At 42.2% G+C, this 72,089-nt stretch overlaps 2 protein-coding genes across 2 annotated transcripts; both read right to left on the reverse strand.

Moving 5' to 3' along the window:
- Window positions 1-18,491: 18,491 nt before the first annotated feature.
- Window positions 18,492-27,515, reverse strand: LOC103446308 (phosphate transporter PHO1). Its single transcript, XM_070810604.1, has 15 exons — window positions 27,222-27,515; window positions 25,716-25,799; window positions 25,335-25,572; window positions 23,760-24,102; window positions 22,978-23,026; window positions 22,543-22,614; window positions 22,059-22,188; window positions 21,346-21,466; window positions 20,387-20,636; window positions 20,118-20,222; window positions 19,964-20,008; window positions 19,683-19,835; window positions 19,299-19,580; window positions 19,055-19,194; window positions 18,492-18,927 (listed from the first exon to the last, which is right to left on the reverse strand). Exons 1-15 carry the CDS (start codon window positions 27,456-27,458, stop codon window positions 18,837-18,839), a joined length of 2,340 nt encoding a protein of 779 aa, XP_070666705.1. The 5' UTR covers window positions 27,459-27,515; the 3' UTR covers window positions 18,492-18,836.
- Window positions 27,516-30,666: 3,151 nt separating this feature from the next.
- LOC139190855 (uncharacterized) lies at window positions 30,667-34,132 on the reverse strand. The gene is made up of 8 exons (XM_070811344.1): window positions 34,030-34,132; window positions 33,351-33,911; window positions 32,806-33,095; window positions 32,237-32,367; window positions 32,045-32,129; window positions 31,493-31,720; window positions 31,163-31,411; window positions 30,667-30,828 (listed from the first exon to the last, which is right to left on the reverse strand). Exons 1-8 carry the CDS (start codon window positions 34,130-34,132, stop codon window positions 30,667-30,669), a joined length of 1,809 nt encoding a protein of 602 aa, XP_070667445.1.
- Window positions 34,133-72,089: the final 37,957 nt, after the last annotated feature.

Raw genomic sequence — 72,089 nt, forward strand, 5'->3', positions numbered from 1 at the left:
CCGGCATTTTTGAGGCCGAATGGCATAACAACCCACTCGTAAGTACCGAGTGCCCCCGGGCAACGGAAAGCAGTTTTATGCACATCGGCTTCGGCGATGAATATTTGATTGTACCCAGCATGCCCATCCATAAAGGATAACATCTCATGATTCGCTGCGGCGTCGATTAACAGGTCTGAAATTGGCATTGTATACTCATCCTTGGGAGTTGCCAGATTCAGATTTCTGAAATCAATGCATATGCGCAGTGCACCATTTTTCTTTAAAACAGGAACGATATTCGCCAACCATTCAACATATCGAGCTGTCCGAATAAACCCGGCTTTCAAAAGTCGAACCAGCTCGTCCTAGATGCTGAGTTGCACTTCCGTCGAAAATCGACGCGGTGGCTGACAGAAAGGTTTACATCCGGGCTTAATACGTAACTCATGCTCGACAAGAGTACGATCTAAGCCGGGCATCTCATGGTAGCTCCAAGCAAAGCAATCTTTGAACTCCGTAAGCAAGGCACGAAGCTCATCTTTCATTTGTTGGGGAAGTAAAGCACTAATAAACAAAGGCCGTGGGTCATCGGCCGTCCCAACATTAATCTCTTCCAGGGGATCCTTAACTTGGGGCCGATGGTCTTCGAGCGCGGCCGGGGCGGCTTGAATTTTATCAAGAGACAAAACAGGACCATTATCTCCTTCTGCCAGGAACTCGACGAGGTTAACGCCCGAATTTGGCTGTTTAGATATAGTATACCAATGGGCCAGCAGTCGTTCCATAGTAGATGAAACCGCGGCCCTACGTGCTTCTCGATCGGTGTCAGACATCGGCCTCGGGGAGGAAATTGGCTAATCCGAGTCTCGCCGAATCCTGGTGGACAGTCTCGGCGCCAACCTCGATAGCTTTCTGTACAGAAATCCGAGTCGGCCGGCCTTCATCATTGAAGCCTTGCAAAGTAATGTAGCCGACGTGGTCATCATAATACCGTGCTTGGATCATGTTAGTTTCAAAGGGCTGGTTATCGGCTGGGTGAACAGTGACCGATTTGCCGTCCCAAAAAACAAGCACTTGATACAATGAGGAAGGAATACAACTGGTTTGATGAATCCAATCTCGACCGAGCAGTGCATTATACTCGGTTTTGGAATCAACTACAAAAAAAAGCGGTCATGTGAGTGCGACCGGCAATAGTCACAGTTAACGGAAGTACACCCTTGGTTTACGATTTGTCGCCGACGAAACTACTCATGGTGATCCCTGACGGAATAAGTTCGTCGTTCGAGCGACGCAAGGCCTTCATGATGTTCAGAGGCAGGATATTAACGGTCGCGCCACAGTCGACAAAAACTTTAGAAACGGGATATCCCTCGATGTGGGCCGTCACATACAATGGCTTTAAATGGTGGAGTTCGGCCGATGACGAACGAGGAAATAATTCGGTCAAAGCGGCCTTCAGACTATCATCTTTCGTTGTTGACTCATCTTCAGCAATAGACACAAAATCCACATGGCCAGTTTCCTCGGCGACTACATCACCATCGAGGAAATTCGGTTGAGCCGTGCTTGATTGAAAATCAGCAGGTAACACATGGACCATACTAATTTCCATGTTATCCAAGACTGACGGGCCCATCGGGTTGGGACCCTCCTCGCTAACCTCATCCCTCGTTTGGTCGACGACTGCGGGCTCTGTTTTTGTCAGAGTCGGACAAAAAGACTCCTCTGTCCCTTCTTCGAGGGTTTGAACCTGCGGTGCTGCTTCGGCAGCTTGTTGGTTCTGTGTGACCGCCGCAGGCGAGGTTGAGATCGACAGTGTGCTTGGGGTCAGGACCTGCACCTGCTCTTGGTAGTATAGCCGGGCATCTCTGGTATCGAGATAAGCATCCAGACGTGCAACACGTGCTACTTCATCGGTCGTGAGGCCGAAGAGAGAAACCGCCGAAAATACTTCGAAGTGATATCGTAAATACTGAAGATCCTCCATTGAGAAAGGAAGGTCGGCTGCAACGATATCAGTGTATGGGTCGACTTCAAATCCAAGGACACGGGCTTCTCGTATGTGCTGGAACCTTGCCTTCAATCCCGGGTCAGAGGTCTTCTGGATGATGCGCTCGGCGTCCGGACAAGTCAGGACTAGATCAATGGTGTCCTGGCATGCTTTCGGCAAACCATACAAATCGTTGGCCGAATGTTTCTTATGGAATTCGCGCATATATTCTAAAGCCTCCCCAAGGAATGGTGGATGCAAATTCCGTCGAATTTTAATCAACGGTTCTTGTATAGCTGGCGGGGCTAATTTGCTCTCGGCCTCTTGCCTGAAATGCTCGAGGCGTGCCTTCATCTCCCCTGGGCGAAGAAGAAGTTTGATCCGTTTATCGGCTTCTTCGAACGTGGTCTCGATATCTCGGTCGACCAACTGTTTCCCCTGACCCAACTCTGTCATAATAGCTGGAGATGGTCGTTCATCACCAGTAGCAACTGTGTCCTTCGGCCGCCATTTAGGGGCCGAAGTTTCTTGGGCTGCCTGCCGACGGGCCATGCAATCTATCCTCTGGTGCCGGCGTTTCTGGGATTTGGACAACGCGGTGTAGACGCCTTTCGAAGAATGATATGTGTACCAACGTTGATCTTTAGGCTCGGGAGGTTTGAAGGTTTTTTGACTCCGCGACGATTCCGAACTACCAGAATTACGTGTATAATAGTCCTCGTCATAAAATGAAGCGCCAAAATCGAGGCGCCGCCTGACTGAGGATGTCTCTTCCATCTTCACTTTTGGGCCGAGCCTATCAAAAACCCCTTGGTGTCGGCCGACGCCGGCTGCTTTTTGCTGAATTGCGGCCGTAGGTCGTTCTGTGATAGGCGAAGATGGTTTCTCCTCTGGCTCACTGCCGACCTTCGCTCTACATTTACTGCAAAAAACCGCCGTCCCACTATCTTCATCGGTGCTATAATCCCTCATAGGTTTAACAATAGCGGGTCCTGTTAAAGCTGTAGGTGGTTTGTTCGAACGAAAATCGGCCATGAAACGTGGCCGAGAATTCTGAGTGCGAAAGTCTTGCGTCGCAACAACTTCGGCCTTCCCTTTTCCTTTGTCCTTAGGTAGGTATGCATCGACCATATTCACGGTTGCTGTGGGGAAAGGATCAGCATCAATACTCATCTTCTTCTCTGGAAATTTCAGTTTTCCATTATCAATCCAGCTCTGGACGTTGTCTCGAAATACGACACAATTGTTTGTCGTATGTTTACTTGAATTATGGTATTTTCAATACACCTTTCCTTTAAGCTCTTCGGCCTTGGGAATGTTGTGACCAGGCCGAAGTTTGATGATCCTTGCTGACAACAGTTGATCAAAAATTGCGTCAGCCTTTGTAATATCAAAAGTATACACTTTTGACGGTTTCAATGTTCCTTCAGTGGCCGAGCGGCTTTTGACTTCCCCGGAGTCAACTTGAGTCAAGGCCTTGCAAACGTATGGCTTATCTATTACTATCTCAGCCGCATCCACACTAACGCATTCATCCTCGGTTGACGCATAACTGACAGTAGGATTCTTGTAAATCGTCCCCCGAGACGGAGTTTTCGAAATCTTTTCCTCGCGGAGCAAATAATCATATTGTTCGACATGTTGGGCTAATTCATACATATCCCGAACATTTGCCCCCAAGAATTTCTTTTTGTATTCGACGTCGAGGCCGTTCAAAGCAAGCCGGACGAACTCGACTTCGGGCAAGGGTACTCGGCACCAATTCCTGGCTGATTTGAACCTGGTAAGATAATCCATTGGGGACTCATCTGATGCCTGAGCCATCCTTGCTAATGAAGAAACCGACACCTCCAACCCTGGTCGATAAAACTGCTCGTGGAATTTCTCGACCAACTCCTCCCAGTTTTGGATGGAATTAGGAGGGAGATTGATATACCAAGCAAATGCCGAGCCGGTCAACGAGAAGTTGAACAGCCGTAATTTATGGAAATCACTATGAACATCGCCGCATTGCGCGGTGAAACGAGCCACGTGCTCCAACGAAGACAAGGACGATTCACCGGCAAAAAGGCTAAAATCTGGAATCTTGAAACCTTTCGGATATCCGAACGTTTCTATGTAGGCCGGGTACGGATGGATAAACTTAGGAAACTTCGGCCCTTTCTTCATGGCCGAGTCGATCATCCGCTGAACCTCGGTCATATCAACAGGTGTTGCTTCGACCCTCTGGTCGATTCCGTCCGACCTACTATTTGACCCTCCGACCTTTTCCAAGTCAATTGGTTTGGGCCGAGCAGGAATTGGCTCGGCCTGTACCATTGGTAACGGATTATTTCTTGGTGGCAAGCGCTGGAAAGGATCGAAAGGCCTGCCGTCACTGAATTTGCTAACCAGCATTTCGAGCAGTCTGGTTTGCTGCTCAGTGGAACTGAGTATCACGTCATGTAGCTTGTCAATACCTCGGCTAAACGTCTGCTCAACTGACCGAGACTGCTCGTCGAGTCGCTTTCGAAGAAACGACCTTGTTGGTGGGTCAGATCCTTCACCGCCATCCTCGTCGCAATCCTCCACTATCCCTTCATTGAGAACACAAGTGTTCCTGTTAGGGATTTCTAGACTGCGGTGTTGACCGCCGAGATTAACTTCCCTCTCTCGGCGAGTCGCACTTGTGGACTCAGGTGTCCCGGCGCTAAGGGGATTCTGCGCCTGTGGCACACTTTGTCCTACGTTCTGAATCGGTAAATCGGCTGTTGATTTTCCCATAGCTGTTTTCTTTTTTACCGATCGCGTTTCAATTGGCATGAACTTCGTAGTTTTAGCACTGGGTCCCACTGGGCGTGCCAAAATGTTGACCCTAGAAATTACAAAGCCTACGTGGCGCGCAGGCCAAGTATATTCTAAGCTAACTACGTCCTTCGGTGATTGCGGGCGTGCCAACTCGTCGGCCGGGGCTCGGCCGAGGAGTAAATTTGATGATGCTGCGTTGGGTCGCGCTACTGACTTCTGCGTCTTGCGATTGCGGCCGAGAAAGGAACACGTCTCGGCCTCTTGGGTTCTCGAGCCTGAAGACAAGGCTGCTATTTCTTACAAAGTTCACGAACCGAATTCGGCTTGCAATGTGCCGAATGTAAAAACTGTGACACCTCACCTCGCCGAGAAGGCTAATGAGATGACCTCGACCAACAAAGATTCGAAAACCCTTCTCGACCGAGACTTGGATAGGTAATCGACCGTTCTCGCCGCAGTGCTGTTGATGCCAACGGAAGATACTGCGAGACCGACCGACTCTACGGTGACAGAGCTATCTATGCCGACTTAAGATATCACCGGTTGCTTCCACAGTGCTGTTGATGCCAACGGAAGATGTGTCAGCGAAAAAGGAAAAGAAAAAGATCTCAAGTTGTGAGAGTTTGCGCAGGGCAATTTTGTATTGATTTTGTGGAGCCTTTCCTGATGCACAGCTTCCGCTATTTATAGCACTGGACCCCGAATCTGAGATAGAATCCTATTCGGACTAGGTTTTCCCTCTCCGGATCAATATCACCTCGACCAGTCCTATTTTCATTAGGATTGTGAACCTAGTCCTTATTCGAGCCCTATCCGCTTCTCGGTTGTTAATCCTGCCGAGAATCCCTATTGTAGCAGGACTCGACTTGTCATTGCATTTTGACCTAACCGGCCTAGGTTTGGAAGCCCATAAGCTGAACGATCCATGGTCTTCTTGTCGCAAGGCCTTCCGGGCCGAGAATGGTTCTACACTCGGCCCAAACTATTATTTTGGGCCCAAACAAATCCCCAACCCAGAAAAACCCTTTTACTCCGTGCTTCTTTTTCATAATGGCATCCTTCATCTCCAAGCTTTCCAGGGAATGTGACCAACATCCGAAGATCCTTGATCGGAGCTCGATCAAGACCATCCGGTTTGAAAACGACATGAACACCCAGTACCAAATCCTGGGTCCATTCTTCAAGGCTACAATACCGCCGACTATCATCGGCCTTCTACAGGAGCACTGCCTAAAACCCTTGCTTCGAGGGTTTGAATGGTCGCGATGGGATGCGGCTAAACCCCAGGGCTCCTGGCCCTCGACGACCACATCCTGGGCAGCCTGGGTCGTTCGAATGGAACGACTCTTCGGCGAGCAATGGAAGGCCCTTGGCATCTACGACGCCATCCTCCTTTCGTCCATGGAAATCGTCCCCGACAAGGAACTTCTCCAAGCTGCTCTGTGCTTCTGGTGTTCGGCTACCAACACAATGGTCCTTCCTCTGGGTCCCATTGGTCCCCCTGTCGACGCGACCCTCTCTGGGCATCCGTCGAATATCGACCTGAAAACGCTCTTCGACCGTCGGGCCTTCGAGACCTTGAGCCGTGACGGTCATATCCTGTCGAAGGAAGATATTCAGAAGCTCCACAAGAACTTCTGTAATTACAACACCCTCTATCTTCACTTCGCCGACCGAGGAGAAGAGGACCTGCGAGAGGGAGAGCATGAAGCTTTCCTCTTCTACTGGTACAATAAATACATTTGTTGTACCAAGTCAAACAAGTGTTTGGTCAAGAACATGCCGGTAGCCGAAGCCCTGGCCAGTGGTCACGTCTTGGCGCTGAGTTCCAACATTCTCGCCCAACTTTTCCGCTGCCTGGCCGAGGCGACCCTCCAAAAGGTCGACCCGCACCAGAATGGTCCTCTCTGGGTCTTCCAACTCTGGTTGCAGGTATACTTCACCTCCCTTCGGCCGGCCATAGCCGAATTCTCACCAACAGAGGCGCTTGGGTCTCAATTGGCCTCTCGACCGACACCTCCCCATCAAGCCGAAGAGGTATTTCGGTACCTCTTCGCCCTCGACGACTTCTCCAACGACGAGTTCCTAATATGTCGTCGTCGAGACTATCCTTCCTCCATCAGGCTGCCTATCTCCTCATGGAGCGCGGAGGAGGACGCCGATCTCTGTCAGACCTGGGGGTCGTTTGTGCTTGCCCGCGACCTCCCTCTCGGCTGCGATGGGAAACGGTCAGGATGGGAAGTATATCATCCGAACTTCCTCACCCGACAGCTCGGCTACCTTCAGGGCTGCCCTATCCCCCTTCTCTCCTCCCGAACGGTCCTAAGCCGTGGACGCGAACCTCGTTCCTCTGAGAAGGAATGTAGAATCGCCGTGAAGGAGTTCCAAGAGCGCTGCCAAAAATTCCGCCTTCGACCAGCCACCCCGGAAACCCAATGCACCGACACCTTTGGTGAGTGGTGGGAGAAATACACCCAGGAATTCTTTGGTGCGCCGGTCGAAGACGTGCTTAGCAAACTCTTTGGTGACCGGCCTAAGAAGGCCTCGGCCCCTCATCCTCAAGGTACCGGTTTCATTTTCTTCCTTTCCATCAACCTTGCATATTGAGTTGCCTTCCTGAGTTGTCTTTATCTTTTTTAGGTAGTCGGCCTTTGAGAAAGACGGAGGCAGTTGCCGCTGCCACGACCGGGAAAAAATCGGTCGTGGCCCAAAAGGACAAACCCGCTGGTAGGGCCGTGCTGATCAAACGGCCTCGCCAAGAGGCCGAGCCGGCTGTCGAGCCTTCCCCGCCAGCCAAGCGGGTCAAACAAATGGCGAAGAAGGGTGCCCGGGAGATCCACGTTGTCTCCAGTCACACGACGACTCCCAGTGCTTCTTCTCCCGCCGCCGGCCATTCTGAGGTCGAGACACAGCCGGCCTCGGCCGCAGAGACGGCCCCAGCGCGGCCTGCCTCTATGGCCGGCGCATCAGTTGTACCTCCCTCTGCCGAGAAGGCACCTGTCTCTCAACAGGCGGTTTCTACGACCGAGGGAACTTCTCCCAAGAATCCAAAGCCCTCGGTCCTTATGTTGGACGAGAGCGAGGGGAGTGACGAGGTCCCGCTGGCGCACCGTCCTCATACTCGTCGACAACCTCCTCCAATACCCGAGATGGTGGTTCAAACCGGCCCCTCCCCGGCTAATCGTGGCAAGCGCACGGTCGAGGAACCGATCCCGGTGGCCGAACCTCTCGTTCCTTCTCAGGACCAGGGCGTCCCTGCCTCCTCTGAAGCAGCTGCGCCAGTCGGCCCATCGACAGCCGACCGGGGCAAACGGCTGCTCGAGGAACCCGAAGCTACGGCGGAATCGCCGGTCCATCCCCAAGACCAAGGCTTCCATATTCCTCCACAGGAGGTTACCTCGGCCTTTGTAAGTACCTTCACTCGTCTCCTCCTGATTACTTTTCCGCTTTAGACCTCTAAACAAAGAAAATACCAAATGTCAGGTGCCTATACATTCTTTTCACCGTCAATTCTATGCGCCGAAGGGCGTTATCTATATTTCCTGGCCGCCTCAGTGGCCATCAAACGTAGATAACCTTCATCGGCCGCGTGAAGTGAGAAGCAATCTGAGACACTGGGCTCGGCCATTGAGTTCTTTAGGTTCGAGCAACGATCCTGGGGACATGGCCGAGGTCTCCTCTCGGCAGGTTAAAACACGACACCTTCTTGCTATTCTTGTCAAGACTTCCTTTAAACTTAACCTTGTTTATTTGTGCAGGCTTCATGGGAGGTTGAATTCAAAGCCCTCCTCTCCAGCACGACTGCAGAATCCGGCCCTTCGGCCGCTTCGACTGATGCTGCCGATCCAAGTGCCCTAACCCAGCTGCGAGAAGTCCTAGCGCTCTCATCATCGCAAGTTCTTGAGCGCAACGGTCTCGATTTGCTCGGCGTGTGTCTGAACGACCTTGGAGCCGATGGTCGCCTGAGCGGAGATGCCATTGTCCGGGCATCGTCTGCCTTGGAGCGCGTTCGGGAGACATTTAGTATCTTCCAGACTGCTCTGAAGGCCGAACAGGACCTGCAAGCCGCCATGGCCGTTCAAGACACCCTCCGTCCGAAGATTGACGACCTACGGGCCAAAGGAGAAACATTAGCCGAGCTCGACCGTCAGATGGCCGAACTAGCAAAACGCCGGTCGGCCATTGCTTCTGAGCTTGCGAGGGACTTCGAGTCAGGCGGGAAGGATCGCCTAACTGAGTATGCGGCGGCCAACAAACTAGTCGAGCGGCTGAAGCTGGATAAAAAGAATCGGCAAGCCGAAGTCATCATGGCCGACGTGCGGTGGTTGGAGTTGAAGGCTCTGCTCAGCACTCTTCTTCCCTCTTCTCCTTAGATGTATTTGAATGTAAACCAACCGTTCTACTCATTTGTAAATACTTATCAATTTTAATGGATTGATTTTTTACTCACGCATTTCCCAAGTAACTGGATAGTATTTCTTCAAAAACTTCCCATTAATCGGTAATTTGTGAATCACACCAGTCCGATCTTTAAGATGATACGCCCCTTTTCCGTATACTTTATGCACAATGAACGGCCCTTCCCAATTCGGCGACCACTTGCCGAACCTAGGATCTTTTAGTCCTACGGGCAACACCGTTTGCCATACCAATTCACCCTCGCCGAACGTTTTCTGTCGCACCTTTTGATTATAGGCTCGCTCGGCAATCTGTTTTTGCGCCACTAGTAAGTTATAAGCGTCAAGTCGCGCTTCTTCCAAATCTTCTAGTTCCTGTCTCATGGACTGATTGTATTCGGCGCTAAACAAACTACTTTGTTCAATTAATCGCAACGAATTTATGCTCAACTCGACTGGTAGCACTGCATCGTGTCCGTAGGTTAATGCGTATGGGGTTGTTGCAGTCGCCGATCGGGGCGACGTTCGGTATGCCCATAATGCCTCGTTCAACTTCAAATGCCACATGCCAGGCCTTTCTTTTATTATTTTTTCGAGGATGCCGATCAACACTTTATTACTTGCTTCGGCCTGCCCATTCGCCTGTGGATAATACAGTGTGGACTGCTCCAGCCGAATGTTCAAATTTGCCGTGTATTCTTTAAACCTTTCGGCTGTGAAGATTGTTCCATTGTCGGTTATGATTGTTTCTGGTACACCGAACCGAGTCACAATGTGTTCCTCCACGAAATCGCAAACTTCTTTAGATGTCAACTCGGCATATGATTTTGCTTCGACCCACTTAGTAAAGTAATCAGTTGCGACTATTATCCATGCATGCTTAGCAGCTCCAGAAGTCGGCGTGATTTTGCCGATTACGTCCATGGCCCATCCTCTAAACGGCCACGGCTTAATGACTGAATGTAGTGATTCGGCCGGGACCCTTTGTATAGGCCCATGGATTTGGCACTGCACGCATCCTCGTGCAAACTCGATACAATCTTTCAGTATTTTCGGCCAAAAATAGCCGTGTCGTCGGAGTAGCCACCGCATTTTCCGTCCAGATTGGTGAGCTCCGCATACCCCTTCATGAACCTCTGCGATCGCCCGAGCACTCTCTTGGGGGCCGAGGCATAGCAGTAACAAACCATCTTCGCCCTTTCGGTACAACTCGTTCTGGTACGTGACATAGTTCATGGCGTGAACCCGTGTCCTGCGACTATGTGTCCCGTTAGGATTATCAAGGTACTGCATAATGGGTTTCCTCCAATCATCTGGTATAGCCTCGGCCGCGCAAATTTCTACAGAGTCCTGCCGATCCAACAACGAAGGCAAGGACATGACCCTGGTGCGGATCACATTGTCTCGACGGAGGATTTGCTGATTAACCAAGGCCGGGTATAGCTGTCGTAATATTGGTATCTCCCGGCCTAGCTTGCCCCCCATGAGTTGAGCACCGGAGGCGATTTGAGCCAACTCGTCTGCGTCGGTATTATGAACCCGAGAAATATGCTCGAATGTAATACCGTCAAAAGACTCGGCCAAATAGCTGGCGACCATGTGGTAGGGCGCCAGAGTACAACTCATGCAACGAAAAGACCCATTAATTTGGTTAATCACGAGTTCAGAATCACCGAGGACGAAGGCACGAGTGGCTCGAAGGTCAAGAAGGAGGCCAAGACCAATGACAAGAGCCTCGTATTCGGCCTGATTATTGGTGCACTCGAAATCCAATTTGAGCGAAAAATACCAGCGATCGTTGTGAGGAGATTGAATGACGATGCCCGCGCCGGCCGAAGACGAAGTACTGGAACCATCAAAATACATCGTCCAATAGTTGTCGCGGGTCACCACCATGCCGATTTCGACGTCAGCAACCCCGAAACCATAAGGCGAAGGGTGCTGAGCAAGGAAATCGGCCAACGCCTGTCCTTTCACAGCTTTCTGCGGCACGTACTGCAAACTAAATTCGGACAACGCCATTGTCCACTTCCCAATTCGGCCTTTGACGATTGGTCGGGTAAGCATGTACCGGATAACGTCGGTCTGGGCAATGACTTGGGTGACCGACGGGAGCATGTAATGCCGGAGTTTGGATGCGGCGAAAAATACGGCGAGACACAGTTTCTCGACGGCGGGATAATTGATCTCTGGTTGATTGAGATTCCGGCTTAGATAAAATATAGCCTGCTCTCGGCCGGCATCATTGTCTTGCGCGAGGAGGCAGCCGATAGATTCTTCGGCCGCCGAGATATAGAGCTTGAGAGGTTTACCACGCCGAGGGGGAACTATGACAGGGGGTTTCATGAGGGATACTTTGATCTGTGTAAACGCCGCCTGATGCTCGCCGTTCCACACGAATTTATCTGAGTCCTTGAGTTTCAAAAGCGTGGAGAACGCTTTCATTTTACCGGCCGAGTTAGCAATAAATCGGCGGAGGAAATTGATCTGGCCAAGCAAGGACTGGAGTTGTTTCTTCGTCGTTGGGGGTGGGGCAACGACGATTGCGCGTGCTTTATTCGCATCGACTTCAATTCCACGGTGATGCACGAGGAAACCAAGGAAATTTCCGGCCGACACGCCGAAAGCACATTTGGCAGGATTCATCTTGAGGTTGTGCTGACGCATGCGGAGGAAAGCCTGTCGGAGGTCGTCCAGATGTGTCCGTCGGCGTTTAGATTTGATGACAACGTCGTCGATGTAAACTTCGACGATGGTTCCGATTAAGTCGTGGAAGATGGTGTTCATCGCTCGTTGGTATGTGGCGCCGGCATTTTTGAGGCCGAATGGCATAACAACCCACTCGTAAGTACCGAGTGCCCCCGGGCAACGGAAAGCAGTTTTATGCACATCGGCTTCGGCGATGAATATTTGATTGTACCCAGCATGCCCATCCATAAAGGATAACATCTCATGATTCGCTGCGGCGTCGATTAACAGGTCTGAAATCGGCATTGTATACTCATCCTTGGGAGTTGCCAGATTCAGATTTCTGAAATCAATGCATATGCGCAGTGCACCATTTTTCTTTAAAACAGGAACGATATTCGCCAACCATTCAACATATCGAGCTGTCCGAATAAACCCGGCTTTCAAAAGCCGAACCAGCTCGTCCTTGATGCTGAGTTGCACTTCCGTCGAAAATCGACGCGGTGGCTGACAGAAAGGTTTACATCCGGGCTTAATACGTAACTCATGCTCGACAAGAGTACGATCTAAGCCGGGCATCTCATGGTAGCTCCAAGCAAAGCAATCTTTGAACTCCGTAAGCAAGGCACGAAGCTCATCTTTCATTTGTTGGGGAAGTAAAGCACTAATAAACAAAGGCCGTGGGTCATCGGCCGTCCCAACATTAATCTCTTCCAGGGGATCCTTAACTTGGGGCCGATGGTCTTCGAGCGCGGCCGGGGCGGCTTGAATTTTATCAAGAGACAAAACAGGACCATTATCTCCTTCGGCCAGGAACTCGACGAGGTTAACGCCCGAATTTGGCTGTTTAGATATAGTATACCAATGGGCCAGCAGTCGTTCCATAGTAGATGAAACCGCGGCCCTACGTGCTTCTCGATCGGTGTCAGACATCGGCCTCGGGGAGGAAATTGGCTAATCCGAGTCTCGCCGAATCCTGGTGGACAGTCTCGGCGCCAACCTCGATAGCTTTCTGTACAGAAATCCGAGTCGGCCGGCCTTCATCATTGAAGCCTTGCAAAGTAATGTAGCCGACGTGGTCATCATAATACCGTGCTTGGATCATGTTAGTTTCAAAGGGCTGGTTATCGGCTGGGTGAACAGTGACCGATTTGCCGTCCCAAAAAACAAGCACTTGATACAATGAGGAAGGAATACAACTGGTTTGATGAATCCAATCTCGACCGAGCAGTGCATTATACTCGGTTTTGGAATCAACTACAAAAAAAAGCGGTCATGTGAGTGCGACCGGCAATAGTCACAGTTAACGGAAGTACACCCTTGGTTTACGATTTGTCGCCGACGAAACTACTCATGGTGATCCCTGACGGAATAAGTTCGTCGTTCGAGCGACGCAAGGCCTTCATGATGTTCAGAGGCAGGATATTAACGGTCGCGCCACAGTCGACAAAAACTTTAGAAACGGGATATCCCTCGATGTGGGCCGTCACATACAATGGCTTTAAATGGTGGAGTTCGGCCGATGACGAACGAGGAAATAATTCGGTCAAAGCGGCCTTCAGACTATCATCTTTCGTTGTTGACTCATCTTCAGCAATAGACACAAAATCCACATGGCCAGTTTCCTCGGCGACTACATCACCATCGAGGAAATTCGGTTGAGCCGTGCTTGATTGAAAATCAGCAGGTAACACATGGACCATACTAATTTCCATGTTATCCAAGACTGACGGGCCCATCGGGTTGGGACCCTCCTCGCTAACCTCATCCCTCGTTTGGTCGACGACTGCGGGCTCTGTTTTTGTCAGAGTCGGACAAAAAGACTCCTCTGTCCCTTCTTCGAGGGTTTGAACCTGCGGTGCTGCTTCGGCAGCTTGTTGGTTCTGTGTGACCGCCGCAGGCGAGGTTGAGATCGACAGTGTGCTTGGGGTCAGGACCTGCACCTGCTCTTGGTAGTATAGCCGGGCATCTCTGGTATCGAGATAAGCATCCAGACGTGCAACACGTGCTACTTCATCGGTCGTGAGGCCGAAGAGAGAAACCGCCGAAAATACTTCGAAGTGATATCGTAAATACTGAAGATCCTCCATTGAGAAAGGAAGGTCGGCTGCAACGATATCAGTGTATGGGTCGACTTCAAATCCAAGGACACGGGCTTCTCGTATGTGCTGGAACCTTGCCTTCAATCCCGGGTCAGAGGTCTTCTGGATGATGCGCTCGGCGTCCGGACAAGTCAGGACTAGATCAATGGTGTCCTGGCATGCTTTCGGCAAACCATACAAATCGTTGGCCGAATGTTTCTTATGGAATTCGCGCATATATTCTAAAGCCTCCCCAAGGAATGGTGGATGCAAATTCCGTCGAATTTTAATCAACGGTTCTTGTATAGCTGGCGGGGCTAATTTGCTCTCGGCCTCTTGCCTGAAATGCTCGAGGCGTGCCTTCATCTCCCCTGGGCGAAGAAGAAGTTTGATCCGTTTATCGGCTTCTTCGAACGTGGTCTCGATATCTCGGTCGACCAACCGTTTCCCCTGACCCAACTCTGTCATAATAGCTGGAGATGGTCGTTCATCACCAGTAGCAACTGTGTCCTTCGGCCGCCATTTAGGGGCCGAAGTTTCTTGGGCTGCCTGCCGACGGGCCATGCAATCTATCCTCTGGTGCCGGCGTTTCTGGGATTTGGACAACGCGGTGTAGACGCCTTTCGAAGAATGATATGTGTACCAACGTTGATCTTTAGGCTCGGGAGGTTTGAAGGTTTTTTGACTCCGCGACGATTCCGAACTACCAGAATTACGTGTATAATAGTCCTCGTCATAAAATGAAGCGCCAAAATCGAGGCGCCGCCTGACTGAGGATGTCTCTTCCATCTTCACTTTTGGGCCGAGCCTATCAAAAACCCCTTGGTGTCGGCCGACGCCGGCTGCTTTTTGCTGAATTGCGGCCGTAGGTCGTTCTGTGATAGGCGAAGATGGTTTCTCCTCTGGCTCACTGCCGACCTTCGCTCTACATTTACTGCAAAAAACCGCCGTCCCACTATCTTCATCGGTGCTATAATCCCTCATAGGTTTAACAATAGCGGGTCCTGTTAAAGCTGTAGGTGGTTTGTTCGAACGAAAATCGGCCATGAAACGTGGCCGAGAATTCTGAGTGCGAAAGTCTTGCGTCGCAACAACTTCGGCCTTCCCTTTTCCTTTGTCCTTAGGTAGGTATGCATCGACCATATTCACGGTTGCTGTGGGGAAAGGATCAGCATCAATACTCATCTTCTTCTCTGGAAATTTCAGTTTTTCATTATCAATCCAGCTCTGGACGTTGTCTCGAAATACGACACAATTGTTTGTCGTATGTTTACTTGAATTATGGTATTTTCAATACACCTTTCCTTTAAGCTCTTCGGCCTTGGGAATGTTGTGACCAGGCCGAAGTTTGATGATCCTTGCTGACAACAGTTGATCAAAAATTGCGTCAGCCTTTGTAATATCAAAAGTATACACTTTTGACGGTTTCAATGTTCCTTCAGTGGCCGAGCGGCTTTTGACTTCCCCGGAGTCAACTTGAGTCAAGGCCTTGCAAACGTATGGCTTATCTATTACTATCTCAGCCGCATCCACACTAACGCATTCATCCTCGGTTGACGCATAACTGACAGTAGGATTCTTGTAAATCGTCCCCCGAGACGGAGTTTTCGAAATCTTTTCCTCGCGGAGCAAATAATCATATTGTTCGACATGTTGGGCTAATTCATACATATCCCGAACATTTGCCCCCAAGAATTTCTTTTTGTATTCGACGTCGAGGCCGTTCAAAGCAAGCCGGACGAACTCGACTTCGGGCAAGGGTACTCGGCACCAATTCCTGGCTGATTTGAACCTGGTAAGATAATCCATTGGGGACTCATCTGATGCCTGAGCCATCCTTGCTAATGAAGAAACCGACACCTCCAACCCTGGTCGATAAAACTGCTCGTGGAATTTCTCGACCAACTCCTCCCAGTTTTGGATGGAATTAGGAGGGAGATTGATATACCAAGCAAATGCCGAGCCGGTCAACGAGAAGTTGAACAGCCGTAATTTATGGAAATCACTATGAACATCGCCGCATTGCGCGGTGAAACGAGCCACGTGCTCCAACGAAGACAAGGACGATTCACCGGCAAAAAGGCTAAAATCTGGAATCTTGAAACCTTTCGGATATCCGAACGTTTCTATGTAGGCCGGGTACGGATGGATAAACTTAGGAAACTTCGGCCCTTTCTTCATGGCCGAGTCGATCATCCGCTGAACCTCGGTCATATCAACAGGTGTTGCTTCGACCCTCTGGTCGATTCCGTCCGACCTACTATTTGACCCTCCGACCTTTTCCAAGTCAATTGGTTTGGGCCGAGCAGGAATTGGCTCGGCCTGTACCATTGGTAACGGATTATTTCTTGGTGGCAAGCGCTGGAAAGGATCGAAAGGCCTGCCGTCACTGAATTTGCTAACCAGCATTTCGAGCAGTCTGGTTTGCTGCTCAGTGGAACTGAGTATCACGTCATGTAGCTTGTCAATACCTCGGCTAAACGTCTGCTCAACTGACCGAGACTGCTCGTCGAGTCGCTTTCGAAGAAACGACCTTGTTGGTGGGTCAGATCCTTCACCGCCATCCTCGTCGCAATCCTCCACTATCCCTTCATTGAGAACACAAGTGTTCCTGTTAGGGATTTCTAGACTGCGGTGTTGACCGCCGAGATTAACTTCCCTCTCTCGGCGAGTCGCACTTGTGGACTCAGGTGTCCCGGCGCTAAGGGGATTCTGCGCCTGTGGCACACTTTGTCCTACGTTCTGAATCGGTAAATCGGCTGTTGATTTTCCCATAGCTGTTTTCTTTTTTACCGATCGCGTTTCAATTGGCATGAACTTCGTAGTTTTAGCACTGGGTCCCACCGGGCGTGCCAAAATGTTGACCCTAGAAATTACAAAGCCTACGTGGCGCGCAGGCCAAGTATATTCTAAGCTAACTACGTCCTTCGGTGATTGCGGGCGTGCCAACTCGTCGGCCGAGGCTCGGCCGAGGAGTAAATTTGATAATGCTGCGTTGGGTCGCGCTACTGACTTCTGCGTCTTGCGATTGCGGCTGAGAAAGGAACGCGTCTCGGCCTCTTGGGTTCTCGAGCCTGAAGACAAGGCTGCTATTTCTTACAAAGTTCACGAACCGAATTCGGCTTGCAATGTGCCGAATGTAATAACTGTGACACCTCACCTCGCCGAGAAGGCTAATGAGATGACCTCGACCAACAAGGATTCGAAAACCCTTCTCGACCGAGACTTGGATAGGTAATCGACCGTTCTCGCCGCAGTGCTGTTGATGCCAACGGAAGATACTGCGAGACCGACCGACTCTACGGTGACAGAGCTATCTATGCCGACTTAAGATATCACCGGTTGCTTCCACAGTGCTGTTGATGCCAACGGAAGATGTGTCAGCAAAAAAGGAAAAGAAAAAGATCTCAAGTTGTGAGAGTTTGCGCAGGGCAATTTTGTATTGATTTTGTGGAGCCTTTCCTGATGCACAGCTTCCGCTATTTATAGCACTGGACCCCGAATCTGAGATAGAATCCTATTCGGACTAGGTTTTCCCTCTCCGGATCAATATCACCTCGACCAGTCCTATTTTCATTAGGATTGTGAACCTAGTCCTTATTCGAGCCCTATCCGCTTCTCGGTTGTTAATCCTGCCGAGAATCCCTATTGTAGCAGGACTCGACTTGTCATTGCATTTTGACCTAACCGGCCTAGGTTTGGAAGCCCATAAGCTGAACGATCCATGGTCTTCTTGTCGCAAGGCCTTCCGGGCCGAGAATGGTTCTACACTCGGCCCAAACTATTATTTTGGGCCCAAACAAATGGTTATGGTGGTTGATAAGGTAAGCTGGGATGTATGTGAAAGTGATCACATCAACCCAAACGAACTGCTGGTAGAATGGATCGAATTGATAAGTAACTAAATTACAAAACTCCTATTGCAAGAAAATAAAATGGGAGAAAGTAAATTGCAAGGAAATAGGGATTGGAAGCTCCCTCAACTCAAACGTCGCGCTCACTCGACTCGAACGCATGCTCACTCGACTCAAACGAAACGGCACTCACTCGACTCGAATTAGATGCGCACGCACTCGACTCGAATGAGATGCGCGCTCACTCGACTCAAATGCCACGCTCACTCGACCTGAACAGGGATGATAAATCTAGGTCCAGACAGGTTTAAACCAGATGTATGTTAGCACATTCTTTAAATGTTTAAACAACAAGGAAAAACTACAATGTATGGTTCCGGGATTTTAATTTCAGTTGAGTTCTCTACGATCGACGATTTGTGAAGGGAGAGAGCTGTGTGCTTTCTCTTCCCTGCCATTGCATATGCATCATTACTTAATCTGCCCCTAGAATTGAAGATTAGGAAACTTGAGTACAAATATTACAAAGCCTCACTCTCACAGTAAATTTCTCATGCAGAATTTCGAAGATGAAGCTTCGCTTTTTAGGTTTGTATTTGACCATGTTTCCATCAAGAATGGTAAGCCCCTAGTCGTGCTATTCTTTTAGTAAAAATAATCGGATAAGACAGGATTGTTTTCTGATGGTTCATCAAATTGAGACAAACTGTTGAAATGAAATCACTTGCTCCAATTTTCATTTCTTGTAACGGGGTTCATCTATATTGTTATTTGAATGCGAGTATTTTAGTAGTCAATCCGAAAAGGAACTGTCTTCAGAAATATATGATACACCTCCAAATTAAAATGCCAAAATGAACAGCAGAAAAAGGTACTCCATTTGAAAAGCGCCTTTCTTCATTACACTTGGCGGCGCCTTACAATTCATATATATTCCGAAGTGTAATGTGAGATAAATGGATGGCAGGATAAGAAAGTGTGGATTCCTTCTGCCATGGCTTAATTTCCCCATGTCAGCATTTCGGGGTTTCTATACATATTAGACAGGATCATCTCAGCCATCAGAATCTGTCTCACGGAATGGTAGAGGAACTGTCTTCACTGCCCTGTACTTGCCAACATTATTTAGATGCTCATTCTCTAACCTGTTCGACCCAAAAATCTAACAAGTTGAGAAGCTTGTGATTTTATTTGTAGTGCTTGTATAGAAGAATATGACTCCGGAATTACCCTATTATTGGTCAAATATTTTGTTCAAAAATAATGTTGTACCTGTAAAAGTTCCAATGCCCTCGTCGGATAACCTCTAATGAAGCTAAGAGAAAGTCCAGCAATCGTGACTCAACATCCGGAATTCTATGAAATCCCATTACTGTTTCTACCCAAGCAACTCTTAGGACCGCATTCAAGGCCTGCATAAATTTGCACTGTCTGTTTGAGAATTTTGAATGAATGTGGTTTATGCTAAGGAGGCAATGAAAGTATAGGCCACATAAAGATTTAAATAAAAACTCACAATGGAAGCATAGTAGACGCTTTTGTTCTTCAGAATAAGTTCGTCTCTTAGCCATAAGTTCTTGGATTTGGGGTCGAAAAGCCCCCAGTCCATGACAAAGTCCCAGTACAACTGGTAGACTGTAGCCACCACAGAGGTGATCACTACTATATAAAACCATAGGTGGCTGTGCGGGTTGTTAGCATATGTAATCCTTGATCCGGCTGCCACCATGGCAGAAACATATTTTCCCATGTTAGCCAAATGGTTAACGTCACATTCATCAAACCATCGTCTTGCACACTTGAAGTTCATTGCATATGGAAAAGGTTACATGTTAGTTGGACTAGCTAAAAGAATTATGATTTTCACTGAACAGAAAAATAATGGGAGAGGTTGCATTACTTGCATGGCACGCCAGTAGTATGGCAAGAACGAGATAACATAAAGCAGCTCTCTATATAGCCTTCCACTTCGGCAGGTTTCGTATTGGTGTGATCTGAAATTTCCAGCAAGAAAGTAACAAGCTGTGGATTCCATGTGTCTCAGCAATGGGATCTATAAGCATGAAGATCAAAGTTCATTACATAACAAGAGATGAAATGTTAAGAGTTATTTGCTTTTAGGACTTGGTTTACCGTGGCATAGGTTGTTTTTTTGTAACCGTTGAAGTATTATGTGATTACCTGGCTAGTAAGTTGATCAGCCATAAAAAAATCTACCATCAAAACCTGCATATTTTTCAAATGACAAAAACAAAAAGTATATTAATTATAATTTCAAAATATTGCTTAACATTCTGCATATTTGATGAGGAGATGAGAGAAGCAGTAAATGTACCTTATAAAGTGGTGAGCAGACTATGTTACGAATTACTCTGATGAAGCAGTAACGAGTTGGTCGATATAAGATGTCTAACGGGCATACAAGCAGTGCAACAGAAAACTGGAAAATTCAATTGAAGATTAGCACAATGTTTCATGATATATGTCTCAATTTTCTTAGTTACTTTGTTTTAAAGCCTGAGTTTTGATTATTATGTTTTATACAAGTTACTCAAGTCCAAGCCATCTTCCTAACAAGACCTTGATTAAGGCAATGAAACTAACCAGAAGGAAAACTCCAGGAATGGCATCAACTTGGCTAGGTAAGAAGTTTTTTGCCCTTAATATAAGGTGCACAACCATGGCAGCAACCACAGTTGTCATGAAGGTTGTGCATACGAGGAAGGCGTCGCGATACTTTAGGGCCGTGCTTGGTTGGAATTCAAATATAAAGTTGTAATTGATTCTTGTACTCTTCCACATGAATAGGTTGCACCCATACATAAACAAGTGCAGGCTGAGTAAGGCAAAAACACTGCACAAATTCACACCCTTAATTAGAGAAATGCAGACAATAAAAAATACATAGCTGCCGCCCCCATCCTACACTTTGCAAACCAACAAAGGATTGGTGACTGAGAATTAGAGGTTTCGAACCCAACACTTCCTATAACTAAAGCTTAAATACCTTAGTATAAAATTAAAAGATACCGAAAGTTTAAGTTTAAGAAATGAGCCAGTAAGCTAAGAAATTTCACGTAGTTAAGCTTAAAAACTTCATTATCTAGCCACTAACATGAAGTTAGGGATATATTCGCTTAAATTAGCGTATTCAAGTGACTGACAATACATATCATCGCCACAATACTAACAATACCACAATCTATACAAGTGATTCTCATACTCTCACCTCTGTTGGTGATATTGTCCACAGTATGGTTTACAATTTTAGTGCAAATAGTTTAATTTTAGATCATAGTAGAAACTATTGCTATTTTATGATTCGATTTATATATGTTATCATTTTATATAGTACATGCGTAAAAAAAATTAGGGCTAATTAATATAGATTGGGACCAAAAGCTACTTATTAGGACAATTTAGTAGTATTATTCTTTACTTGTAAGAGTAAGATGTTTTAAGTTCGAATCTTGTAAATGATGAGTCTGATATCAATTTGTTTTCTCCCTCCAATGTGTAAATATATAACTTTTAAAAAAAAATATATAGGATGAAGAGTGCACCTGAAAACAGGGTAGACAGTCTCCATGTAATCTCTTTCTGTGCTAGGAGAGAATATACCAGACAAGTGCGCTAAAATTGCATACACACTAAACAATGATACAAAACAACCTGTAAACAAACCTGCATCCACATAACAAAAAACGACCATACTTTATTAAAAGATTGAGACCACAATCAGACCAAACAAAAAACTCATACAACAATCGGGCTCCTGATTTGTGGGGCACCAAGTAAATTTTTGGTGGCCACCATTCATTCAATTAAATATTGAGCAATCCCACTATCAGGATTAGTGGCAAGTAAAAGCTTTATACGATACGATGCAGATTAATGCGGTTCATGTTGGCCCCCAGGACTAATCATGCATCATATTGCACTGTATAAGCGATGTTTCTGTCATTAAACTTTTGCGCCATTTGGTGAAAATGCCCTTTATGGCACAATAGTTAAATAGTCATTGGACTAGCATTATATAGTGACCTTCCTTATATTATATGAAGCTGTATTTGACACTTTAAAACAGCCATTATGTATTTTAAATTTATAAATATATATGGACATTTGTATAAAGCACATATTTGGATTGCCAGCCAGTAATAACCTCAGTAATATTTACATGTAAGCAGCTCTTATTAATTATTTGTGTGTGTGTGTGTGTGTGTGTTACAGTGAGAGAGAGAGAGAGAGAGAGAGAGAGAGAGAGAGAGATTACCAACAAAAAAGGTGACCGTATGAGAATCTTTGTTTTGTTGTGGCCTCAAAAACTTCATTGCCTTTTTCTTGTCATTACTGGCGAAGCGCTTTGTGAATATGGACTCCACTTCGTCCATTAGTCTAACAACCTTTTCATACCATATATAACAATACACACAAGCCCAGTCAGAAAACCATTGAAACTTTCTCCAACACTAGTTATAAGAATTAAAAAATAGCACTAGAATATTTTGAATTCCGTAGTAAATCTTCTTTTATTAAATTATTATTTGACATGATAACATGGACTGTAGACGGCAAGAACAAGTCAAACCTCTCCACTCAAAAACTAAGTACTACAACTGATACAAAATAATGATCATGGTCATTATACAAAACAACGGAAAAAGAAATGAAAATCATGGTAACTAGAGCAGATTCAAGCACCAAGCATGTGCATATTAGTTAGATTAGGGTTGCAGCTAGGGCATCAGACTGGTTACCTTATCAGAACTAATGAAATGTGATATCTTCACTGCTTTCAGATAACTTTCTGACGCCTGCTGGTTTGAGACCTATACATGGAAAAACTTAGTTGCTCCAAGTTATTACGTACACCAATAGTGGATGTGGTAAATGTGTATAAAGCAACAATAAGATCGACAGAATTTGGAGAAACAAAACTTGATACAGCACTGTTATACACCTAATCAAATATGCATGACTCATGACCTGTATAACCACCTAAAAGTAAAATCCCTAATAAAATCTATGCAGCTTAATCATACTATCCTATCATGGCTCACGAAGTGGAGATATTTTTATTTGCTAATTAAATGAGGCTGAAAAAAATGGTAGAATATCAAAATATATCTTAATTTAATATCTAATCTAACAAATTTATCGTTTGACAAAAAACAAATTAATGTATATCTTACCTTGTCGAATTTCTTTAGGATCTTTGTAAAAGCTACCATATTTAGTGAGCTGCAGAAGTTACAAATTTGTTTAGATACTTAATCAAGTACTTAAAGAAAACATACTCAAAACTACAATCATTAGTTAAGCTAAATGATGCGTAGATCCAGTGTTACACTGCACAATTAAGTAGTCACTATTAAGACAGTGTTTGATTCCTTCCACTTCTCTATTTTAGAAAGAAAACTATTAATTAGTAAACAGTATCACCACCTTGATAATTTTCATATGCATGTGTATTCACCCAGTGCCCGCATCAGCAGCACAATAAAAGGGTCATTTGTTATATACCTTTCAGAAACTGTTGCTAATGCTTTGCTACTCGAGTATACAAATTCTCAAGTCAAAGTGAAGGATTCTGCAAAGATCCCATCTGCGTGCTTAAACATGTATATAAACCAAATTCTATACGTATACTTTAAAAATAAAAATAACAGAAAATGTGGTCCAAATTAACGAGGACGCCATTCGTTTCTAACAAACTAGATTTAAGCCACATAATTGACTGCCTTGCTGACTGTTCCTGTAATCGACACGACACCATCTTATTACGTGGTTTATTTCTATTGTTGTTCAGAGAATCAGAAAATATATTCCAAATGTCTCAGACATTGGTTTGATTCCTTTTAACTGAGTCTGAAACAGTAAATTTAGCTGAATCACACCAAATTTAATATTTAAGCTTTTTTTTATCCCTAGCTTGTAAATCAAAGTAATTGTTATAAAAAGAAAGAGATAGAACCTGTAAGTTTTAAGCAAACCAAGACCTCTGTAGAGCTCTACAAAAGCCCCTCTAATCATCTTTTCAGCACACTGTATCTTCTTTCGATTGATGAACTCTCCAGGGCCATCCTTTTTAGGATTGTTCACTAAATCTTCCCAAAGCATTGATGTAACAGCTGTGATAGTTCTTGTCGGTGTTGTGTTTGGAATATCAATCCTCATGGCCGTTTTAGGTTTGCCTTTCTTGGTCTTACCCCCAGTTGTCGTGTTAATAAAGTTAACGCCATTTCTTTCTAATGCTGCAATTGCTTCACTCGTTTGCGTTATTTCTGTAGGGGCCGTATTCGATTCCGCCAAGCTCTCTGAATCAAGGTCGATTAATAGTAATTAATCCATGGCTTCATAATTTTTTAATTTTGAAAAATTCTTTACAACCCAATTCTTTTCTCAACTCTCTCGCATCATATAGGACTTAGTGAACATGTAACATTATTATGTTTGGCATGTATGCCCTATGTACGTTCTTGATTGTTCTTAATGAAGTTTCATTGGATTAAAAAAAGGAGGACCATGCATGTAAGACTCACCCTATACAAAAAAAGTTATTAGGTCATACACCATCATCTCTCAGTTTCTATCACGACTAATAATGCTACTAAGACTAATATTTGGTATTTTTTTGGTTGATATGATTCTTTTGATAAACTCCCTACTTCTTCAACAGCATTTTTTTATTCAGTTTAATAGTTTTTATCTAGAGCTTATATTATTCTTAGCAAATTTATAGTGGAACATGGAAAATATTTGAGACAGAACAGAAAGAGTAAATTTTGATATATTTTCTTTATGCCTTTCTCAAAAAAGAGAAAAGTTGATGACAATAGCGTTAAGGATTTGGATTTGTCCAGAATTTATCTTCCTCCAGCTGTGATAGATAGATATTAGATAGGTGCACTAACGATTAGACTTGCGACTTGAAAGCCAAAGTGCCATAAAGACCACGAAAACACCCATACGTTTAGTATACCATATAAAGTGGTTTATTTGCATCTGTATATCCATTAAACCTACAAAGTTGACAATTTATCACTTGCAAATGTGAAAGAGGATTGAGAATGCAAGCAATACTTGCAAGAAAGAAATGTGACCTCATGTGGCACTACTAGAAATTTGAGTACAGCCATGGATTTTGTGGCCACTGATCCTTAATTAACAGCTAATTTTCTTTTGCTAAACCACAAATAAAGACCGAAGTTAATTATTAAGGCACTGGCCTAAAGAGTCCATATCACCATGAAGAGAGCAGGGTAGAATTTATTTTTGGTTTGATCCAAATGTAAAACGACCCAAATTTTTTCCCTTTATGGGCATTATTAGGTGGTCCATGGCCTTGTCATAATCTAAAAAGCAACACTAAATGGTTTATTTTCTGTATCTCTTTTATTGCACATGAACAGTCTCGAAATTTCCATGTGTTTCCACCGACCTCATCATGTGGAAGTCCATGTAAGCAAAACTCTGTTAATTTGGCCAGAAGTATAATATCAACACAGAAAACATAAGCAGATGTCCTATTTCGAAACAAGAGGATTACCGGTACTGAAGTTGGAATTCCGGGGAGAAGAAGACCATGAGCTGGGAACACTCGGGATGTTGGATTTTGATCCATAATTCTTCCACCGCCGGTCATTGAGAATTTGCTTGAGGTCCAGCAAAATCTGTAGCTGTTTGTTCAAAATATTTCCTCTCTCAAGAAACTCACTCTCTTTCGTCTTGTAAAATTGGTTCACTTTGTTAAGTTCTTCATCTAGTGCCTCAAAAAACACCCTCACCTACATAAATACCAACCCAACACATTAAATATTGCCCTAGTTAAAATGTTTCAATAAATAAAAAATTAACTAACTAGTCACCTTAATTACTTTGGATTGGTTAATTATTTAGTGGTAAAATTTGTACCAATATTTGTTAATACCTCATCCTCCGATGAAAACAACTGAGCGAGCTCTGTCTCATAAATTTCTTCTTCATCACCATCCTCCATGATTTTACTTTTCACCTGTGCAACAGAAAAAGATCCATATTAATTTATGGGACTGCTGTCTTTGTTCTTTAGTGTCTTTTTCATGTTGGTTTTGGATTTATTTTCACATGGTCACGATGGTTTCGTGATATGAGTATGCCTACAACTACAACCGTTCCATAGTTTGCTTTCGTGAGAAAGATCGAAACCCTCAAAAAAGTCGTGTGAGAAGACCAAAAGAAGGGGCACTATACTTGCTGGACTCTGAAACATTTTCTGACATTTCCGGCCACTTTATTAACGTTTTGTACAAATTATAATGTACGCCGATCATTGAATCTGTTAACTACAAAAAAAGGGAAACCTAGTTCATGGAAAAGCAAAAGAGCATGTATTTGATGAGAAAAAAGATTAAAGAAACCACTGTATATAAGTCATCCCCGTAGTCCAATAGCTAATGTTCATTTTAGAAAGACCCACTTTTATGCGTTAAAGAAAGGAAGTTATTGTTTGGTTACTCAATATTAATTTACAGAATATTGTTTGAACAGGTGGTGATACGTACACTAAATTTGTGCCCCAAATGATGTGACACATTCTACACCATATAAATTTTAATTATAATTATTAATCGATTTCAACTTGAATTAAAGTACAAATTTATTTGATGACACACCATTTAGTGCACGTATTTAATGTGTCCAACATTATTCTTGTACGACGCATGAATTTGATACCAATATTATGTTTTTTTTTTTTTAAAAGAAAAACCTTGTGGTGTTGATTTTGTAAAAGGGTCTTTGGAAAGAGGCCTCTAGCCGCCGCACTAATCGAAGCCAATGTTATTTCCATTGTGCCATGCACACATATCATGCATATTTCCAAGGGCGAGAAACCGAAGCATCTATATATTTATATACCCTAAAACATTCACGGCACCGGCACTAAAATAAAGCTTTGGTGCTTGTGTCACTAAAGTGGATGTTATGGCTGACAGAGTGTTTAAGGGACGTAACTTTAACACAGAGTGAAAGGGACGAGGAAAGAAGAAGATTTTAAGCAGAGGTATCGGAGGATCGGTTTAGGAATCAGAGTTTTGGAAACACAACCCAAAGCCTTTAGCCTGAAAATGACGTGATCACTGGAGTGTTTTGCAGGTCTGAACACAACCCACAAAGAAAGACAAAATCCAAAACACATCAACTTTATTTTTATTGGGGAACAAATGAAAAGAAGGAAAGAAAGTTAAGTTAACCAAGTTTTCGGAGTACTTTGTTCCTTTTAGATTTGTAAACTTGTTAACAATTGCCTGAAACTCGCCTGAAAATCCAAAGTAGGCAAAACCCTTTCCTAGCAACCACATAAAAACTTTTAAAAAAAAAAAAGCTCATTGAAAATTAATATGTTCATAGATATATAACTATTGACATGTTCTATTCGTGTGCATTAATTGATTACCTGAATTATCTCCGTTTTGTTATCGAAATTGAACAACATGTCACTAATTCTTTTGGTGACAAAGCGAACTGGATCGAAAATGGAGACACCCAAATCTCCGGCTGCGTCTGAGGGTTGTTTGGGGACTCTTGAAAGCTTGATCTTCTTAACTTGTTTCTTGAGTAGCCAGTAGTTGACGAAAGCACCCTTCCATTCTGGTATAAGCTGAGCTTCAAGCTCCTTTGAGAACTTCACCATTTTTGTTATGTGTGTGTGAAGGAAAAAGGAGGAGAAGAGAGGAGAGCTTATTAAGAAGTAGGCAAGAAGTATTATAGAGAAATGAAAGTGGTTTATATATATATATACAGAGAGAGAGAGAGAGAGAGACGTATAGTAAGAGTTGAATGATTTGCTTTTGGGACAAAGAATTTATCCAATAAAAGACAAATTTAATCGCATCAATAAACATAGATATATTGCTATTGACCGGAAATAAAAAACAGATATATTGCTTATTCTCACATTAGTACCTAACACAATTCACCTGTATTACATATTGTACCAGTTTTATTTATGAAAAGTTAAACAGAGTTATTGCTCTCGTTTTATTAATTATAGGGAAAATTAGGTTTACATTAATTTTTTTGTTACTCTATTGATTAAAATCCTATTCATTTTCAATTTTTGATCAAGTACCTTGGGTATTAATAACATCATTAATTATTTGAATAATAAATATTTTTATTTTTAAATATATTCCTTTAATGTTAAAAATGTTACAATTAGTATATTTATATTTATGGCTAAATTTTTTATCATATATTTTTATTTTTTTGTACCTATTTTTAATTTGCAAATATTTTTTAATTTGTACCCATATATTAGTTTCTTTTTGTGCCCATATTTTTTAAAGTTTTATTTGTGTTTGTACTCATGTGTATACCATCACGTGACATTATATATTTAATTAATGATAGAAAAATTGACACACCCCGACCTGGAAAGGTCGAAGCATGCTGGCCATCATCGTGAGGTGACGTAACCATAAGGGTAAGTGATGCAAAAAGGGAATAAAATTAAAACTAATTAGAACTAAACAGTGAAAGAGTGCACAATTTGTGGGTTGAACCCACTACAATTATTCAGAGTGTAATAGACAGTGAGACTACGAAAGAGTAGTCAAAGCAAGCAAAGTACACTTATTACATAATAGTGATAAGTTCGTACGTCTAAACAGAAGGAAATGTCAGAACTGCCATGATTCCTCAAGTGCCATAGAGAGTACAGTTATCTAAGTCCTGGAGGGGCGAAAAACAAAGTTGAGTGGGTCAGCAAAACAATGCTTATAAGAAAACCTTTGTCTTTGAATATACTAACCTCTCGCCGTAAAACAAGTATAGTTTCCTCAAAACATACTACGTAAGTATGAAATCCAATATATCAGCCATATAACCATAAATATGCCAAGTAAATGATGTAACATATGCCACAATAATAATCATGTGATAAGCAAGTATAACTAAGTGCTCATCCATCTAAGCTGACACACAAGTTCGAACAGATGGTTTCTGACACGAACAGGACTGGGTGTAATCAATATGCTCTAGTACTACGATCACGTGAAGACTAGTGCAAAAGCACATCAGATACAAGTCGGATTGCCAAATGCAATCTACCTGACAAGACTAGCACCTAAACTTGGATCCAAGGTGAGCGAACGGTGCGGATGTGTACATACACGTGAAGGACTGGCTCTGGCCTTGGGGCGAGTACTAATACCGGGTGCAGCAAGATGAGCATGTATACAAGTACGTATGAATACCATGACAGTAATATCACAACCATATAGCAGCATTTATCACAATTTATATCACAATAATGATACTAGGCAAGATAGGCGCAAAAGTGAAGTAAATACACATTTATGGAAACTATAAATATATATAGGTATAAAACAACTGCCAATAAACAAGTACGTCGCTGGCTCGTAGCCCCCGAGCCTAGCTTGGCCTCGAAAATCCTCAGAATAAGTTTCCCCTATATGTGAAATAACTAAATAACATTAATTAAAGCACATAACGGAAACCTAGGGTGTAAATATATGAAATTGATCTACTCGACGACACAAACACACACGTGTCAACAACGCGCTGGCCGAAGGCTTGACGCGCCCCCACGCGCCACCCAAAGTGGCTGCCCACGTGCGCCCACACGCCCCCATGAGTACACTGTACTCGCCTTCTTTGCGAAAATCTGCAGTTTTGCAGATTATTGGGCCAACTTCCAGAGCCCCTACCGAGCTCGATTCTCAACCAAATTCACTTCTACAAAAGCCAAATTAAAGCTAGGAATGTGATCTACCAATCCCAATTTACTGAAAGTTCGAATATAGTGCGTGTTGTTCAGAAATTTGGCCTGAAAGTGGCTAAACAACCACGGCTGAAATTTTCTAGAAAACTAAAATTTTCTTCCTAACTTCCAGAGTTGATTTCTAACTTGTTACTTAACCAAACTTAGTGATTCAAAAGCCATTTTGAAGTTAGGAATGTAGAGAACAAGTTTTTACCTAGAAGAAGTCCAGTTTTGGTCGAGGTTGACCAGAAAAATGGTTTGAAAGTGACCAAATGGCCACAGTTCTTGAGTGAAAAATGGCAGGTTCTCCTTCTTCTCAAGTTTCTGTGTAAAACCACATGTTCAAAACATAAACAAAGGATCAATAACAACCCATAGAAGTGAAATGAAGGTTCTAAGGGTTTCTCAAGGCTTACCTAAGCCATGCATGGCTTGAAAATCGATATGTCGAACCCGCCGAGTCGACCTTCTGAGTTGGTGAGTCAAAACTCGTCCACACCAGATTTCAAGGACATGGTTGTGATCGTGGGACTGAGATGATCACAATGGTGTAGTTGGTTTGTCCGTTTATGAGATTTGGTATGTTTTGTGAAGGTTGCAGAGATGAAGAAGAAGAAGAAGAAACGTGGCCTGGGAGAGGGAGAAGAGAGAGAGATGCTTTTTTGATTGAGGGAACAGAAAATAAAGAAGGGTTGGGATAGGTGATAGTGAATAATGAAGGGAGAAGTGCACGAGATGGGTTTAAAAGGAATCTAAGGATAGGGTTTTAGATTTCCTACAGTAAAAGGAAATCAAAATCTATCCGAAGTAGATATTTTTACACTTTAAAATCTACATCTACTCATACTAGCGTGTACAATTTAAAAGCGATATCGACAAATAAAATGGAGAACGATAAGAATAAGTCCACGTCACTTGCCAATAAGGGCATAATCGTCAATACACATACTCGGGGAGAAATTACATAGGAAAATTAGGGACGGGTCGTCACAATCTACCCCTTTATAAAAATTTCATCCTCAAAATTTCAATACTAACTACTATCAAAGCCATAAAATAGATGTGGATACATATCTCGCATACGCTCTTCTGCCTCCCAAGTGGCTTCCTCTACTTAGTGGTTCTTCCACAAAACCTTCACCATCCACACGGTCTTGTTCCTAAGAACCTTATCCTTCAAATCAAGGATAGTCACTAGAACCTCGTCATAGGTCAAATCTGGATTGATCTCCAGAGGCTGAGGAGGGATTACGTGTGATGGATCAGAAACGTACCTCTGTAGCATCAATACATGAAACACATTGTGCACTATCGTCAACTCTGGTGTCAAGGCAAGTCGATAAGCAACTTCACCGACTCATTCAACGATCTAGTATGGTCCGATGTACCTAGGGTTGTGTTTCCCTTTCTTTTCGAATTGCACAACACCTTTCCACGGCGATAACTTCAAGAATACCCAATCACCAACCTTATAAACTCTGTCGGTAGAATGTCTGTCGACGATACTCTTCTGTCGATCCTGGGCTGCTTTCAGGTTAGCCTTTATCACCTGAATGTTTTGTGTCGTCTCCTCCACGATCTCAGGGCCACACTAAAACTCGTTCGCTGACCTCGGACCAACAAAGTGGAGTACGGCAGGGTTTCCCATACAATGCTTCAAATGATGCCATACCAATACTAGAATGGAAGCTGTTGTTGTATGCGAACTCTATCAACGGTAAGCGCTTGTGCCAAGCATCTCCAAACTGTAGAACTGACGATCTCAACATATCTTCCAAAGTCTGGATAGTTCTTTCTGACTGCCCATCTGTTTGGGGATGATAGGCGGTGCTGTAGAGTAATCTCGATCCCAAAGCTTCCTGAAAAGTTACCTAGAACTTTGAAGTGAATTTAGGATCCCGGTCAGAAATGATACTAACTGGGACTCCGTGGTACCTAACCACTTCAGAGACGAACCGTTCGGCCAACTGATTCAACGAGTAATTCTCACGAACGGGTATGAAGTGCGTTGACTTGGTAAGTCGATCAACTACTACCCAGATACCATCAAACCATTTCGAGTACGAGGTAACTTGTACATGAAATCCATCGTAATATCTTCCCATTTCCACTGAGGTATTGGGGGTGGTTGCAGCAATCCAAACGGCTTTTTTCCTTTCTGCCTTAACCTGCTGGCAAATTGCACAACAACTAACATACTCTGCAATCTCTCTTTTCATACCTAGCCAATAATAGAAGTGTCGGATGGTATGATACATCTTGGTGCTTCCTGGATGCATCGCATAAGCAGAGATATGCACTTCATCCAATATGGCTTTCTTTAATTCCTCAACATTCGGTACAAACATCTGATCACCTTACATAAGCATGTCGTCGGGATCTCTAATCCAGAGGTCATTCTTTTTCCTGTCTGACACTGCCTGTATCAATTCCTGAGATTCTGTATCGTTCCTCTAGGCTTTGAGAACACGATCCAACAGAACCGGTCTGACCTGAAAACTGGCAATTAGGGCCCCCCGACGACCCTCTTTCAATGCTACTTCAGTGGATCTTAGGTCAATCAAAAGAGGAATGCGGCTAGCATAAAGAGCATTAAGTTAGCCATGAGACTGCAGTCATAATCACTGAGTAACTCTACCCACCTCTGCTGCCAGAGATTGAGGTTCGGCTAATTGAAGATGTACTTAAGGCTCTTATGATCAGTGAAGATCTTACACTTTTCCCCATAAAGATAGTGCCTCCAAATTTTCAAAGCAAAGATGATCGCTGTCAACTCGAGGTCGTGAATAGGATAGTTCTTCTCATGGGGCTTTAACTGTCACGATGCATATGCAATCACTTTATCATGCTGCCTTAACACATAACCAAGACCATTCAGAGACGCATCACTGTAGATCTCGAAGTTCCCACCATCATCGGGAAGTGCTAAGACAGGTGCATGAGTGAGAAGATACTTCTACTGCTGGAAAATCTGTTCACACTCACTACTCCACACAAAAGGAACGTCTTTTCTAATCAATTTTGTCAGAGGTAGTGCTATGGTCGAAAAGTCTTTCACGAAGCGTCGATAATGACCAGTAAGACCAATAAAGCTTCGAACTTCCGTAACTATTTGAGGTTGTTCCCAATTTTCCACAACTGCTATTTTTTGAGGATCCACAAGCACACCCTAAGCTGATACCACGTGCCCTAAAAATGACACTTGATCCAGCCAAAACTGACATTTACTGAACTTAGCATACAACCGATTTGCCTTTAGCGTCTTTAGAACCAAACGCAGATGCCTGGCATGATCAGTTTCATTCTTAGAATACACCAAAATGTCATCTATGAAAACAATGACGAACCTATCGAGATATAGATGGAATATTCGATTCATCAGGTTCATGAAAGCTGTTGGTGCATTAGTCAATCCAAATGGCATCACTAGGTACTCGTAATGACTGTATCGAGTTCTGAAAGCTGTCTTCGGAACGTCGTCACTTCTGGTCTTCAATTGGTAGTAACCAGACCTCAGATCACTCTCCGAGAACACACAAGCACCTTTGAGTTGATCAAAGAGGTCATCAATAAGAGGTAACGGATAACGGTTTTTAATCATCACCCGATTCAACTACCTGAAATCGATGCAGAACCTCAAGGTTCCATCTTTCTTCCGTACAAATAGAACTGGAGCTCCCCATGGGGAAGTGCTTAGCTGAATGAAACCCTTATGAACCAACTCTTGCAACTAAATTTTAAGTTCTCTCAACTCTGCAGGAGCCATACGGTAAGGTGTAAGAGAAATAGGATTAGTACCTGGAAGTAGATCGATGGTGAACTCCACTTCACGATCTGGGGGTAAGCCAGGTAATTCCTCAGGAAAAACATCAGGAAAGTGTCTAACTACTCCGACGTCTTCCACAGATGCAGTAGTCTCTTTCGCTAGCACAACATAAGCTAAGTAACCTTGGCAACCTTTACTCAACAGTCGTCTCGCCCTCATGGCAGTCATAACTCTGTGCTTTAGACCACCACGTTCACCGATAAACGTGACAGTAGGCATGCCCGGTCGGTGAAAAGTAACAACTTTCTCATAACAGTCCAACCTGGCATGATTGTAGTATAACCAATCCATGCCTAAGATAATGTCAAAATCAACGATATCCAAAGGAACAAGATTAGCCAACATGACTACATCTTCGACAAGGATGGGACATCCTTGATATTCCCAACTAACATAACAGATTTCACCCCTAGGCATCGAGAACTCCAACTCGTAGTCAAGTGAAGTAGGATGTGGTTGAGTCGTTTGAGCAAACTTATGGGAAATAACTGAATGTGTAGCACCAGAATCAATTAAAACTTTATCAAAATGGCCTAGAACATTCAACGTACCCATGATCAAGCCCGGATTAGCCTAAGCATCCTGAAGGGTGATGTTGTTAACTCTTCCCTGCACTTGTTGTTTGCCTCCACGACCCCTGTTTGCTTGAACCTGATTGCCTCAGCCCTGCTGGGGTGGAATTGCCTGCCTGCCTGCCTGAACCTCCACTGCTAGACGCTACGTTTAGGTTCTGATACTGCCCTCCAGTATACATCTGTGCTCCGCCGCCTTGATACGGCGTATAATCTCCCTGGAACTGTGGATAACCTTCATGAGTCTGCTGATAGCCTCCATGGTAGTAGGGAACCTTAGGTGTATACTGGTATGGTCCTCCCTGATTCGGGACTACGCCTCCTTGGTAGTGGAAGGCTCCACTGTAGCCTCACTGCTGACGGTTACCAGGTGCTGGAAGCTGCTGTAGGGGACTGCCGGTGGCAGATTAACAGGTTGATTCTTCTGATTCTGAGGACAATTATAAGTCATATGCCTTGTTTGTCCGCAAGTGAAACATCCTCTGCTTCCCTTCTTACACTCGTTATAGTGACGGGTGTTACACCTACGACAAAACTGAACACCTGAACTGCTGAAGTTTCCTTGGTTCTGAAAACGAGAACCACCAGTGGACCTGCCTCCTCTCTGAGGTGTACCGGAGTTAGAACCCCTGTTCGAGGATCCATAGTTATTTCCACTTTTTTTTTTTAATTCTGAGCCCTTCTTGGGCCAATAGATGATCACCCCCTGTTATTGTACCTCTGGACATTCCCGCCAACACCCTCATTCTCATCATCAGGAGCATTATTCGAATCTTCAATCCGAAGCAAGACCTCAAAGAACTCCTAGTAAGTAGCACAAGGAATAGCAGTTGCTATATTGCACCATTTCTTGCAAGTTCCCCTCTTAAACAAACAAAGCATCTCCCGGGGATTAGCAGCAGTCTCGGGGCAATAACGGGATAAGTGAGTAAACCTTCGATGATACTCAATGGCTAACATATCGCCCTGCCTCAGGTTTATGAACTCATTCTTCTTACTATCCACATACTTAGGAGGAATAAATCTGGTCTTAAATAACTGTTTGAAAACATCCTAATCTGCAACATCCGCATCAGATAAGGATTTCTTCTCAAGATCCCACCAAGATTCTGCTCCCAATCGAAAGAACCAGGTCGCAGTCTCAACCCATCTCTCTAGGGAAAGATTACCCTACTTGTGCATAACTCGAAAAGTCTTCTCCACATGATCGAACCATATCTCTGACTTCTCCGGTCCTTTATTACCATAGAAATCATTAATCTTCAGGCGGGATACAATATCTAGAATATTCCTCGGGGTAGGACGAAGTGAAGACTGAATAGCAACGGTAATAGCGTCACCAAATTGCCTAAAGTCTGAAAAGTTATTCTCCGCTGGAGAACGTGGCTCTCTACGAGGTGGCATGGTTCTGACATAAGAAAACTATAGTTAAAACACACTAGGAAGTGCAGGACTGTCTAAACCTATGCTCTGATACCAGGCTGACACACCCCGACCTGGAAAGGTCGAAGCATGCTGGGCGTCACCGTGAAGTGACGTAACCATAAGGGTAAGTGATGCAAAAAGGGAATAAAATTAAAACTAATTAGAACTAAACAGTGAAAGAGTGCGCAATTCGTGGGTTGAACCCACTACAATTATTCAGAGCGTAATAGACAGTGAGACTATGAAAGAGTAGTCAAAGCAACCAAAGTACACTTATTACATAATAGTGATAAGTTCGTACGTCTAAATAGAAGGAAATGTCAGAACTGCCGTGATTCCTCGAGTGCCACAAAGAGCACATCTATCTAAGTCCTAGAGGGGCAAAAAACAAAGTTAAGTGGGTCAGCAAAACAATACTTATAAGAAAACCTTTATCTTTGAATATACTAACCCCTCGCCGTAAAACAAGTATAGTTTCCTCAAAACATACTACGTAAGTATGAAATCCAATATATCAGCCATATAACCAGAAATATGCCAAGTAAATGATGTATCATATGCCAAAATAATAATCATGTGATAATCAAGTATAACTAAGTGCTCATCCATCTAAGCTGACACACAAGTTCGAACAGATGGTTTCTGACACGAACAGGACTGGGTGTAATCAATATGCTCTAGTACTACGATCACGTGAAGACTGGTGCAAAAGCACATCACATACAAGTCGGATTGCCAAATGCAATCTACCCGACAAGACTGGCACCTAAACTTGGATCCAAGGTGAACGAACGATGCGGATGTGTACATACACGTGAAGGACCGACCTTGGCCTTGGGGCGAGTACTAATACCGGGTGTAGCAAGATGAGCATGTATACAAGTACGTATGAATGCCATGACAGTAATATCATAACCATATAGCAGCATGTATCACAATTTACATCACAATAATGATACTAGGCAAGATAGGCGTAAAAGTGAAGTAAATACGCATTTATGGAAACTATAAAGATATATAGGTATAAAACAACTGCCCACTTATAAGTTCATCGCTGGGTCGTAGCCCCCGAGCCTAGGTTGGTCTCGAAAATCCTCGGAATAAGTTTCCCCTATATGTGAAATAACTAAATAACATTAATTAGAGCACATAACGGAAACCTAAATAAAACCCCTATAGTTTGCTTAAACCTAGGGTGTAAATATATGAAATTGATCTACTCGACGACACAAACACACACGTGTCAACCATGCGCCAGCCGGAGGCCGGACACTCCCCCACGCGCCGCCCAAAGTGCCTACCCACGCGCGCCCACAAGCCCCCGTGAGTACACTGTACTCGCCTTTTTTGTGAAAATCTGCAGTTCTGCAGATTTTTGGGCCAACCTCCAGAGCCCCTAACGAGCTCAATTCTCAACCAAATTCTCTTCTACAAAAGCCAAATTAAAGCTAGGAATGTGATCTACCAATCCCAATTTACAGAAAGTTCGAATATAGTCCATGTTGTTCAGAAATTTGGCCTGAAAGTGGCCAAACGACCACGGCTGAAATTTTCCAGAAAACTAAAATTTTCTTCCTAACTTCCAGAGTTGATTTCTAACTCGTTACTTAACCAAACTCAGTGATTCAAAATCCATTTTGAAGTTAGGAATGTAGAGAACAAGTTTTTACCTAGAAGAAGTCCAGTTGTGGTCGAGGTTGACCAGAAAATTGGTTTGAAAGTGACCAAATGGCCACGGTTCTTGAGTGAAAACTGGCAGGTTCTCCTTCTTCTCGAGTGTCTGGGTAAAACCACACGTTCAAAACACAAACAAAGGATCAATAACAACCCATAGAAGTGAAATGAAGGTTCTAAGGGTTTCTCAAGGCTTACCTAAGCCATGCATGGCTTGAAAATCGATATGTCGAACTCGCCGAGTAGACCTTCTGAGTTGGTGAGTCAAAACTCGTCCACACCAGATTTCAAGGACATGGTTGTGATCGTGAGACTGAGATGATCACAATGGTGTAGTTGGTTTGTCACGTTTGTGAGTTTTGGTATGTTTTGTGAAGGTTGCAGAGATGAAGAAGAAGAAGAAATGTGGCGTGGGAGAGTGAGAAGAGAGAGAGAGATGCTTTTCTGATTGAGGGAACAGAAAATAAAGAAGGGATGTGATAGGTGACAGTGAATAATGAAGGGGTTATTGCACGGGATGGGTTTAAAAGGAATCCAAGGATAGGATTTTAGATTTCCTACAGTAAAAGGAAATCGAAATCTATCCGAAGTAGATATTTTTACACTTTAAAATCTACGTCTACTCGTACTAGCGTGTACAATTTAAATGCGATAGCAAGAAATAAAATGGAAAGCGATAAGAATAAGTCCACGTCACTTGCCAATAAGGGCATACTCGTCAATACACATACTCGGGGAGAAATTACATAGGAAAATTAGGGACGGGTCGTCACAAAAATTACATATGATATATTTATGTTTTATGCCTAAACTTTGTATCATATATTTATATTTTTAGTTTGTACCCACTTTTAATTTGCAACATTTTTTTAAAAATTTTTAGTATTTTCTTTTTAGTTTTATTTTGTACCCATGTATTAATTTCTTTTAGCGCCTATATTTTTAAAAATTCATTTGTATTCATAATTTTTAATCTTTTATCCGTACCCTAATTTATTTCTAATGTACGCATTCTTCTTTATTAATGTACCACTTTCTTATATGTGAAATGTACCATTTTTTTAACACTATGGATACATTATTTTGCCATTTATTATTTTTTATTTTTACACAGTTTTTATCCATTTATTCAATCAAAATGTTTGAATTTTTTTATTGCAACCGTTTGTAATAGTATTATAATGAGGGATTTTAAATTTATAGGATTATAAATCTCATAAAATATCAAACAATTACTGTCAAAACTATAAAAATATAAATATTAATAGTAATATAATGAGGTGTACAAAGTCAAGGGACATTGATCAAACTTTGAATACTATTAAGGTTTTAATGACAGAATATTAAGGATTAGGGACCGCATCCAAAATATCCCTTAATTATATATGAAAAGTAGAAACAATTCCATCTCTTTCAAAATTAAAAATGTAAAAAGATATTTATAGCTCAAGTAATAAGAAGAGAATTCATCTTGCATTTAAGGTTCTGTGTTCAAAACTACCGTCTATGAGAGAGCTTCCTTGCACTTAAGGTTATGTTTATATTATTCCCAATTGCTTGGGATAAAGTTTGCTTTTCAACTAATCAAAAGTTGCCATCTATCTCTTTTATTTTTTTAAAATGAAAAAATGCAAATTAAATTTTTTTATCAACACAATTTTTGAATTACCCCTATCACAGTGAACAATTCACCATCTTGTCCACGCCAAAAAATCATCAGAAAGCAGCAACTACCCACCCTCATCGCCGACCAACTCGTTTATCGGGGCACCCCATCTCTTCTCCCTCTTCCTATTTTTCTTTATCATTTTTCCTCGATTTCTCCACTCTTAATTCGACATGGAAGCCGATGGATGTTCAACGGCAACTCAACCTCAAATCTGGTGTGTCCAACGTTGATCCAACTAATGGTGAAGTGGTCGGCCTTCCTGTGTTCTTCTCCGGCGTAAAAGAGGAGGAGAAAGAAAAAAAAAAAGAGAGAAAGAAGAAAGAAATTAGAGAAAGGGTAACAGAGAGGTAAAGGATATGAGGAATGGTGGGGGTGCGACGGAGGGTTCCAGATTCTGAAGGGTAATTTGAGTCATTTGCCTGTTTTCTTTATTGATTTTTTAAATTTAAATTTAATTATATTCTTGTTTGGGCCCAAAAATATTGGTTTAGGCTGAGTTTAAAATTGTTCTAGGCCCAGTATTGGTCGGGCCGAGTTTAGAATTGTTCTCGGCCCAAAGGCCATTTTTAGGTGTCATTGGGGGTTATCCAGCTCATGTGCCGCGCAATCGAAGTTAGCCATATCTCGTCGGGAACCTGTGAGATGCGGGTGAGTCCAATTACAAGAAGGAGTTTCGACAAGATAAAGATGCTAGGGTTTGAGATTTAATGCGGCCTGATAACGAGTTAAGTTCAAAGTCCTAGTAGGAGTAGGACTGGCCGAGATAAGGTTGGATCGGGAAATGAGTTTTAATCCGAAAATGATTGGGATTCAATGCAGGTTGGCTACTATAAATAGGGAGGGAGGACATCAAACAAGCCTCCTCTAATTCAACACACAAACTACCCTGTGCAAACTCTCACTCTACGCGAAACCTCTCAACAACTTTGAGATTTTTACTTTCTTTTTTCGCCGACATACCTTCAATTTGGATAAACAGCACTGTGGAGGCAACCGGTGAACATCTTCAATTTGGATAAACATCATTGTTGCCGTAGAATCAGCCGACCGTGAAACACCTTTAGTTTGGATAAACAGCACTGCAACACGGTCGACTGGTTATCTATCCAAGTCTCGGTCGAGAAGAATTTTTGGATCCTTATTAGCAGAGGTCATCTTATCAGCCTTCTCGGCAAAGCACATCAAACGTCGAGTTATTTATGATTGGGTATTCGCAAGTACGTTTTAGAGTTCGGCATTTTGACGGCCGAACCACTTTCACAATCAAGACGTAAATTTGTTTTGAGTATTTGTGTTTATATACTCTGGTGTCGATTCAGCGTGCTTATACTCTCACGAACATATTCACCGTGACTGAATCCGATGCCGATGATTTGTGAACTTCGTAGAACTAGCAGCCTTGTCTTCAGGCTCTAGAACCCGAAGGTTGAGACGTATTCCTTCCTCGACCGCAGTTGCACGATCGAGAAGTCAGCCGCGCGCTCAACGCAACATCAACACATTTTACTACGAAGTACATGACCATTGAGACACGATCAATAAAAAAGAAAACAACCACGGGAAAATCAGCGACCGATTTACCGGTTCAGAGTCATGAACAAGAGGTGTCATATGCGCGAAATCCTATTGTCGCTGTGACCCCTGAGGCTGCAAGTGTAACACACCGAGAAAAGGAAGTGTGCCTCGGTACCCAGCCTTGAAATGCAGAAGTACCCAACCGAACCGCAGGTGGTTTCATTGAAGGAATAGTGGAGAACTGCGACGAAGACGGCGGTGAAGGTTCTGACCCTCTGACGAGGTTGTTTCTTTGAAGACGACTTAATGAGCAATCTCGACAAGTGGAACAAACAGTTGGTCAAAAAATGAACAATTTGCTCGAAGTGATACGAAGCAATGGTGAGACCCACACTAGATTGCTTGAACTATTAGTTAGCAAAGTCTTCAAATGAGAACCTGTTGATTAGGCTCGGCAACTTCCATTTAAAGGTAATCCCCTACAAGCCGAAGTAGTATCTACTTGGCCCAAAACGATTGACTTAGAAAAGAGGGGAAGATCAAGTAATAGGTCAGATGGATCCAACCAAAGAGTGGAAACAACATCCATCAATATAACTGAAGTCCAACGAATGATCGATTTGGTAATGAAAAAAGGGCTGAAATTCCCGAAATTCATTCACCCATATCCAGCTTATGTAGAAAAGTTCGAATATCCTAAAGGTTTCAAGATTCTAGATTTCAGCTCTTTTTCCGGAGAATCGTCCTTATCCTCGTTAGAACATGTGGCCCGTTTCACTGCACAATGTAGAGATGTCAATAGTGATTTTCATAAACTAAGGTTGTTCAACTTTTCGTTGACAGGCTCAGCATTCACATGGTATATCAACCTCCCACCTAATTCTATTCAAAGCTGGAACGAGTTGGTCGTGAAATTTCACGAAAAGTTTTATCGGCCGGGGATGGAAATGTCAGTTTCTTCATTGACTACGATGGCTTAAGCATCTGATGAGTCACCAATGGATTATATTACAAGATTTAAATCTGCCAAGAGTTGGTGCTGAGTAACTCTTCCCGAAGTCGAATTTGTTTGGCTTGCTCTGAACAGGCTCAACGTGGAACACAAAAAGAAGTTCTCAAGGGCAAACTTTCGGGATATGTATGAATTAGCCTAGCATGTCGAGCAATATGATTATTTGCTCTGAGAAGAAAAGATCTCGAAATCCCCATCCCGAGGAGCGATATACAAAAATCCTACGGTCAACTATGCATCCATTGAAGGCGAAGATTCCCAATACGTCAGTGTAAACGCGGTCGAGATAGTAATAGATAAACCATATGTTTGCAAGGCATTAACTCAACTTAATTCCAAGGATGCTAAAACCCGCTCGGCCACTGAAGGGACGACGAAAACATCGAAAGTTTACACTTTTGATATCACAAAGGCAGAGGTAATTTTCAACCAATTGCTATTAGCAAAGATCATCAAACTTCGGCCAAGACATAACATTCCCAAGGCCGAAGAGCTTAAAGGAAAGACGTATTGCAAGTATCATAATTGGACCAAGCATGCCATAAACAACTTTGTCGTATTCCGTGATGATATCCAGAGTTGGATTGACAAATGCAAGCTAAAGTTTCTCGAAAAACGAATGACGGTCGATGCTCATCCATTCCCTTTGGTGACAGTTGGCATGGTAGACGCTCATTTACCCAAGAGCAAAAGGAAAAGGAAGGTCGAGTTTATCCCAATACAACACGTCCTAAAGAAACATTCCCAACCACGACTCAAGATCGACCTATTTTCCAATGAACCACCTACCGAGTTTTCGGGACCAGTTGTAGTTGAATCTATGACAGATTCCAGTGAAGAAGAAAGTGACGGACTGATAGTTTTGTGCAGTAATTGTAAGACACTCGTTGTATTAACTGAACCCAAGGAGAAATTGCCTCAGACTCAGACTCCGACATCACGGCAACAATCTATGGCCACTGCGGCACCTCCAAATGAACCTAGTGAATGCCAGGGCCAGAAAGTGTTCGATAGGCTCGGCGCCCAAAAACAGATCTATGGCTCTATCTCAGTCAGACGGTGCCTTAATTTCGACGCACCGTTTTACAACGAGGATTATTATTAGCGTAATTCCAGTAGCTCAAGCTCATCAGCGAATTCAAAAACCTTCAGGCCGCCTGAACCACATGACCAACGTTGGTACAGTTACAATTCTCCCACCAATATGTATACTGCGCTATCCAAATCTCAAAAACGTCGACGTCAGCGTATAGACTGCATAGCTCGACGGCAGGCGGCCCAAACTGTTTCAGCCACAAGATGGTAGCTGAAAGAGGCGGTAGGAAGTGGAGACGACCGGCCAACCCCAATAATCATGGCTGAATTACAGGGGTAGAAGGAAACTTTTAGTACCATATTATATTGGGCCTCGTTACTTAGGCTTCCAGATATTGAGCCTATGATCTATGTAAAAGAGGATGAGCACTTAGTCTATAAAAGGGACTCATCACCCTCACAATCCTTAAGACTCACATCCCCAAACAGAGGCTTTCATATTCATAACTCTCATCCTCACAGAGAAGCTCTCTCAAACCCCATCTTTCTTTGAGGGACTCTCTCTCACGCTTGTAATCCATACATTCATACAGAGAAATACAATCAACATTAGTGTGAACGTAACCCAAACATTGGGGTGAACCACGATACATCTTCTGTTCTTTATTTTCTTGCAGATTCACAGTCGGATTTACGTTGTTCCGAGACCCTTTCGATTTTGTGCATCAACATTTGACGCCGTCTGTTGGAAACGATACGAAAAGTTGTGTCAGTTCTTTTTCATTTTTTTCATCTCACCATCGTGAATCTGCAGAAACCCAGAACCTCCCTCATTGGGCTTTTCCAGAAAACCCCCACAAACACAAAGCCACCATGGCCACACTTCTTTCTCTCTTTCTCTTTCTCTCTCTCTCTCTCAATCTCTTTATCCACCACGACTCTGCAGAAAACCAAAACTCACAGATCGATCATACCATTCGCCTCTCTTTCTCTCCTGTAAAGTTAGTGCTTCCTGCCACAGCTTTAAGCTTCTATGAAGGAAACACTGGCTAGTTTCACTTTAATAGTGTGTTGATCCTTCCATGACACTTACTGCAAGCAAGGTTTCAAGCTGTCCTGTGGTGACTAATTCAAAAACGGTTCTATGTTCAACAATTCCAGATCCTCAGCTCACAACTCTAGAATTACTGAAGAAAACGACAGCTTCAAGGTATGTGTGTCGTCACCTAAGCCCTTGAGATGGGCACCGCCAGCTTGCGATGATGATTCCATCACTAACAACAGCAGAACTGTGACTCCAAACAAGACAGCAACAGCTCGTAAACCATTTCTCACTCATCAACACAACCAATCCTTTATCTCCCACACGTTTCGATTGGCACACCTTTGTCTTTCCTCTCTCTTTCCTCTTATTTCCTACTCACCTTCTTGTCAGCCATTTCATTGGCGAATCTTCCTTATTGCTTCCAGGATCCACGTAGCCTCTACAACTTCCACCTCAATTTCACACGCGCAGCTGAAGAACGGCAAGCTCATCGCCTCCATGCTGTGTGTTCTACGTTGGATTTCTGGGTTCTACATTTCGTAAAGGCCAAACAGGGAATCAGCCGTTTGGAGCTTCTGCTCATTGAGCATACATGAGGGCCAGATCTGGATAAGCTTTCTACAGTATTAAGTGATACTACATTTGATTGGATTGTCATAACGTTCCCTGAAGCGGGTTCAGTCTTCTTAGAGGCCTAGAAGGCTGCTGGAATTCCAAATGTTACGGTAGGGGTCGTGGGGGCTGGTACATCAAGCATATTTGAGGAAGTAGTGTAGTCATTGAAGCGATCCCTCAACATTGCTTTTGTGCCATCCAAATCGCAGAGACAGAAACAGAAAGAGAGGCGTAGTGGAAAGAGAAAAGAAAAAGCAAAAGGTTGTCTGGAAATGGAGTGGGAAACAAAAGCAGAAAGCAGAAAGAAAAGCAGAAAGCAAAAGAAGATAAAAAGAAGCAGACATAATTAAGGTGGTGATTGCATGCAGAAAAGGGAATTATGGGCGTGACCCATTGAGCAGAGGGTCGGATTTATTTTTGAATGATGTGGTTTATTTTTCTTATCTTTCAGAGACTTCTGTATAACTCCATCAGAGGGTAATAATAATAATAATAATTAAAAAAAATGGCAAGCCCAAAATAATGGGCTGGAATGTTATATGGAGGGCGAAGGCCCATATGCCCAAAAGAGCCAGGCTCTCTATTATCACCAACCAGATGATCAAAAGTACGTCAAGTACTACAAAAAATTATTCGGTAGCCTGCCGCTATTATCACCAACCAGGTGATCAAAAGTACGTCCAGTACTCCAAAATTATTCGGCAGCCTACCGCTATTATCACTAATTAGGTGATCAAAAGTACGTCTAGTACTCCAAAATTATACATGAGCATCACTCATGTCAATCATACATAAACATTCATGAGCATCACTCATGTCAATCATACATAAACATTCATGACCATCATTCATGTCAACATCCATGAGCATCACTCATGTCAATCAACATAAACATTCATGATCATCACTTATGTCAATCAGCTTCAAAAACTTCATTTACAAAAGCTCCAGCTTCAAAGCTTCACTTGCAAAGCTTCAGTGCAGGGTATATAAATACCGCCTCCCAATAACCGCCACTTTGGCCCATATATGGATTCAATTTGAAGTCCCCAACCAACAGACTCTATTGACTGAAGAGTTTGGGGACTACACTATGTACCATATATTGGGCTTCCGCAACTGGGCCTCATGAAAAATACTTGGGGGACTTAGCCCATTATTTATAGTGTACCATATATAGAGCACCAATTATTCATGTATTAAGGAGCGAACCCTTATTTTATAAAAGGGACTCCCTCACCTTTATTAGAGAGAGACTCTTAGCCCATCATTTATGTATTGAGGAGCGAGCTTTTATTCTATAAAATGGACTCCTTCACCATCATTAGAGAGCATCGTCGCCTGCTGAGCAACCGCCTCGCCGCGAGCCTCAACTCTAGCCCATCACTTATGTATTGAGGAGCGAGCCCTTATTCTATAAAATGAACTCCCTCACCATCATTAGAAAGCATCACCGCGAGCATTACTCATAACCCATCACTTATGTATTGAGGAGCGAGCCCTTATTCTATAAAATGGACTCCCTTACCATCATTAGAGAGCATCAACTCTAGCCCATCACTTATGTATTGAGGAGCGAGCCCTTATTCTATAAAAGGGACTCCCTCACCTTCAACGCCGTAAGCCGAGCCAACCAAGGCAACATAAGCCACAAACTGAGCAGCCTTGCAACATGTGCTTCTTTTAGATTGAGCACCGTCTCATATCGAGTATCAGTTCTAGACGACATCTAGTTACTTTGGCCCACACATGGACTGAATTTCAAGTCTCCAGCTAAAAGTCTCTCTTAACTGAAGACTTGGGGGACTACTGTTAGTACCATATTATATTGGGCCTCGTTACTTGGGCTTCCGGACATTGAGCCCATGATCTATGTAAAAGGGGATGAGCCTTTAGTCTATAAAAGGGACTCCTCACCCTCACAATCCTCAAGACTCACATCCCCAAACAGAGGCTCTCATATTTAGAGCTTTCATCCTCATAGAGAATCTCTCTCAAACCCTCTCTTTCTCTAGGGGACTCCCCCTCACACTTGTAATCCATACATTCATACAGAGAAATACAATCAACATCAGTGTGGACGTAGCCCAAACGTTGGGGTGAACCATGATACATCTTGTGTTCTTTACTTTTTTGCATATTTATGGTCAGATTTACGTTGTTCCAAGACCCCTAGTTTTGTGCATCAATAGAAACCAATTGTGACTACGAAACTACCATTGAAGAGTCCGAGAAGTGCATTAAACTCCTCATTTAGCCCGGGGAGATGAAAGCTCGCTTCGAGCAGTTTAAGAAAAAGGTCAAAAGCCAACTTTCCCTGTTACCTGAAAGAGCTAATAATAAGAGTTCGGCAGAATCTACACCCTCCGTTCCTCGGTGAATCCTTAAAATACATGAAAGAGTTTCACAAGTTGCCCCGATGCTGAACAGATCATCCAAAAAAACCACCGACCCACCCAGCAATGAAAGCTAGATTTCAGCATATACGAGAGGCTAGGGTTATTGGTTTCGAGGTCGATCCATACACGGATATTGATACAGCCGAGCTTCCTTTTTCTCTAGAAGACTTTCAACAACTACGATATCACTTCGAAGTCTTCTTGGCCACGTCTCTATTCGGCCTAACGACTGATGAGAAAGATCAGGTGGCACGTTTGGACGCCTACCTGGACACAAGGGACGCCCAGATCGCCTATGAAGAATGTGCTCAAAAAACACTACAGGAGCAAAGTTAGACACCGGAAACAAACAAGCTCGACAATTACAGTCCTAAGGAAACAAGATCGAGATCTTTGGCACAAGAGCAAATACCTGTCGAGACACCCGATCATCAGGCTGATGATGCTCTAATGCACGATGCTGTAGTCCTCAATAACCCGGAAGACTACGACCAAGATCTAATGAGCCCTTTAGTCCTTGAGAATATGGAAATCTGCATGGTCCATGTTCTACTTGCTGAATTCCAGCCAACTACACACCAACCAAATTCCTTGGATGGTGATGTAGTAGCTGAGGAAGCAACACAAGTTGATTTCGTCACCGCCACTAAAGATGAGCCAGCAAACAACGACAAGAAACTTAAAACAACCCTGGCCATCTTGTTTCCCCGCTTATCTTTGGCTAATCTTCAACATTTAAAGTCGTTGTATGTCACGGCCCACATTGAAGGTTACCTAATCTCCAAAAAATTTGTTGATTGCGGAGCAACGGTTAATATCATGCCTATATCTGTGATGAAAGTATTACGATGATCCAATGACGAACTCATTCATTCAGGAATAACCATGAGCAGCTTCGTCGGTGACAAGTCTCAAACCAAATGATTACTCCCTATGGAGGTGAACATTGCAGGTCGCAATCATATGACTGCACTTTTTATCGTCGACTCCAAGACCAAATATAATGCTTTGCTAGTAGGGATTGGATTCATCAAACGAATTACATCCCTTCTTCTTTATACCAAGTTCTCATTTTTTGGGACGGAAAATCGATCGTGGTCCACCTAGCCGATAGTCAGCCGTTTAAAACCAACATGATTCAGGCCCGCTATTATGATAACCATGTTTGCCACATTACCCTACATGGTTTTAATGAAGATGAACAGCCGACTCAGATCTCAGTCCAGAAAGCCATCGAGGTAGGTGAAACTGTCCACCAGGATTCGGCATGACTCGGCTTGGCCAACTTGATCCCTACCCTTGATGATTGAATTCAAAGGCGAAAGGCATCGGGCTGCGGTTTTATACACGATGGAACGTCTGCTAGCTTATTGGTATGTTATTTCCAAGCACCCACAATCGGGCATCAACTTAATCAAATTTTTGGCTGAGGAAGATAACGGCCCAGTACTGTCGTTAGACAAAGTTCAGGCTGCACCGGCCGAACTTGAAGACAGTCGACCCAAAGTTAAGGACCCCGTTATTTATTAGTGCACTGTTACCCCTTGCCATGAAAGTTGAACTCTATCAATTACTCAACGAGTTTAAAGATTGTTTTTCTTGGAGTTATCATGAGATGCCGTGCTTTGATTGGACCCTTGTTGAACATGAATTACGCATTAAGGCTGGTTGTAAGCCTTTTCTCCAACCCTCTCGTCAGTTCTCGATCGAAGTACATCTCGGTATAAAAGACAAACTAGTTTGACTTTTAAAAGCTGGGTTTATTCGGACTGCTCGATGCGTCGAGTGGCTGGCCAATATCATTCCGGTGCTAAAGAAAAATGGAGCCCTACGCATCTGTATCAATTTTCATAATCTGAACCTGGCAACGCCAAAGACGAGTACCCGATGCCGATCTCCGACTTGCTGATTGACGCCTCGTGATCCTATCCTTCATGGATAGGCATGCTGGTTATAACCAGATTTTCATCGCTGAAGCTGATGTCCATAAGACTGCCTTTTGGTGTCTTAGTGTACTCGGCACATACGAATGGGTCGTCATGCCCTTCGGCCTCAAGAATACTGGTGCAACATACTAACGAGCTATAAACATTATTTTCCATGATTTAATTGGTACCATCATTGAAGTCTACATCGACGATGTGGTCATCAAATCAGCACGACGGCAGACGCATTTGGATGACCTCCGTCAGGCATTCCTATGCATGCGCCGGCACAATCTGAAGATGAATCTCGCCAAATGTGCTTTCGGCGTATCAGTCGAAATTTTTTTAGGCTTCCTCGTACATCACCGTGGTATTAAGGTAGACGACAACAAGGCCTGCATAATCATTAATGCTCCACCATCGACGACTAAGAAATAATTACAGTCATTGCTCGGTAAGATGAATTTTCTCCGATGCTTTATTGCCAACTCGACCAGGAAAATGAAAGCTTTTTCCACACTTTTGAAACTCAAGGACTTCGACACCTTCGAATAACGTACCGAGCACCAAGAGGCATTCACACAGATCAAAGTCTCTCTAACAACCCCACCCATCCTCGTTCCACCACGATGGGGTCGACCTTTTAAACTGTATATCTCGATGGCCGAAGAATCCATCAGATGCCTTTTGGCACAAGACAATGACGTCGGGCACGAACAGGCCATTTTTTACCTTAGCTGAACCTCAACCCACCAGAAATTAATTACTTCACCGTCGAGAAGCACTGTCTTGCCCTATCTTTCATCGCGTCAAAACTCAAACATTACATGCTCCCGTCAGTCACTCAGGTCATCGCCCAGACTGATATCATTTGTTACATGCTCACTCGGCCGATTGTAAGGGGCCAAATCGACAAGTGGACGATGGCCCTTTCTGAATTCAGCTTGCAATATGTACCCCAGAAAGCTGTCAAAGGTCAAGCTCTAGCTGATTTTTTGGCCCACCACCCTTCTCCATATGAGTTCGGGGGTAATGATGTCGACATCGGCTTGATACAAACACATGATAATTACTAGACGATGTACTTTGATGGTTCCAATACTTCAGTCTCGGCTGGCGTTGGGATCATTATTCAATTCCCTACTCATAATCGTTGGCATTTTTCTCTCAAGCTCGATTTCAATTGTACGAATAATCAGGCCAAATACGAAGCCCTTGTTATCGGCCTGAGTGTGCTGCACGATTTACGGGCAACTCATGTCCTTGTTCTTGGTGACTCTGAACTTGTCATTAATCAACTCAACGAGACTTTACGTTGCATGAGTTGTACTCTGGCGCCTTACCACATGATTGCCAGCTATTTGGTCGAATCCTTCGACGACGTAACTTTCAAACACATGTCACGAGTTTATAACACTAACACCGACGAATTGGCTCAAATAACCTCTGGAGCCCAACTCATAAGGGGCAAATTAGGCAGAGAAATACCTGTGTCACGACAAGCACATTTAACCTTGATTAATCAGCAAGTTCTCCAGCGTGATTGCGTGATCCATACACAGGTCATGTCTTTACCTTCATTGTTAGAACGGAAAGACTCTATTGGGGTTTGTGCCATTGAAGCATTACCAGACGATTGGAGAAGGACGATTATGCGATATATTGATAACCCTAATGAAAAACACGACCAACGGTCAAGGTTGCACGACATAAAATACGTATTATACCAGAATGAGCTGTATCGAAAAGGTAAGGATGGGTTACTGTTGCTGTGCCTCGGCCCGCAAGAAGCTGCTCAAGCAATGGCAGAAGTACACGAAGGGCCCCATCAATCTGGAAGAAAAATGCGTTGGCTACTTCGACGACACGGCTATTTCTGGTCGAGTATTCTGAAGGATTGTATTGAGTACGCAAAAGGTTGTGTACAATGTCAAATCCATGGGCCTATACAGAGAGTACCGGTCAAATCATTACATTCGGTCATCAAACCATGGCCGTTCCGAGGATGGGCCATGGATGTTATCCATAAAATCACACCATATTCTGGTGCAGCCAAACATGCGTAGATACTTGTTGCAACGGACTACTTCACTAAATGGGTCGAAGCCAAGTCATATGCCTAGCTAACGTTTAAGGAAGTTTGTAGTTTCGTTGAAGAAAACATTGTGACTAAATTCGGCGTGTCAGAAATAATCATAACAGATAACGGTACGATCTTTACATCCGACAGATTTAAGGACTATACGGCAAATCTAAAGATTCGACTCGAGCAATCTACGCCATACTACTCGCAGGCGAATGGACAGGCCGAAGCAAGTAACAAGGTTCTTATTGGTATTCTTGAAAAGATGATAAAAAAAAAGCCAGGCATGTGGCACTTAAGGATAAACGAACCGTTATGGGCTTATCAAACCTCTCTATGGACAGCCACCGGAACGACTCTATACGCGTTGACTTATGGACATGACACAATGTTGCCCGTCGAGCGAAGTATGAACTCATTGCGAATAATTGAACAAAGTAGTTTGTTTAGCACTGAGTACAGTCAAGCCATGAGAGCTAGAAGATTTAGAAGAAGGTTGGCTTGATGCTTATAACTTATTAATGGCTCAAAAGAAGATCACCGAGCGTGCATAAAATCAACGAGTTAAACAAAAAACATTCTGTGAATGAGAACTGGTTTGGCAAACCGTACTACCCGTAGGAATTAAAGACCCCAGGTTCGGCAAGTGGTTTTCGAATTAGGAAAGACCATTCGTTATTCATAAAATCCTTGGCAAAGGGGCATACCATCTTAGAGATCGAACCGGTATTGTTCACAAGTTTCCAATCAATGGAAGGTTTTTAAAGAAATACTACCCAGTCACATAAGAGATGCGAGAATAAAAGTTCATTTCATTGATCGATCAGTTTACAATCAAATAATTCTAGGGTGATGAAGGAAAAGAGATTCAAGAACAACCCTCAGCTCTAACCACCTCACCTCGCCCATCGTGATCTCAACTTGCCTCTTCCTCTTGTCCATCTTCAGCTGCTCGACTCGTTTCATGCTCGCCGCGTATTTAGTTAAGCAAGATTTACCGCCTGACACAAAATCCTTTGCAAGCTCAGAAGTAATTGCCCACCTTCAATTTTGAAGTTTGGCAATTTAACGGTCAAGGTTAGCCAGGGACTCCTTTTTTGCCTTTAAAACTTTGATCTTCGGATGAAGAACGTCTCCAACGACCGTTGCAGCTTTCAAGTCATCGTCAGCTCGAAAAGCTTTCTCGAAAGCACTGAAATATTCTCAAGTTTTTTCTAAGACGGATGACGCTTGAATGATGGCTTCAGCGCTCAATTGACAATCAGTTATGAGATCGTTTAGACATGCACCCATCGAATCAAGACCTTTATGCTCGAGAACTTGCAAAACTAAGAGAGACAAAAGCTCATGCAACTGAACAAGAACAGTTGATTCGGCGGGTTCAGTCGTAGCTACCGAAAGACTAGTCGCTCCTGAAGTGCTGGATAGGAGAGCATCAAACTCGACTTCCCATGAAGGCTGCAAAAGAAAATAGTTTAGGCGCAAGGAAAATCTTAAAAGAATGTAGCATGGAGGATTTGTTTAGACTTGCCGAGAGGAGATTTCGGCCATGTCTCAGGGTTCATTGCTCGAACCTAGAGAGCTTAAAGGCCGAGCCCAGTGTTTCAAACTGCTTCTCAATTCACGCGGCCGATGAAGGTTATCTACGTTCGATGGCCACTGAGGTGGCCAAGAAATATAGATAACACCTTTCGGCGCATAAAATTTTTGGTGGAATGAATAACTGGGCACCTGACAGTTAATATTTTCTCAGTTCAAACTTGTTATAAAAAATTGACAAGAGAAATTAATCGAGCCTTACAAAAGTCGAGGTCACTTCTTGAGAGGGGATGCCGAGGTCCTGGTCCTACGGGTGAATCAGAGTTTCTGACGTTGCATCAGGTTTAATAATGGGCCTTTTCCCACGATCGGCTGCAGGAGGATGAACCGGGTTGGCCGCCTCAACCATGGGAGAATGATCAACAAAAGGAGTTTCGGTCGGTCGAGAACGAATCACCGGCAAAGTCTCGTCACTCTCATCATCCTGAAACAAAAGAGTTGTTAATGCTTTTGAATTTAATGAGTAAAGGGAATGGCCAGCATAGTCATACCTCTTCTAAGATGATCGCCGATTGTTTTAGATTCTTGGGGAAATTATTCTTGATCGAAGGGGTTGCCTCTCTTAGTACAAGTCCTACGGTCGGCCTTGGAGCTGCAAGTGTGTCGATCAGCGGTACAATAACTGGTTCAACCACGACCTCAGGTACTGGTTGAGCTTGGATTGCCGGGCTGGTTAAAGATGGCCGATTTGCTGCTGAGGCTTGAATAACAGGAGTAGAAGGAGAGGCACTCGGGGCAGTTGTCCTGGTGGTATGGCTAGAGATAACATGAATTTCCCATGCTCCCTTCTTCGCCAATTTCTTGACGCGTTTTGGGGGACGGGGAGCTTCACTTACCATCTCAGCGTCTGGGTCAGGTCGTTTGCTCGGTGTGTTTTGTGCGGCGATTTTGGATTTCTTGGAGGAAGGGGCCAAGTTTTTCTTGACCACTGTCGAGATGACCATGTTCGCTTGTTTCAGTACCCGACCACCTAAGAAAGTGAAATCTCATTAATAAACCGTTCAAGTGTTTAAAGAATAAAGGTAGAAAAAAAGGTATACCTTGGGGCCCTTCTTTAGATTGAGGGGCGGAGGATTTCTTGGGTCGGTCACCAAAAATTTTGTTGACTACGTCCTCGACTGAAGTGCCAAAAAAGTTATGAGTATATTCGTCCCACCAGTCGTCGAAGGTGTCGGTGCCGAGAGATTCAGGAACAGTTGGTCGAAGGTGAAATTTCTTGCACCGTTCCTGAAATTCTTTCTCGATGTCTCTGCATTCCCGTTCTGAGGAACTAAAGACGCGCCTTTAGTTTAGAAGGGAGCGAGAAGAAAGTAGAGGGACCGGGCAACCTTGGAGGTAGCCAAGCTGTCGGGCAGTAAAGTGGGGGTGGTAGACTTCCCAACTTGCTCGGCGAGCATCACAACCAAGGGGAAGGTCACGAGTTAACACGAATGACCCCCAGTTTTGATGAAAACCGACATCTTCGCTTTCACTCCAAGTCAATGTGGGAAATATGATGGAGTGAGGGTATTCTTGACAACGACATATCAAAAATTCGTCATCAGAAATGACATCTAGGCCGAAGAGGTGTTTAAAGACTTCTTCATCTCGATTAGGAGGTACTGGTCGAGGGGCCAACTGAAGGCCGAGTGCTACAGTAGATTGGAGGCCGGAGATTTATATCCGAAGTGTGGAGAAATAAACCTGCACCCAGTGTTGGAACACCTAGAAAGGTCCATTCTGGTGCGGGTCGATCTTGTCGATAGTTGTTTCCGCCAGGCAACGAAGAAGGTTGGCGAGGAAGGCAAGACTGAGCGCCAGAGAGTGACCACTAGTCAGGGCTTCCATCACCAGCATATTCTTGACCAAACATTTATTCCATTTGGTATAACAGATGAACTTGTTGTACCAGTAAAATAGGAAGGCATCGTGTTCTCCCTTCCGTAGACTCACTTCCCTTCGATCGGTAAAATGAAGGACAAGGGTGTTGTAGTTCAGAAAATTCTTGTGTAATTTCTGAACGTCCTCTTTTGAAAGCTCTTGACATTTTTGGCTCAATGCCTCGATGGCCCTATCGTCGAGTAGCGCCTTGAGGTCAAGGTTTGATGGGCATCCAATAAGGGCTGCATCGACTGGAATGCTAGAAGGAGGAGTCCCGATGATAGCCGAGATGTCGAGGATGGTAAGAGTTATAGGGCCGAACGGAAGGACCATGGTGTTGGTAGTCGAACACCAAAGGCTTAGAGCTGCCATGAGGAGTTCTTTATCCATTGTAATCTCCATGGTTGAAAGCTTAATAGCGTCGTGGATACCAAGAGCCTCTCACTCCTTACTGAAGAATTTTTCCATTCGTACGACCCAGGCCACCCAGTTCACATTGGTCGAAGGCCAGGATCCTTGGGGTTTTGTCTGGCACCACTTTGACCAGTCAAATCCTTGCAACAAACCTACCAAGCAGTGTTTTTTAAACCAGTTTAGTTCACCCTCGAAATGCAGAGTCTTGATGGTGTTCCAATCTATGAAGTCCTTGCACTTGTTGCACTTGGGGGAGAGCTCTGAGATGAAGGAGGTCATTGATGAAGGCTAAAAAAAATTTATGAGATGAAATCTTAAGGTGTTCTGGGTTTTTGAAGGTTTTGAAAATAAACTGGCGAGAAAATTTCAAAGGATTTGGAAAGCGTAAGGTACGAATGGAAGGGATCCGGGTATTTATCGACATTTAGGACGGAAGGCTAAACGTTTGATTTTCAAAATCAAGGATAGAATCAAGCAGGAGATTTACTATAATTATTATACATGCTCAGAAGATCAAGGTGAAAAGACTGAGGTTCGCCGTTTGAGGACGCACGATGGAGTGTTACGGCGGGTTTAGTGCAAGAGAGACATTTCGGCGGTCGCATGTTTTAGAAGATCATGATTGAAGGCTTCTAGGGTAACCAGGGGGCTGACATGTGGCAGGACAGTTGGGAAATCGAGATCGTGGGGTTACGTCTTATAAATGTGCATGGTGGTATTTCCCAAGAGATTATCCTTAGGTCGGTTTCACTTCTTCAAGGTCAAGGCTCGAACCAAGGAGTATTGGTCGACGACCTCAGAAGCGAAGGGGCAATGTTTGGGCCTAAAAATATTAGTTTGGGCCGAGTTTAGAATTATTCTCAGCCCAGTATTAGTCGGGCCGAGTTTAGAATTGTTCTCGGCCCAAAGGCCGTATTTAGGTGTCATTGGGGGTTATCCAGCTCATGAGCTACGCAGTTGAAGTTGGCCATATCCCTTCGAGAACCTGCGGGATGCGGGTAAGTCCTATTACAAGAAAGAGTTTCGACAAGATAAGGATGCTAGGGTTTGAGATTTAATGCGGCCTCATAACGAGTTAAGTTCAAATCCAAGAATGATTGGGATTCAATGCAAGTTGGCTACTATAAACAGGGAGGGAGAACATCGAACAAGCCCCTTCCAATTCAACACACAAACTGCCCTATGTAAACTCTTGCTCTACACGAAACCTCTCAACAACTTTGAGATTTTTACTTTCTTTTTTCGTCGACATACCTTCAATTTGGATAAACAGCACTGTGGAGGCAACCAGCGAACATCTTCAGTTTGGATAAACAGCACTGTTGCCGTAGAATCAACAGACTGTGAAACACCTTCAGTTTGGATAAACAGCACTGCAACAGGTCGACTGGTTATCTATCCAAGTCTCGGTCGAGAAGGATTTTCGGATCCTTATTAGCAGAAGTCATCTCATCAGCCTTCTCGGCGAAGTGAGGTGTTACTAGGGCTCTGAAGGATTTATTTTGAAAAACATGTTCATTTGAGCAACATCATATAGCATGCAATTAACAATTAAAAGGCGGAATCATGCTTGCATGCACTCAAAAACAAAACATTACCATGAAATTCAAAGCCTAGTAGATTGGTGAACCAATAATCAACTCAAAACAAAGTGAGTTGAAATTATTACCTTTGTAGATTCCTCTTTGCATAAGCAAAGGCTAATCACCCAAAGAGATAGGGCCTTCATTCCTTGCTTCTTAGATCCATGGATTTGGATGGAAAAATAGGTTTCTCCAAGTTCCCAAAATAGGGAACCTCTAAGTCTCTTCACCAAGGTTTGATTGTAGAAGAAATGAGTGACCTTGGAGTAGTAGGATTGCTAGATGTACCCTCCAAGGTGTTGGCCTCTTTAGAGAGAAAATGGAGAGACAATTCTCACCAATTTTCCCCCAAAATAAACCCTTTTAACACTTAATGAATATTTGGCTATAAAATCATTTATATAGTCACTTCTTTAAGTGACCTAAACAACCAAAACCCTAATTCATTTCATCATGGCCGGCCATTTAGGGGATTTTGGGCTTTTGGGCTTTAATGAATCTTCATTCATTAAATTGTCATACAACTTAAGTTAATGGGCTTGACGTTCGAAGCCCATTGGGCCTTAAGGTCCAAAACTATCCCGAAATCTTTAACGAACTTATTCGTTTGATTAATTAACATATTAATTAATCCTTGCCATAAATAAATGATTAAACCATTTAATCATTCTTACTCATTTCCGTTTAATCTTCAATCTCCACCTTTTATGGTGTGCGATCCATTAGGTTCCTTTTAGCGAGGTAGTGGGCGATTAAAACCATTTTACATCGATTGTGAATTGAAACTATTTTCAATTCTCCCTTTAGTGATTACACACGTTTAGGGCTTCCACAAACCATGAGTGACACCTAGCAGCATATCATGGTTACCCAAGCTAATCAGAAGAGGATAGAGAACCTATTCAGTTTGGGATTACAAATGCAATACGGTCCTTCTCTAATCTAATACTCTTGACCACATTGTTTGGTATGATAGTTTATTTATTCATGTCTACTATCCAATGTGATTCGTGTGCTTATATGATTTCCTTGAATGTGATTTGGAACGCATTCCCTAATCTCATTCATACTCTGGCCAGAGATTCCAAATCATATCATAGAATATTCTCCCTCAACTGTTTGAAGGTTAGAGATCCCTTGTTGCGCATTCACTTGTCTCCATAGCTAAGTGGCTTAACCCCAACGATGCCGTGGACACCCCGAGGGGGTGACTTTGACATAATCAAAGATCAAGGACTTAACCACAAGACAACTGTGATGCCTCAGGTCAAAGGACTACTTTGCATTATCCCAACCATGAGTTCTTATGTGACATGGAATATGAGAACTCTTCGTTGATCACGTTCAGTGTACTCATTCTCTATTGAGCACCTACGTACTTGTCTTGATGTCACACACACCAATGACTCGAGACTAATCACTCTCCCTGAGAGAAGACATAGTACGTACTGATCTTAACGGACTGTCAACGCCCAATTGGCAATCCTATGATCAGGAACATTTAGGATGTGTCTACGAAAGAATGGTCTCATGAATCTAACTTCATTAGATTACATTCTCCCAATCACATATTCCTTGGACTTTATCGTTTAAGCATATAACATTTATATGAGACGGCTCAAACAATAATTTATGCCCTTTATATGTAAAACTAGATTAGTTTAACATGTGAAATGTCCGTAAAGTATCATCACATGATTGGCTTTAGGGCACATTTCCAACAGGCTCGGCACATCGAACGCCAAGTTGTTTATGATTGGGTATTCGCAAGTAGGTTTTAGAGTTCGACATTCTGACAGCCGAACCACTTTCACAGTCAAGACGTACATTTGTTTTGAGTATTTGTGTCCCTATACTCTGGTGTCGATTCGGCGTGCTTATACTCTCATGAACATAATCACCATGACCGAATCCGGCGCTGACGATTTGTGAACTTCGCAAAACTAGCAGCCTTGTCTTCAGGATCTAGAACCCGAAGCCCGAGACGTGTTCCTTCCTCGGCCATAGTCGTAAGATCGAGAAGTCAGTCACGCGCTCAATGCAACATCAACACATTTTACTCCTCGGCCAAGCTCGACCGACGAGTTGGCACGCCTCGCACACAACTGAAGGACGTAGTTAGCTCATTAGCTACTCGGCTTGCGCGCCACATAGGCATGGTAGTTTTTAGGGTCAACAATTCTGGACAATGAGATTTAAAGATTGAGTAGTTTAAGAAGATGATATCCTAGGTGTCAAATATTTATAAATGGGAATTCCAGTTGTCGTATGTACTTGGCTCCTGGAAAAATTTCTCTTTAAGATGAGGTTAAGATGGGTGGTGGGAAATGGAGAAAGCATTCTTTTCTTGATGCATAATTGAGTTTTTTCTTTCCCTTTATCTAACCTCTTGAGCAATTATCAATTAAGTACTATCAACTGGAACCTGAAAGTCAATAACTTCATAAATAATTGCAATTAGGATCGAGATTTGCTTTCTTCTGTTGTAGATACATATATTGCTAATAAGATTTATAGCATTCCTTTGCTTCGAGCTCCTCAACATGATTCTATTTGTTGGGGGCCTAATGCAAATGGCAATTTCTCGGTTAAATCCGCAACTTAGATCCAAAACGGTGCAAATAATGGTTATCATTCTATTGATCTCTTGAAGAGGATGTCGAAGCTTAGTATACCACATAAGGTTAAATTATTTAGTTCGTAGCTTATCATGGGAAGACTTCATACTCAAGATCGTTTATCTAGACATATTAATAACATTCCAACCAGTTGCCCTCTTTGGATTGAAAATATAAGTATTCTTTTTATGAATTGTACCTTTGCTAACCAAGTTTGGAGCAGTCCAGAAATTATTAATACTATAAAGATAAATCATTCCATACAGTTCAATGATTGGCTTGAGTCTCTTAACTATAAGATGGATGAAAATCTAAACGACTTAAGCATCGCTTTGCTCATCTGCTGGCAATTTTGGAAAGACAGAAACTTAACTGTTTTCAAAATAAAAAAGCAGACCCTAAGAGAGGTTGTTATTGCCCTAAATATTGGCAAGGAGTATTTAAAAGCAAATCAGAAGATTTCAATTTCTAGTAGAAGGAATGACAAATCCATCAAATGGTCCATGCTAATTTTGGCTTTGTTAAATTAAACTTTGATGCTTCTCTTATCAACCAAGGTTCGGCGGTGGGTTTCATCATTAGAAATGAGAATGGGAAGCCTATCTTAGCTGGGGCTCGTAGAATTGGACATAACACTAAATCTGTTGTTGGATGCCTGGCTCTTCATGATGGATTATGGATGGCAAAAATTAGGAGTTTCAAAAGAATCAACGTTCATGATGGATTATGGATGGGAGAAGATGAGCCGATGCGATGCGTGGGAAAAAAGCAGGGACGAAGCTAGAGATTAGTGTGAATAGGGGCATCCTCAAACAACAAAGTCATAATTAAAAAATTCAAGAATTTACTAAACACAATACTTATATATTAATCCACAAAGTTTTTCATACAACAGTCCCTTACAATATCCCTCGACGCATTTCCATGTTCTGAAAGCCTTGCATGACAACATCATTACCAATACCATCAAATATCTCTCTCTATAAAAATAACCATGTTGTCATTCATCCATTGATCTCCCATCCGATTTCTCAATCGATTCTTCAGAATTTTCATGGCCAAAAATGCTCTTTCAACAGTTGCAGTAGCAACTGGAAGAGTTAGTGCTAACGTCACAAGCAAGTAAACCAGTGAATACACTTTATGTTTCTTGCATTGAACCATTTTTTTCGCAAGATCTCCAATCTCCTTTAAACTTAAAAACTCAATGCTATATCGCATATCCAAAATGTAATTCTCAAGTTGAATCTTAAGGATCACCACCTCATTCATAGAGAAGTCTTTAGGATAAAACTAGGAAAGACGCAATAGCTTTTGGCCATCAAAAGCAGAGAAGGAGTCAGCTGGACATAAACATGCCAAACAAAGAAGTAACTCAGTGTTGGTCTCATTGAAACGATTATTTAGTTCTTGAAGCTGTCAATCCAAAACAGCATAAAATATCCTAACACAATAATGATGCATATTTATGACTGCTTGTTCTTTTCGTTGCCCACGCCTTCGAGAAAGAAACATATCATCCATACTAGGCACATCAATATCATGTTTAAGACAAAATTTTGAGACTTCACTAAGTAAAGAATTCCAACCATTTTTCCTCATTATCTCCAACCTTTGCTTACAAACTCCAACCAACTTCATGGCATTTACAATATCCTGATCATTCCTTTGCAATGCTTGTGACAATTCATTGGTTATTCCTAGTATATCTTTCATCAAGTGTAGATTAAACACAAAATCAAATGATTGCATGGAATCCAATAAATTATTCGCTTCACATCTTTGTTGAGAGCTTACTCCATCATCTACTATTACTTCAAGTACATCAAGTATGGATGAAAACATAGTCATTATACTTACTAAAGAACCTAAGTGTGAGCCCAACATGTTTCTCCATCATGTTTCAAAGTAGTTTCTTGATTTTTGCCTTTCCCACTTGTAAACTCACCACTGTTTAGTGCTTCAATAACTACAATAGATTGCTTCTCTCGAAGAAGATCACAACGCTTCGATGAAGCTCCAACAACATTTACCAAAATAGTAACTATACTAAAAAAAGACTTAATTTGGATGTTCTTCTTTGCCACAGCTACAAGAGCTAATTGAAGTTGATGTGCAAAGCAATGAATATAATAGGCACAACCATTTTCTTTCATAATAAGAGCTTTAAGACCATTGAACTCACCTTGCATATTGCTGGCCCCATCGTAACCTTGCCCACGCAACCTAGACATGCTCAATTTATGCCTAGAAAATACCTCATCAATGGTTTCCTTAAGTGAGAGAGCAGCAATACTAGTAACATGTTCAATGCCAATAAAACGCTCAATGACATGCCCATTCTTGTCCACATAACGCAATACAATAGTCATTTATTCCTTCGTTGATATGTCGCGAGATTCATCAATCAAAATCGAGAACAACGAAGTGCCAACGTCTTTAATAATAGCCTTGATCGTCTCAGTTGCACAAGCATTTACAATGTCTTTTTGAATATCTGGTGATGTCAATTTGTGATTCTCCAGAGCATTTTTCAAAGTAACGGCTTTCACATCCTCATTGTGTTGGCAAGAAATTGTAGAAGCTCAAGAAAGTTTTCATGGTTGCTTGAATGTTCAGATTCATCATTACCACGAAATGTAAGCCCTAGTCTCAAAAGAAATTGACAACAATCGATTGATGCATTCAACCGAGTTCTATATTGAATTCGAGCTTCACCATGAGTTTTAGAGAAAAAAGACTGGATATGTTGCTTTTCACTCCTTAAAACTTCAAAATTACTCCATGCTTGATTGTGTGCACTATTGACGCCTCCAATATGAGTTAGAAGTCTTTCTTTCTTCTTCCAGTTAGAAAATCCTTCGCAACAAAGAAATCACCACCTGCTTGTTCTCCAATGTTTGGTTTAAAAAGCTAGCAACACAGACAAAAGGCAACATCTTTTTCTACACTATATTCCAACCAAGTAGGAAAATCATCAAACCAAGCAGGGTTGAATCGTCTTTGCGTGTCTCCATATTTCTTGTAAGGAAACTTATGGGTTTTAGGTTGTTGAGGACTAGCTAGCACATACGCTCTTCGTACTTGATCTTGAATATTAGGATTGTAATAAAAAATTCGAATTCGCTTACCAGGATCTAATGGAAGATTTGATAAAATAAATTCTGTACTATCTTGACCATGACCATGAGCATCATTATTTTTCTCAATAACTGGGGATGGTGCATTGATATTTTTTTTGAAAAACCTCTCCATGATGTTTCATTCTGCAAAGTCATTCATATTGATGCCAATAACATATACGGTTCATACGTAATTTATAGAATTTATAAAATAAAAATCTCAATAAAATTCTTAGAATAAAAATCTCTATAAAAATCCCATCTTTTCTAACCTTCAGGATGAAAACACATGAGAAACAAGTTAGATATGCAACTGAGACATTTTGAAAACAAGTCGCTAAAGAACACTTATGTAAAACTTTAACCCTATAACATACTACAGGGGACATTTTGATTAACATAGCAATCTAATCAAACCAAGATCCAACCAAGGCAACAATTCAATTAACCAATACCAATAAGCATACAAATTATTCAACATATAAACATTTAATTCAACTAATCATATGCATAAATGTATACCAATATCCATTTCATAATTTGATTCATCAATAATCATAGAATTCATATCAATAATCAATAATCAATAAGTCAATAACCATATTAGTGCATGACCATATCCATACGATTCTATATTAATATACCAATTAAACAAAAATTCATCTTAAATAATTAATTAGGGTTAGGGATTATAGATTTAGGAATTAAAAAATTTACCTAAATATATATATATGTCGGCTAGAGAGTGGCTAGCTGGAGTGGCTGGGGGAAGAGCAACTTTGCTCCTGTTCTGTTCCATTTCAAGCTGTTGGCATTGGGGGAAGAGCAGCACCATGTTGCTCTCTGATTGGCAAGCCGCAAAGGCTAATGAAAATAAAATAGAGAGATTGAAGGAATGGGAGTCTGGGACCGTGGGGACAAACGGTCCCCCACTATAACATACCTTTTTTTTTCCAAACATATACGAAACGACGTTGTTTTGTTTACATTTTTTTAATTTTTTTTACCAGGACCAAAACAACGTTGTTTTGGCCTGGTTTTGAAAAAAAAACAAAGACCCAGCTCTGCTTTTGCAGAACCAGATCGGAGGAACCAGAAAAATCTTAGTGGGGGCTTTGCTGCTACAGAACCAGATCAGTTTTAGCAACATGCCAGCATCAGAAAAACCTCAGTGGGGGCATCCACCCCTAGGCCCATGTAGCTCCGCCCTTGGAAAGAAGTAGTTGTGAATTATGATGGGTGTACGGGAATTGATTTGGTTGAATCGTGATTAAATGCTTTTTTTTCTTATTTTTGTAATTTGAGTCCACATGGAACCAATTAGTCGGAAACATCATAAAATTATGGGTCACACATGGTACACATCATCATTTAACAAATTAATTAACAGAAAATTTAATGGATGTATGAAATTGCAATTTTTTTTTGTCAAACAATAAATTATATTAGATTAGATGTTCGATTAGCCACCGACGGGGTTTAAACCCACACAGTCATGCAATGACTCAACAACTTTCCACCACTATGGTAAAAGGCCACTTACTGTGAAATTGCAATTATATGATAAGTAATGCATGAGATTAAAATGTATTAAAGATATTGTATGAGGTTACAATTGCACCCAAACTTGAAAGTGTAAAATGTAATTTACCCTTGATTTTTCCACATAAAGAATGACATGTGGAAAGTCATTTGGGAAATGCCTCCACGATATTTTCGAGACCAATGACATGAAGAAGATGTTAGTCATCTTTGATTTGAAGCAAGAAGTTCCAATTGATGCAGGTGTGTCAGCTTTTTTTCACTTCTGAGAAAGGGATTCTTGTTCGAAGTGATGCACCAGTGTACTACAAGAGATGGATGAAGGCCCTAATTGAAGATAAGGAAAAATTGTTGGCGTCGTTGCTAGTGAGTTTGATTTTACTTGGATTTAGTAGTAATAATTTCAACCACTCACTTATATATTTTTATTTTGATGTTATATACTATTTGAGGTGTACCTATATAATTTGAAGATTCTTGAATGTGTGAATAAGAAGTTAGAGAAGTTGTACTCTCAATTTAGGTTTCGGTTGCATGGGCACTACTTAAGAAGTCATTATGTAATAAGAGACCAACGAGTCACTGACACTGATTGTGTGATGATATTTACATTACTATAGTCTTTTGGTATGTATTATATAGAACATACTTGAAAGACTATCATAAGGGAAGGGCAAGGCCATTCATCCATGTTGGAAGACTATAAATAAATTCGAAATGACGTGTGTACCTTTTATGCGGAAGCTTGAATCTTAACACGCACCTACAAACACAAACTGTTATAACCCTTCGTGCACGTCTAGAACCTTGCAGGTCATCGGGTTGGCTACAATATGTCGAGTTGCCCCTTGGTTTTCGCCTCCCAAGACCTAAAGCCAAAAGTGTAGCTCTAAAGACTTAACTAGAATATTTGAACTATGGAAAAACTTGTGTTTCTTGGGTCTTCTCTCTTCCCCAAAGCCTCCTTATATAGTGGTTGGGAAGAGTGTACAAAGACTGAAAAGCCCATGAAAATCCCAAGTATATTCTAATATGCATGTCTCTTGATTTTCATCTAATTATCACATAGATAATTAGGAGGTTAATATTCTCATGTGGGTGGAATATCCTTTGATATTTATTTATCCCATAAGATAAATCATACATCTCCCACTCACCCACATAGGGTGTGGCATAGTCTCAATCAACACACTTAGTTCACATCCATTATAGTCTATCTCCTCATATAGGAAATGGGATATGCGACCTCTCAAGAAAAAACGTACATAACCAGAAGCACTGCCATTTAGCTATCACTAAATTAACAATAGTGCATCACTCGGAAGTTCATCGCTTTATGTCCCAGACTGTTCATCACACACTAGACATCACATTATTTATCCCTCGTTATGAAAATAAAAAACAATGTCATGTCTAACAAGTATCATGTATCCATGTCTTATGTTTGATAACAAATATCAAAGGACGCCGTGCAACTAATGAATCATATGACATGGTGTTTTCTTCAAACTGTCATGTCATTCTAATTTGATTTAACTGCTTACCTAGACACGCATCTTGGGACAGTAGCTAACTTGACCATCTTAGATAAACGTGCTAAAGTAACGATCATTAAACCTCATCTTTCTAACATAGACTTTATTTCAAAGGGCATAAGGGTGGAATCGTATAGATTCCTTATGGTTCACATAGTGATTGAAGTAGAGATAAATTCATCTCTCCCACTATCAGTCGGTTATAGCACATATAATATGATTTGTTTACTATGGTGTATCCTCATTTCAATGAATGTGTCACATGTCCATTGGACGTACACCATACGGATCTTAGTCTAGTCACTACACAAGTGCCAAACTTAAGCCTAGTTGCCTTTTTGGCGCCCACCTAGATACTCATATCTGGCTTTACAAGTTTCAGCATGAAACAAATCTCATGTTCGACTTCTGTAAGTCTTATCTTAAACATTTCTAAGGCGACGTTTACCTTGTGCATATTGGTACGTTCAACATACACATGTCTGGTTTCGCAGTCCAATGCGTTGAGGACATAAATGTCTCATCCTACTCGCTATCTCAGCGCTAGGGCGAATCATTCGTGTGAAAAACTGATTCTAGCTTGGTGACACTCGTAAAGATGTGTAAAGAATCATTTCAAAAATAAATATGAAATGAAAAACTTCAATGCCTTTTTATTCAATAATAATGTCAAATACAAAGAAAAACACATCAAACCCTACATAAACCCATATTCTTTACATGAGTCAAAAACAAGCTTCTAATTATGGGTTTAGTCATGGGATCAGCGAGCATATTGCTCGTCGAGATATTTTTCAACAGTACTTCACCCTTGGTAACCTTGTTCCTCAAGAAATGATATCATGTATCTATGTGCTTAGATTTGCCATGATATTTAGGATCTTTAGTGTACATTAAGGCCGAAGTACTATCATAGTAGACAAGTACAGCTTCTTGAGCATAAGCCGTAACTCTTATCTATCGTAGAAATCTCCTAAGCCAAACAGCTTCTTAAACAGCTAATCCAAGGGCAACATATTCTGACTCCATTGTGAAAAGAGCAATACAAGTTTGCTTTTTGCTACACCAAGAAACAATTCCACCTCCAAGGACAAAAGCATAACCTGAGGTGGACTTGCGTTCATCTCTATCGCTTGCCCAGGCTGCATCACAATATCTTCTCAACTTTAAATCCCCTCCTTGGTAAAATATAGCTGAATCTTTTGTTCCTTGCATGTATCTCATAATCCTCTTGACAGCTTGCTAGTGAGCTTGTCTAGGATTACTTTGATAGCAGCTTACCATACCGACGGCATGGCAAATGTCCAAACGCGTGCAAAGCATCACATACATTATACTTCCTACTGCAGAGCCATAAAGGACGTTTTCCATTTGTTCTTTCTCTTTCTTAGTCTTTGGACATGGTTCTAAGGACAATATTGCACCTCTTTCCATATGAGTGTCTATGGGTTTGGAGTTCTCCATCTTAAATCGTTCAAGTACCTTCTTAATGTAAGTCTATTGAGATAAACTTATCTCTCGTGATTTTAACTCCAAGCACATAATATGCTTCACCTATATATGTCATCTCAAAATGGGATGACAACCATGCTTTCATGGTTTCTATGGAGGTTTTGTCATTTCCCGCTATTAGGATGTCCTCAACATACAGAGAAAGTATAAGAATACTTTTCCCAAATTTCTTAAGATGCACATAGTGGTCTTCTTCAATCATCTCAAAACCAAATGAAGTGATTGAATTATGGAATCTAATGTTCCACTGTCGAGATGCTTGCTTGAGGCCATATATGGAATGTTTTAGGTGGCAAACTTTGCACTCTTGTCCCTTGGCCTCGAAGCCTAAAGGTTGATCCATGTATATCTCCTCGTCTAGTTCTCCATTGAGAAATGTTGTCTTAACATCCATTGGGTAAAATTCCTAAACTAGTTAAGCAACAATAGCTAAAATAATGCAAATAGAGGCAAACCTCACCACAGGGGAGAATGTCTATTCATAGTCTACACTCAATTGTTGAGTGTCTCCTTTCACCATAAGGTGTGCCTTATATTTTTTTAATTGAACCATTCACCTTGTGTTTGATTTTTAAAACCCATTTGTTTCCAATTGTTTTACTCCCAGGTGGAAGGTCAACTAACTCCCAAACAGTATTTTTGTCCATGGAGTTCATCTCTTCCTCCATTGCAGTTATCCATTTTTCTTTGGCCGTTGAAGACAACATTTCTTTGTAAGAAGAAGGTTCGTCTTCCTCTGAATGTATGCAAATGTAAGCCTCCTCATCAACCTCAAAATGACGTTTGAGGCCTCTCTTACTTCTTCGAACTGTGTGACCTTGAATTTCAGAGGGTACGCTCCCTTCATTGGGCGTATTCTCTTGAGTGTTTATGGATACATTACTCCCACTGGGTTATGTACTCCTACTCGGATCAAGTCTTCCTACATCATATTCAATGACCATTGGATTGGAATTTAATTCCCCTCATTCGCTTGAAGATGTTACGAGTTCTTCATCTTTCTCCAACTCATGGAGATAAAGGTTTTTTACAGTATTGCCAAGTTTTGGGAAGTCATTCTCTATGAATTCCACACATCACATGAATCAATCTTGGTTATCCCTTCATCTGGATGTTCACCATACATCACATAACCTTTCGAGTTTTCACAATATCTTATAAAGATATGTTTATTTTCTCTAGGACCCAACTTTCCAAACTTATGTGATTGATTATGAACAAATCCAGCACAACCCCAAGGATGCAAATTACCCAGATTGGGTTTTACATCATTCCAAAGTTCGTATAGGGTTGACTGAACCATCTTTAAAGGCACACAGTTAAGTATATACGTCGCACTCAATAATGCATCACCCTAGAAAGTTTTGTTTCTCCTTTCAGCAACATCATTTTGTTGTGACATGTGAGGAACATAAAGTTGTCTGCATATCCCCTTACTTTCACAAAAAACCTTGAATTGGTCAGATAAATACTCGCGTCCACGATCAATGCAAAGAGCTTTTACAGTCTTCCTTTTTTTATTCTCAACCTCAGCTATGAAGCATTTCAAACAATCTAAATTTTCATAGCGATGAGCAATCAAGTACACATAACCATATCACGTGTAATCGTCAATCAAAGTCAGAAAATAAAAGGCACCATGACAGGCCTTCACACTCATTGGTCCACAAATGTCAAAGTGGATTAACTCTAACGGATGAGTAGCTCGAACAGCCTTTCCAAAAGGCTTTGTAACTGCTTTGTCAACTAAACAAGGCTCACATACAGGTAGATTAACATTAGTGAGTTACCCCAACAAGTCTTCTCTAACTAACCTTGTCATTCTATCTTTCCCTATATGCCCTAGTCTAGCATGCCATGTTTCAGAATTAACATGTTTAATAACAGTTACTAAAAAAGTAGAAGAACAAGAATCAATCAAATCCAAGCAAACAAAAGCGTTCTTTATTGAACCCATATCCAATTTCAACTTAATCCAAATAGATCACAAGTCTAGACGGGCTTAAGTAAAAACAATATCCTTCATATAAAAGTGCAGTAACTGAAAGTCTAGACACCTAATGCTTAGTTGAGGTCGATACAAACCAACTCTCAAAGCTTATGCATGACTTCCTTCACCCACGTACACTGAGTGTGACTTTGCTGGAAAGCGTTGATAATTTTGATAATTTTCAAACCACATTTTATCTCACGTCACATGCTTGGTTGCGCCTGTGTCTAACATGTATATGCGAACATACACAAATAATGACAGATTTAGGGTTACGTATTACCTTTCTATTCGGCTCAGTGCAATTAACTATAAAATGTCCTTTCTTTTTATAGTTAAAGCACGTTGACTTGGATTCACCTTTCTTGCCATGTTTACCTCTCTGGGCCTTGATCTCATTAGAATTAGGAGGAAGCTTTGCATCCTTTTTCTCAGACTTGGTCTTACCCTTTCCTTTGAATTTGTTACCCTTTTTGAACCCACCTTGAGTCAAAAGGGCAATACTCTGGGTCGCCACTCAACGCTCACCTTCCAGTTCAACATGACGCGAGATATCATGAAAGTTCTTAATCTGATCATTGTGTATCATGATCTATTTAAGGGTATCCCACAAGTCTGGGAAGGACCTAATCACAGCTTGGACTTGCTGTTCATCGGTGAGGATAATCCCAGCAACTTTAAAATCTCGTATCATGTTGGACATTTTCCTAAGATGTTCAGATACATAGTGCTTATGATCCATCCTGTAAACCTCAAACTTCAACACTAGACTTCTCAGCCTAGTAGTTGAGGTTCCACCATAAGAAAATTTTAGTTGGTCCCACATCTCCTTGGCTATCGAGTACCATTCATACCCATCAATAAGATCATCATGCATGCTGCTTAACATAGTAAAGCGCGCACTTCGATCTTTCTTGAACCAAGATTCATAAGACCTTACTCTAGCTGTATATTGAACCGCAGTGGTTCCATCTCTCTCAAGATCAGGCTCATCCACTGAAGCCTTCAAGGGCTCCAAGAGCTCTTGTTCATTGAGAAGATGTTGGATCTTCCTATGCTAAATATCATAGTTGGTTCCAACCAGCTTTTCTCCTTTGGTTAAATAGGCAATAACATTTTTGGCAGCCATTTCTTTCTACAAAGGTGAAATAATTTTGACATTATTAATTACACATCTTACATTTATTTATTTCAAAAACTCATTAGAAAATATTTCACTTTTTCTCCTAGGTTGAAATTGAAAAATCCCCTAAGTCGTTCATAATTACCATTCAATTCTAAGAGTCAAGATCATATTTTCTAATTATTTTCGAAATAAATCTAATTTAAACATTATTATGTTTTAAGCTTGTCCATTTTTCATGCAACATCCAATTGAGTGCACAACGATTAGGGTTTTTAGACAATGGGCTCGACATGTGGGCCTCCGTAAGTGCGGCTAGGCTAAATCCGAGAGGGGTGGAAGTGCGAAGCTTTTAAAATGGGATTTTACCTTAAAGATATTTCCTAGACACCACATCAAATAAGAGGTGACCATTAGTGAACCCCAGTCTAATTTCATTATTTTTTATTAATTAGGTAATCTTTTTTAAATATTCTCCTAAAGAATATTCCTTTCTAATTTAAAATGCTCAATCAACATGAGCAAATTTGATCGACATTATCTCTTTTCGATTTTCCTAAAATCTTGGCATGTGTTGGATATTTTTTATAGGTTAATTAAAAATGTTTCCTTAATTTTAGTAAATTAAAAACATCTCTAATACCAAACCTAAATTTACACTTACGTAGGTTAGTGAACCACAATGATTCACTCGCTAGCCGTGTCCCAAAAACACAGCCCATGCGCCGCCCAAAGTGGCAATGCAAAATTAATTTTTTTTTAAATAACTAATTTAATACTGCGCGAACCCACTCACCGTGGGTGGCGCATGACACACATGTGCCGCCTTCTGGCGGTCCGATGCCGTTCTTTACACCTCCGTTGGATTGAACTCCCTGAGATGAATCCAACGGTGTAGCTAACATCTACAAAAGCCTAGAGATGTACTCGTACTTGCTTAGGCCGAGAGTGGAAGAGATGAACCACTGTTCATCATCTTCTTCCAAAAAATCTGGAATTTCCAGATTTTTCACTCTCATGAGGCCTATTTACATAGGCCATAACTTAGTGATTATGCATCCATTTTATGCGTATTTTATGTCGTTAGAAATATCAAATTACCATCTACAATTAAATCTTCTTTGGAGAAATCAAAAAACAACTCTAACCTCATGAAAAAAGGATCGCAAAAACCTTGAAAAAATATGTTATTCATGCTATTACGAAACTAGGGTTTTAATTATCTCTCTAACCACTTGGTTTTTCTTTACCAAATTTTAAACTAGGGTTTCATATATATCTCATGCTTTCAAGGCTTTCATACATGGCATATTCATATATATATATATATATATATATATATATATATATATATATATATATATCTCATGCTTTCATGCGAGGAGTGTGTGAGTGGCTCTGATACCACTGTTGGAAGACTATAAATAAATTCGAAAGGACGTGTGTACCTTTTGTGCGGAAGCTTGAATCTCAACACGCTCCTACAAACACGAACAACTGCTCTAACCTTCCATGCACGTCTAGAACCTCGCAGGTCATCAGGTTGGCTACGGTATGTTGAGTTGCTCCTTAGTCTTCGCCTCCCAAGAACTAGAGCCGAAAGTGATAGCTCTAAAGACCTAACTAGAATATTTGAATTGTGGAAAATCTTGTGTGTCTTGTGTCTTCTCTCTTCCCCAAAGTCTCCTTATATAGTGGTTGGGAAGAGTGTACAAAGACAGAAAAGCCCATGAAAATCCCAAGTATATTCTAATATGAATGTATCTTGATTTTCACCTAATTATCATGTAGATAATTAGGAGGTTAATATCCTCATGTGGGTGTAATATCCTTTGATATTTATTTATCCCATAAGATAAATCCTACATCTCCCACTCACCCACAAAGGGTGTGGCATAGTCTCAATCAACACACTTAGTTCCATTCTAGTCTATCTCCTCATATAGGAAATAGGATGCGCGACCTCGTGAGAAAGAACATACATAACCAGGAGCACTACCACACTCAACAACATTTAACATTTCTATGAACCAATGATGCAAAGCAATAGTCTTTAACCATACTTATCGACCAACTTGAAAAATATAAATCAATCATAAATCATAATTTAAAAACTTATGAATAATCTAACCAAAAATCCCGAATAAGTCACCTAGACATTCGTCGCCCTTTCTAATTCAAAAAAAAAAGATTCTCAAATATTTTATTCGCAACATGTAGAAACGTAGGGCCAGATAGACATGAAGGAATCATAAAGATTTATAGGAATCTATCTCTGAACTAACTTAATGGAATCTCGAATAGAATACGATTTTGAATAGTTCAACAGAATCGAGGCGAAACAGGGTATCCAGACCACTCAACAAAATCCCAATTATAATTCAATACCGAACTACTCAACATAATCGACGCGAAGTGGGTATCTGGACCATTCAACGGATTCCTGATTAGAATTTGATTTCGGACCATTCAACGGAATCGAGGCGAAGCAGGGCATTCAGACCATTCAACGAAATCATACTCTAGCATATATATGGTTCCTCAATGCGAATTAACTAGGAAAAACCATAGCCACCCATCAAATAGGCAATGACCCCTAATGTGGATAAACCAAGTAGAGTCACCCCTATAATGTGTATGGTCCCCTAATAATTATTACCCCAGCAGGACCATAGGCTTGTATCTAATATTGCAGTCCCTTAATGCGAACTAACCAAGTAGGACCACCTAGAGGAGACATAAATCAAATAGGCATTGACCCCCTAATGTAGATTAACTCAACACAGTCACCTCTACGATGCATATAGTCCCCTAATGCGGATTAACCAAGCATGACAACCTATG

Source organism: Malus domestica, chromosome 13 (genome assembly GCF_042453785.1).
Source record: "Malus domestica chromosome 13, GDT2T_hap1".
In the NCBI taxonomy this organism is placed as follows: Eukaryota; Viridiplantae; Streptophyta; class Magnoliopsida; order Rosales; family Rosaceae; genus Malus; species Malus domestica.

Coding starts and splice junctions, on each gene's coding strand:
- LOC139190855 (XM_070811344.1), bottom strand. CDS start 34,132: ATGTATACTGGAGGGCAGTATCAGAACCTAAACGTAGCGTCTAGCAGT. Junction 32,130..32,236: donor ACTGATCATAAGAGCCTTAA/GTACATCTTCAA, acceptor TCTTTATGCTAG/CCGCATTCCTCTTTTGATTG. Junction 31,412..31,492: donor AACGGTTCGTCTCTGAAGTG/GTTAGGTACCAC, acceptor GTAACTTTTCAG/GAAGCTTTGGGATCGAGATT.
- LOC103446308 (XM_070810604.1), bottom strand. CDS start 27,458: ATGGTGAAGTTCTCAAAGGAGCTTGAAGCTCAGCTTATACCAGAATGG. Junction 20,223..20,386: donor TTCCTGGAGTTTTCCTTCTG/GTTAGTTTCATT, acceptor TGAATTTTCCAG/TTTTCTGTTGCACTGCTTGT. Junction 19,195..19,298: donor GCGTCTACTATGCTTCCATT/GTGAGTTTTTAT, acceptor AAATTTATGCAG/GCCTTGAATGCGGTCCTAAG.